Source organism: Gadus morhua, chromosome 4 (assembly GCF_902167405.1).
Source record: "Gadus morhua chromosome 4, gadMor3.0, whole genome shotgun sequence".
Classification (NCBI taxonomy): domain Eukaryota; kingdom Metazoa; phylum Chordata; class Actinopteri; order Gadiformes; family Gadidae; genus Gadus; species Gadus morhua.
In genome coordinates, this window is record NC_044051.1 from 34057959 (window position 1) to 34119063 (window position 61105).

The 61105-nt window shown below is 43.3% G+C and overlaps 3 protein-coding genes, 1 long non-coding RNA gene and 1 pseudogene across 10 annotated transcripts in view; all 5 read left to right on the forward strand.

Annotated features, from left to right (window-relative positions):
* LOC115542333 (uncharacterized) overlaps nt 1-2810 on the forward strand; it is a 6214-nt gene extending 3404 nt beyond the window's left edge. For 2 of the 5 annotated variants that reach the window (XM_030354583.1, XM_030354584.1), the window contains 5 exons: nt 249-292; nt 367-841; nt 978-1130; nt 1217-1309; nt 2016-2810. In XM_030354583.1, coding sequence (XP_030210443.1) covers nt 249-292; nt 367-841; nt 978-1130; nt 1217-1309; nt 2016-2327 — 1077 coding nt within the window. In that variant the 3' untranslated portion in view covers nt 2328-2810. Of the gene's footprint in view, nt 1-28; nt 842-977; nt 1131-1216; nt 1310-2015 lie in introns of those variants that run through there. The other 3 variants (XM_030354582.1, XM_030354585.1, XM_030354586.1) reach the window with 3 other exon arrangements.
* A 17815-nt stretch (nt 2811-20625) lies between these two features.
* On the forward strand, nt 20626-22867 carry LOC115542339 (zinc finger protein 180). Its single transcript, XM_030354593.1, has 2 exons — nt 20626-20935; nt 21191-22867. Exons 1-2 carry the CDS (start codon nt 20779-20781, stop codon nt 22366-22368), a joined length of 1335 nt encoding a protein of 444 aa, XP_030210453.1. The 5' UTR covers nt 20626-20778; the 3' UTR covers nt 22369-22867.
* Nucleotides 22868-26184: 3317 nt separating this feature from the next.
* LOC115542369 (uncharacterized) lies at nt 26185-29421 on the forward strand. The gene is made up of 5 exons (XM_030354626.1): nt 26185-26561; nt 27569-27701; nt 28262-28374; nt 28655-28718; nt 28961-29421. Exons 1-5 carry the CDS (start codon nt 26292-26294, stop codon nt 29299-29301), a joined length of 921 nt encoding a protein of 306 aa, XP_030210486.1. The 5' UTR covers nt 26185-26291; the 3' UTR covers nt 29302-29421.
* Nucleotides 29422-29958: 537 nt separating this feature from the next.
* LOC115541744 (zinc finger protein 271-like) lies at nt 29959-58773 on the forward strand (annotated as a pseudogene).
* On the forward strand, nt 36598-40608 carry LOC115542406 (uncharacterized). Of its 3 annotated transcripts, none has more exons than XR_003976510.1 (5): nt 36598-36779; nt 37620-37753; nt 38385-38829; nt 40164-40276; nt 40550-40608. It is a non-coding gene; the product is annotated as an uncharacterized LOC115542406 (long non-coding RNA). The 3 variants fall into 3 exon arrangements; XR_003976508.1 differs by having other exon boundaries at nt 36599-36779; nt 37617-37753; XR_003976509.1 differs by lacking the exon at nt 38385-38829 and having other exon boundaries at nt 36634-36779; nt 37617-37753.
* Nucleotides 58774-61105: the final 2332 nt, after the last annotated feature.

Genomic DNA, 61105 nt, shown 5'->3' on the forward strand with positions numbered 1-61105 from the left:
GACTAAAACTTCAGACCTGAAGGATCTTGCCACTTTGAAGGTTGTTCAACCCCCCCCTGTGACATTAGTCTTTGAGCCAGTTGACCTCTCTGTGAATGAGGCCAATGTTCACAGCCAAGATGATGCAAGTATCTCTTCATCTGCATGCTCAGATGATACATTACCTGTAAGCGACGCTTCCTCGGACACCTTCAGAAAGGAGCAGTGGCCCAAGGTGTTCATCATCCCTACTTTCTCACTTTCCACAGAATCTCAACTTAAGGCTGGAAATGCAGAGTATCAGAGCAACCAGGTTAGACTGACTCCCAGCTCTAAAATGATTTCCGACATACTTGAAAGACTCGCTGACAAAGTCTATTCGTACAGATCCTATCCTAGTGATGCAGACTTGAGTGAAGTGGCACAGGCGCTCACACAGACACACCCCTGTCTGAAAGAACCAGGGTCCTTCAACCACAGTTACGGATGGAAACAGAGGCTCAAGACGAAGATGTATAACTATCGCACATACCTAAAATCACACAGTTCATCATCTGACGAGCTGACTGTGAATTCTGTCAAAAGAAAATCCCCCACCGACGCCCACCCAGCAAAGAACATAAAAAAACCCAGGAGAGCCGAGTCTAACCATTACCCATCTCTACCTCATGGCGAGACCCCTGAGTCCATGGAACAAGAGAGAATAGCCCTTTTGACTGAAGTAAAGAAAAGGAACAATGGCAAAACAATAAGAGCGAAGATGGCTCAGACGTTCGCATTTCGGAGGCAAGAAATTGTCAACAAGAAAGCATCTTTGGAGGATATTATTGAGAGATGGCCAGCACTCTTCGAAGTCCAAGAGGTACACTGGCTTTATTCATAACATGGATCAAAATGTAAAATGTAATCAAATGAATGTAAAGCTAAATCACATGCTTTTGCCTGAGGCACATGTCATTTATCCATCTCTCTATACTGTATATATGTATGTTCCCTAGATAAATGCAGAGTTCCACAGAGTAACCACAATACCCCTTGAAGCAAGGTTCATGGAGAAACTTGACGAGAAGTGCATCGAACTGATTCAGGTTGTCAGAAAGAAGGGTGGAGCAACTCGGGAGAAGACAAAGCTCCTGCCAGTTGTAGAAAAGGTATGTACAGATGTTTTGTCAACTCACACTGATTGAATGGATGGACTGAACAAGTATTATTAATCATTGTCACTGTCTTCATGCAGGATACTGATATCGGTACAAGGAGGGAGATCGCTCTCAAATGTCTCATCATCAACATGAGAGAATCAATGGATGATCTGGTCCAAGAATTCCTGGTAAGGCAAGATTACTGTACAGGTGTAATGCTAGCTAAGACTGTCCACTTGATATGAGTGTTTACGAATGCACTGTATATTCAACAATCGGGGTACATTCTATTCAAACTCAAATCTGAAACATTAGTCAGGAGAAACTCTGTGATCCATCCACATCTACTGCATAATCTTCCGGGGTTCCCACGCATCATGGAATTTCTGGAATATCATGGAAGTTTAAAAAGCATATTCCATGTGGAAAGTCAAGGAATTTGTTTGTTACAATGTCATTTAGCAGATGCTTTTATCCAAAGCGTCGTACATTTAGAGTTCATACAACACAAGCAAGGATCTCATTAGTAGCATGTTTACATTGTAGTTGCCATTTAACAAAATGTAATATTTTCTGTGCAGTATTTTTCTTTATCAGGTTATTTCATGTGTTTCCCATATTGCATGAGTGGTTGTTATGGTTACTTCCTACCTTCCTTCTTTCCTCCCTTCCCCCCTTCCTCCTTCCTTGACCCGAAGACGGCACAAGGGTTAAAAAAAAAGTTTGCTTTGTCATGATGGGATATTGTTTAGATTGATGATAAAAAAGATGAGTTAATTGAATCCATTTAAAATTAAGTCTATATGGGGGGGGGGGGGGGGGGGGGTGTGAAGGTGTCTGAATACTTTACGAATGCACTGTATGTTCTTTACTGTTCGTTCTGTTCTCTTCCAGGTGTCGGAGAAGGAAGAGGCTGAACACATTCTTCAGGGGGCAACCATGGCAATCTACATCATCAGAGATGCACAAGCTGCACCCAAAGACATTGGCATTATACTTGAGGGACAAGAGGTTGTGAACGAGTTGCCGTCTGTCGCAAATGCTGTCGCCATTCTCATGGGACTCCTTTATGTTCTCAATATGGAATATCCAAAGACATTGAAACAGACATTTGAATATATCCAGAAAGTCCTCATGGAGCTGGACCCGAAAGGCATGACCACCAAGGTCAAGAAGCTCTACGACCAGCTATACAGTACAGCTTAGTTGCATCGTAACAGTAGCAAGTAAAGTAGCATTAGTCAGTAGTAGTGTTTGCTTTTGCAGCTGACTAGCTGGCATACATATGTGGTGTGACTAATTTGAGAGCTGACTGACTGACTAGAGACTTGACTGACTGACTGACTTGAGACTTGACTGACTGACTTGAGACTTGACTGACTGACTTACTTGCGCCTTGACTGACTGACTGACTTGAGACTTGACTGACTAACTTGAGACTTGACTGACTGACTAACTTGAGACTTGACTGACTGACTGACATGAGACTTGACTGACTGACTTGAGACTTGACTGACGGATTTTACATTTCAGCCAGGTTTGGCATCTCACTGTTAATGTCTTGGGATTGTACACTGTTTGGTTATATCAGGAGGATTTTACAGTTCAGCCAGGTTTGGCATCTCACCGTTAATGTCTTGGGATTGTACACTGTTTGGTTATATCAGGAGGATTTTACAGTTCAGCCAGGTTTGGCAACCCACCGTTGATGTCTTGCAATTGTACACTGTTTGGTTAAATCAGGACGACTTTACATTTCAGCCAGATTTGGCATCCCAACGTTAGTAACTTGGAACACTGTTAATTTAAATCAGGGTTTTGACTGTTTTTGAATTCCATTTCTCAAGTGTTAAATTACAACCATGCAGATACCCTGTAAAATGTCATGTTTTATCATTTTATAAGTTAGTTAATTGATATCAATGTGTCATGAGAATTATTGATATATATATTTTTTATTAAACAAATAATTTCTATTTAGTTTTATATTTTAAATGATAAATATTTGTTTGATAAAATATATATCTTTTTGATTGGATAAAGCAAATAATTTCTATTTAGTTGTGTTTCTGAAATAATAAATACTTGTTTGATAAAATTATATCTCTTTGATTGGATAAAACAAATAATTTCTATTTAGTTGTATTTCTGAAATAATAAATATTTGTTTGATAAAATATATATCTTTGATTGGATAAAACAAATAATTTCTATTTAGTTGTATTTATTAAATGATAAACAATTGTTTGATAAAATCTATATATTTTTGTTAGATAAAACATTACATTTAAATTAATTGGCTTCCTTTTAACAAGAAAATATGATTTTGGCCAAGTCTTAAAATATAGTTTCCATGGACATAGAAAATACAGTTTGAGACAAGTTTTATTTTTTCATTGGCTCAACTTATACAATATAGATGTGAACTGTTACCCTAAAAAATTTTAATTAGTTGAACTAAAAACTTTTTTCAGTGTATGCAGTGGGGCTTTTAAATCATCACCAGTGCCTGCTCTGCAGGTAGAAATGGGGGAAATTCCGCTGGAGTTGAGGAGGAAACATTTGATGGGGAACTATTGGGCTAATCTGCGAGGGCACAGTGAGTCTCACCCCACAAAAGGAGTGTTGAAAGAGTGCTGGGTTTATGGGAAGTGTGAGAGGAATCATTTTGGTCGGAATGATATAGCGAAAGAGTTTGGTGTGGGTGAATTGAAGCTTAGTCCAACAGTGGTATATCCATTAATGCCGCCATGGAGGATGGTGTGGCCAGAGGTGGACTGGTTTGTGTTGGATATAAAGAAGAGAGAGAGAGAACAGATAGACCTGGCTAGTGTTTTTAATATTCATCTTCTTATAGAGTACAGTGAGTATGTTCATGTTTTTACAGATGGTGCCAAACAACCTGAGACAGGAGTGACAGGGTTTGGAGTAGTTGTTCCATCAAAAAGAATTGAGTTTAATGGAAGAAAATCTGATAATTTGAGCGTTTATACAGTGGAGATGTTGGGGGTGCTGGTTGCATTAAAATGGGTGGAATCAAGTACAGTGGAAAAAATTGTGATCTTCACAGATTCAGCATCTGTTTTGGCAAGTATGAGGTTGTTTTATTCAAGTAGTCGCCAAGGTTTGTTATATGAAGTTCTACAGTCAATTACGAGAATCGTTCAGCAGGGGAGGCAAATACATTTTTTACGGGTTCCAGCTCATGTAGGGGTGAAGGGAAATGAGAAAGCCGATAAGATGGCGAAGAAGGCATTGGGGAAGGAAAAAGTAGAAATGAATATCAGTTTAAGTAAGGCAGAAGTTAAAAGCCTGATATGGGAAAAAGTTAACAAAATGTGGCAAGACAAATGGGACAGTGAGGAGAAAGGGAGATATTTATATAATATTCAATAAAGTGTTAATGTTAAAATAAGGTATAGTGGTCAGAGGAAGGATGAACACATTTTGATAAGGTTAAGGTTGGGGCACAGTGCACTAAATAAAACAATGAATTTGATAGGTGAACACCACACTGGATTATGTGAGGGGTGCCAGGTAGAGGAGACAGTGGAACATGTTTTAATGAACTGTAGTGGTTATGGAATGGAGAGGGAAAGTATGAAAAATCAATTGAGAGAATTGGGTATGCAGGAGTTTACTTTGGAAAATATTTTAAGATTAATGAAGAGGAATTGTATAAAAGTATTGTTTGGCTTTTTGAGAGAAACAGGGTTATATGATAGGATATAGAGTAGAAAGAAGGTGTGAATGAGTGAGTGTTTGGATATTTTTTTTTTTGTTTTGATTCATTAACTAGATCAGAAGAGGGCGGTAATGCACCAAGTTGTGAATGCCAACCGCCGTAAAACCCCAAGAAGAAGAAGAAGAAGAAGAAGAAAAAGAAAAAGAGCGAATCATCGCAGTTGCTCAGTGTTTGGATGTACAAAACCTCGAAAAAGTAAGTTAACTAACGCCATATCATTGTGTTGCTGTACTGTATATGGTTACCTTGTAGCATTATAATGTTGCTTTAGCATTAGCGCCACAGCTAACAGCCAAGCTACTGTCGCTAATGTAACGGTAGATAGCATCAGTTATGTGTGTAAATACCATGGACCTATTAAAGAAAGGACAGCGGACTAATACATTGCCGCCCATTCATAACTATAAATACACGCACTGTAACTCGAGTGTGCACCTCAGCAAGCAAGGGGCATCATACGAGAATGGGCACAATTCAACAAAGGGGGTACAGGCACTGATCTCTACTGCTTGGATACCAAGGGAATAAAATGTTTAACAAAGTCTGCTCACCATACAACAAACGAATACAACTGTATTTTACCGGCCACTGGACCGCAGTAGTTCTAGCGTTTTACTGATGAGGAGATTGACCTGTTAAACTCATCCTGAATACATATGGGGCGTTCCTGGGAACCCGTGTTTTCGCCCCCTTCTACCCTCTTGTACTCCCAGTTATAGCTGGTTATTTACGGGCAAAAAAGTGTACCTGGAACACACTATTATAGGCATGTTTTCCCCTTCACACCTGATTCAAATCAAAGGGTTATTAGCAGATTTCTGCAGAGCTTGATGTCACGGTATTGAGTTGATGAACTTTAAAATATCAAATCAATGATGTAATATCATTTCATATAACTAATTTTAGTATGAGGCTAATGTAATTCACTAAACATGCTTATCTTATATCTTCTTACAACTTGCTGCTGGACTATATACAATATAAAAAATGTAGTACTGATTTTACTTTGTTCTCTCTAAGCAGGCCAGCTCATCAAGTGCTTACATTCAGCAGCTTCTCTCAGGGATGTTGCCTGCCAGACGGAGCACCTGGAAACGCATACTGTAGGCACACAGCTATCCTTAAAGTCTTTGCAGCCCCATTTTAAAAATGAAGGTGTTTACTTTCCTCATTGAGTATTTTTGTTCTTTGATATAGTAGATTCTTGGCAGCATAGATTCTAGGCTGATGCTAGATTCTATCTGCGCTAAAAAGCCTGGTCCACTTTGGAAAAGCATCATGACCAGCGCCCTGCACGAGTCAAACTTGGGAGTTGCATTTCATAGATGGAATCAGTCAAGAGCCCAGAAGGGTTTCAAGCCCGAGGCCACATGAGCTGGTTTATCATTCTCAAACATCAATGAATTCATAATGTATGAATGTTAGCTGAACAGCTTAGAGGGAATGACACATTGTTGCTTTTTAGTGTCCAAATAGAATTATTGTGCTTCCCTAGCATGTCATGTTGTGCTCAGATCACTTTGCGCTGGTGTTCGTTGAGTGTCCTTAACCTGGCCAACCACTTGAGCTTTGAGTCTAGGGAGGAGCTGGAGGAGACGTCCCTCTCCAAAACTGTGAATCTTTGTCAGCAAGCAGTACACATTTTAAACCCTCTGTGTTAATGTTGCGTACATTTAAAGAGTTTCTTTAACTTGTACAGATACACTATGCCTCCCTTTATGCAAATAATGTATCAAAACAATTACTTTTTCCTTTTTTTCTCCCTCTGCAGAAGACTGCAATGCCTTTGTAGACCGTAGCACTCAGTGTGGCACCACCTCAAAGATTCTGGCGGTGGTCGCCCCTGGCTCCTCCCACTGGTCCCGTCACAGCGAGGAACTGGTGGTTAGCAGAATAAAGAATATTTTGGCATTTTTGCACTCGTAAATAGTTAATCGCGTTTTAACCTACACTTAGATGTGAACTCATTCTTGCATGCAAGGGTCTTGAATCCACAAAAAAAAATACGAAGGCAAGACATTGAAATTGCAGGGCGTGCCAAGCCGCGACCGAACCAGCTTGGCAGTGTAAAAACGGCTAATCTGTCAGTAGTGGGGATTGACAACTATTCTGTGAAAATGAAAGAATATGTCTTGTGTTTGTTTCCTTCTTTATGTGGAAAGCAGCAGACCCCAGACACCATTTCAATGAAGCTTGAAGAGGATATTGGTGGAGGCATGCCCGCCACAGGTTAGTAATACACATTGCATCTATGCAAGAAAACAACCATGATCAACTGAGAATGTATTTGATTCTACCTGCGCTAAAAAGCCTGGTCCTCTTTGGAAAAGCATCATGACCAGCTCCCTGCTAAAACAAAAGTTATACTTGGGAGTTGCATTTCAAAGATGGAATCAGTCAAGAGCCCAGAAGGGTTTCAAGACAGTTGCCACATGAGCTGGTTTATCATTCTCAAACATCAATGAATTCATAATGCATGAATGTTAGCTGATCAGCTTAGAGGGAAGGAGACTTGTTGCTTTTTAGTGTCGTTATAGAGTTATTGCGCTTCGCATTTCATGTTGTGATCAGATCACTTTGCGCTGGTGTTCGTTGAGTGTCCTTAACCTGGCCAACCACTTCAGCTTTGAGTCTAGGGAGGAGGGTGCTGGAGGTGACGTCCCTCTCCAAAACTGTGAATCTTTGTCAGCAGTACACATTTTAAACCCTCTGTGTCAATGTTACATACATTTAAAGAGTATCTCTCACGTGTACAAATACACAATGCCTCCCTTTATGCAAATAATGTACCAAAACAATACATTTTTCCATTTTTTCTCCGTCTGCAGAAGACTGCGATGCCTTTGGAGACCGTAGCGCTCAGTGTGGCGCCACCTCAGAGATTCTGGGTGTGGACGCCCCTGGCTCCTCCCACTGGTCCAGTCGCTGCGAGGAATTGGTGGTTAGCAAAATAAAGAATATGTTTCCATTTTTGCACTTGTAAATAGTTAATCGCGTTTTAGCCTACACTCAGATGTGAACTCATTCTTGCATGCGAGGGTCTTGAATCCAAAAAAAAAATACGCAGGCAAGACATTGAAATTGCAGGGCTTGCCAAGCCACGACCGAACCAGCTTGGCAGTGTAAAAACGCCTAATGTGTCGTTAGTGGGGATTGACAACTATTCTGTGAAAATGAAAGAATGTCTTGTGTGTGTTTCTTTCTTTATGTGGAAAGCAGCAGACCCCAGACACCATTTCAATCAAGCTTGAAGAGGATATTGGTGGAGGCATGCCCGGCACAGGTTAGTAATACACATTGCATCAATGCAAGAAAACAACCTTGATAAACTGAGAATGTACTTGATTCTACCTGCGCTAAAAAGCCTGGTCCTCTTTGGAAAAGCATCAGGACCAGAGCCCTGCTAAAACACAAGTTAAACTTGGGAGTTGCATTTCAAAGATGGAATTAGTCAAGAACCCAGAAGGGTTTGACAGATGCCACATGAGCTGGTTTATCATTCTCAAACATCAATGAATTCATAATACATGAATGTTAGCTGATCAGCTTAGAGCAGGGGTCTCAAACTCAATTTACCTGGGGGCCGCTGGAGGTAGAGTTTGGGTGAGGCTGGGCCGCATCAAGTATTCCACAATAAAGTACCAATATGCAGTAGTTCGCAATTGGTCCACTGAGCTCCGTTGGTACTTTTATGCACACCGAACTTGACCGCTGTCAAGGAAAGTGGATTTATTGCCTGATTCACGTCTTTGTTCGTAAGTAGTCCGGTAAGCGTGTCCGGTGGCTAAGCGACGGGACATGGGTGTTTATTAATTACGTGTTCGTGTATCGTAGTATCCGCGTGCGTCCGAGATAACTAGATGAGTAGGCTACTACTAGTACTTTTGCAGGCTGACGTTAAAATACTTCTTAAGGGAGATAGGGCTGGGCGATATATCGATATTTAAAATATATCGATATTTTTTCAAACGCGATATGAAACGAGACCATATCGTCAATATCGATGTAATTTAATTTGCGTTGAAATTACAGCACATTTGTTCCAAATAACACCAGTTTCGAACCGCGCCTGCCGCCTGCTATTTCGTAACTCCTGCTTATGTCTCTCCCGCTCTGCCTCCGGCTCACACACACAGTCTCTGCCTGCCCCCCCCCCCCCCCCCCCCCCCTCCACTGACTCGCGTCACCTTTTGAAACATGAGCCGTGTTCGAAATCGTTCACTATTCATTGGGTATTTTAAGTGCACTATATTGTGCATGAAATTAACCACTTAGAATTCGAACACCACTACAAAATGGCGAGCACCCTATATAGTGCACTATATCCGTGATGGGGAACGATTTCGAACACAGCTATGAAGTCCGCCTGCGCATGCAGCTCCGAGGAGCTTGTTTGCAAGCGAAAGACCAACGGCTCCATAGTATGGATGGTTTGGATATAAGTTGTCTGACGAATTACAAAATCACGTAATTTGTGGAGAGTGTTTAAAAACTGTCGCAACCAAAGGGTTGCAATTCTGTCCATAATATTCCGGAGGTGCACACAGCTTTTGGCCGTGATATTATATATTATAATGTTCTCAAATACGAGGCGGAGGTGGTCTGTCACAAAGCATCTAAGCTCCTCCCCTTACTCTGCCTGGCCCGCCCAGAGACGTTGGCCCGCCAATGAGACACGACCGTGTGTGTGTGTGTGTGTGTGTGTGTGTGTGTGTGTGTGTGTGTGTGTGTGTGTGTGTGTGTGTGTGTGTGTGTGTGTGTGTGTGTGTGTGTGTGTGTGTGTGTGTGTGTGAACACACACACTGTAACGCAAGGGTTTCTTGTCGGTTCTTTGACGTCTCTTGTATTTCCACAACAAGACTGTATTGGGGGTTATCTGAGCCATGGTTGAGAAGGAATTTGGGGGAAAGGAACTTTGGCTTTGGCTCGCTGAAGTACATGAACTGCGATATGCCTCCTGTGTGTTCTAGAATATTTACAGAACACGGAATAAAGGCTATGTGCGCCTCGCCATTGCATACATCCACTGTAAACAGAGCACATGGTACCGTGGCTGCACGGCAGAATTTCGGGAACGTCTTTGAATACTGTGTTAGTTGCCCACTAATACCTATATTAAAGAATACATACAATCATGTCATGTCCGCCCCCCCCCCACGCAGTCGTTACGGTTCATAATATTTCGGAGGCGCACAAAGCTTTTGGCCGTGATGTTATAGATTATAATGTTCTCAAATACGAGGCGGAGGCAGTGTCTAGTCCACGGTTTATTCAACCATCAAACTGTATTCAATTCCGAATGGTAGAAATAGTAATATCAAATCTGCGCTCGGAGCCCCCCCCCCCCCTTCGACAAATATCGATATTTATCTTATATCGATATTCTGCTTGAAGATATCGAGATATGACTTTTGGTCCATATCGCCCAGCCCTAAAGGGAGACCACTCTCTCGCACCAGTCTTGGCTGCGGACTCGCATTTAAATTCCTCTTGTTTGCGGTGGCGGTGGGGGTAAATATACAGATCGGACGTAGCTGTGCTGTCCTCCTTCTTAATTGAAGGAGCAGGCAGAGAAAAGCCTTTCCTGCTGTGCTTTCATTAAAATCAAATTCACAATGCCAAATTGTGATAAGACGCCCATTATGTCGCCGCTGGTCCAGAGATGTTTCAGGACACATCACGGACGGACATAACGGACACTTTTGTTACTGCCGGGTATGTTCAGCGAGGTTCGTGGTATACCCCCCAGGTCTTACTGAAGGCATTTATTTAATGGTCAAAATATTATTAATCAGTGGCGTAAATATCGACGGTGCAACCGGTGCACCTGCCCGGGGGCCCAGACGCTGTCCCCCCCCCCCCCCCCCCGTCAACAGCTCAGCGCAAGGCATGCACGGTCCAACGCCCACCCACCCCCTCTCTCATCAACTAACAACTTGGGTGCACCATAAATACGAGCTGGTGCCCCCAAATTTTAAATTTAGGCGCACCAGTTCACCCAAGGAAAAAGTTTGTCTGGAGCACATCCTAGGCGCGCAGATGATTGCGGCACACACACACACACACACACACACACACACACACACACACACACACACACACACACACACACACACACACACACACACACACACACACACACACACACACACACACACACACACACACACACACACACACACACACACACACACTTACCGACACCTACCGACGTATCCAGGCCAATGCAGTTATAAAATGCAATCAAACATGTCAAAACATAGACATTTTCTATAAATAGCCTACCAACGTTTGCAGTGAGAAAAACTGACGCACATTTAATGCTCAGGGATATGAAGCTCCACAACTTGAGGAACTCGGTTGCTAAGCGGTTCGTTTCAGATGCTTCAGTAAGCTCGAAATACATCAGAGGAGTCACACAGGAGAGAAGGGCGTATCTCCAGCGCACACTAGTGGTGGATTCAATGATTCGTTTCCGTGACCCAGTTTGCATGATTCAGTTCGCCACGAGGAGTCGTTCGCGAATCGTTCGTTCGTTCGTTCAGTCGAGTTTCCGGTAGCACTAACTCCACTGAGTCTGACTGACTCAGCTGAGAACCGTGCAATGGGGTCCATTCCATGATACGATTTACCGCTACCGGAAACCAGGCTGAACGAACATACGATTCGTGAACGACTCCTCCCAGTTCAGTCGAGTTTCCGAACGAACGAGAGAGACGAACCGGTTCAGTTCGTTCGTCCTAAAGGCTCGGTCATTCGAACCGGTTCGAGAACGAACGAGCCAACACTAGCGCACACACACTTGGGAGAAGCCATACCATTGGCTTACATACATTTCACCTCCGTCTTATGCAAGGTTTTTGTGCGCAGCAAGCTTTATAAATGAGGCCCCTGGGCAAGCGCAGCGACTCAGCAAAAAAAAGAAAAAGTGACTAAACTTTGATGTCATGTAGGGGGCCACAAAATATCGTCCGGCGGGCCGCGGGTTTGAAAGCACTGGCTTAGAGGGAAGGTTGTTGCTTTTTACTGTCGAAATAGAATTATTGCTCTTGCCTCGCATTTCATATTGTGATCAGGTCATTTTGCGCTGGTGTTTGTGTTGTCCTTGACCTGGCCAACCACTTCGTGGTTGTCCTTAACCTGGCCAACCACTTGAGCTTTGAGTCTACGGAGGAGGGGGCTGGAGGTGACGTCCCTCTCCAAAACTGTGAATCTTTGTCAGCAAGCATTACACATTTTAAACCCTCTGTGTTAATGTTGCAGACATTTAAAGAGTTTCTTTAACTTGTACAAATACACAATGCCTCCCTTTATGCAAATAATGTATCAAAACAATTACTTTTTCCTTTTTTTCTCCCTCTGCAGAAGACTTCGATGCCTTTGGACACCGTAGCACTCAGCGTGGCGCCGCCTCAAAGATTCTGGCGGTCGTCGCCCCTGGCTCCTACCACTGGTCCAGTCACAGCGAGGAACTGGTGGTTAGCAGAATAAAGAATATTTTGGCATTTTTGCACTTGTAAATAGTTAATCGCGTTTTAACCTACACTCAGATGTGAACTCATTCTCGCATGCGAGGGTCTTGAATCCACCAAAAAAAAATACACAGGCAAGACATTGAAATTGCAGGGCGTGCCAAGCCGCGACAGAACCAGCTTGGCAGTGTGAAAACGCCTAATCTGTCAGTAGTGGGGATTGACAACTATTCTGTGAAAATGAAAGAATATGTCTTGTGTTTGTTTCCTTCTTTATGTGGAAAGCAGCAGACCCCAGACACCATTTCAATCAAGGTTGAAGAGGATATTGGTGGAGGCATGCCCGCCGTAGGTTAGTAATACACATAGCATTTATGCAAGAAAACAACCATGATCAACTGAGAATGTACTTGATTCTACCTGCACTAAAAAGCCTGGTCCTCTTTGGAAAAGCATCATGACCAGCGCCCTGCTAAAACAAAAGTTAAACTTGGGAGTTGCATTTCAAAGATGGAATCAGTCAAGAGCCCAGAAGGGTTTCAAGACAGATGCCACATGAGCTGGTTTATCATTCTCAAACATCAATGAATTCATGATGTATGAATGTTAGCTGATCAGGTTAGAGGGAAGGACACATTGTTGCTTTTTAGTGTCAAAAACATGTTGTGATCAGGTCACTTTGCGCTGGTCCTCGTTGAGTGTCCTTAACCTGGCCATTGGCCAACCACTTGAGCTTTGAGTCTAGGGAGGAGGGACGTCCCTCTCCAAAATTGTGAATCTTTGTCAGCAGTACACATTTTAAACCCTCTGTGTCAATGTTGCATGCATATAAAGAGTTTCTCTCACGTGTACAAATACACAATGCCTGCCTTTATGCAAATAATGTATCAAAACATTTGATTTTTTCCTTTTTTTTCTCCCTCTGCCGAAGACTGCGATGCCTTTGGACACCGTAGCACTCAGCGCGGCGCCACCTCAGAGAGTCTGGGTGTGGACGGCCCTGGCTCCTCCCACCTGTCCATCTACAGCGAGGAACTGAAGATTCTGAGCGTCTACGGAAAAGGGGAGGGCCCACTGGCGGTGGACGGCCATGACACCCTCTTCACAGCGTCAGAAGTGGAGGCCCTGAACTCGCTGTCTGCGGACCACAGTGCGGCCAAGAGCCTCGAGCGCGGCGAGCGGCTGGTCCGCCACGAGGAGCTGAGTGTGCAGGTTGGAAATCATCTTCTCATTCACCATCCAAAATAGAGACTTCCTCTGTTACAACTCTAAAACACACCCATAGAAAGCCCACACCTTTATGATTCAGTAAACGTTTTTACACTCCCAAATATGTCCGCCTTATGCCCAACTTTTCCCCTGTGTGATCTGCGCGTTTACACTGACCGAGGTAATCGAACGGCTTTATTTCGCACCCCTATTAGGCAAGGCAAGGCAACTTTATTTATATAGCACTTTTCATACACAGGGCAGACTCAAAGTGCTTCACATATAAACATTGTCATACAATAAAATGTAATTATGGATAAGTAAAAGAAAACATATGCAAAGAAATGAGTAAAATAGAAAGTGCAATGTATTTAAGATCAGGGGCCGTATCCACAAAGGATTTTAGGGCTAAAAGTAGGTCCTAACTGGCGAATTTAGGAGTTACTCCTATAAATAATGGACGTGTCACTCTTAAATTTAGGACTCCTAACTTTTTTCACTAAGAGCAATTCACAAAGTATTTTAGGCCTAAAAGTAGCACCTAAGTCTAGACCTATTCCTTGTGAATAGGTCTTACTGAATTAGGAGTCCTCAAGAGGACTCCTAACTCAGTAAGACCTATTCACAAAGAATCGTAAATGCCTGCGAGACGAAATGTTAGGGTATTAAACTTGTTGTGGAGTTAATCGCAATGCAATAACATCCCCGACTAACAGGAATAATCTGATTAGTCCCGAAATAAAATGTTTGGCCACACTACGTTATTTAGCAACAGGGGAAATGCAACTTTGCAATGCCGACGATTTAAAAATATCGCAACCATCAGTCAGCCGTGCCATAAACTTTCCTTTGGACATTCAACAATTACACAGGAACAAAGCCAACTTCATGGCAATTGCAGGTATGCCCGGTGTGGTCGGTGCTATTGACGGGACGCACATAAAAATAATTGCGCCATCAAAAGACGAGGACTTGTTCGTCAATAGGAAGAAAGTGCATTCCATCAACACGCAGGTTGTTTTTGATTCAAATTTTAACATAGCCTACTGGCCGTTGTTGCAAAGTGGCCTGGATCTTCAGCTACCTATGATTCGCGCATTTTAATGGGGAGCAGTCTGAGGCAGCTTTTTGAGATGTAGGCTACCAGTTGGGTGTCACTTGCTGGGAGACAGTGACTATCCATGCAAGACGTGGCTCTAGACACCCTACCTCAATCCACAACCGGGAGCACAGTTAAAGTATAACATGTAAGTGATTACGCATATTACGCTTAGTCCTACGTGTAAAACACATCGTATTGGCTCTTTGACGCCTTTTATTTGTTGAATCCATATTTATTATTGTTTACTGATTTCTTCCATATATGCTAGAGCACACAAACATACACGAAATGTTGTGGAGAGAGGAATTGGGCAGATGAAACGTCGGTTCATGTCCTCCACGGCGAAATACGCCTTACCCCAGAGAGGGCAAGCACAGTCATTACTGTATGTGCCATTCGACACAACCTCTGCAAGCGGAGGAACATTCCACAGCCAGACGTTGATGATGATGATGATGATGGCGATAAACATGACAATGAATTTGGCCGTGTGGAACCGAGTGGACCGTCATTTAGGGATCACTTTGAAAACACATTTTAGGTAAACACCTTGGCACAAATCAGTCAACACTTGTGTAGTTCATAACATTTATTTTCTTTTAAATTTTACGTATTTTTATTGTTTACTTTCTCTCTTGAACGTACAGGCTACAACGTCATTATCGTGGTCTGCACAAAATTGTCATCATGCGTGTATTCTGCTAACTGCACTATAACTACTTGATAGGAATTCATTTCTAGCCTAGGCTATTTCCTTGTTTTTCGGTGATTCAGTGGGCTCGTCTGAACAACCATTCACCGAACTGACCACTTCTAAACTCGTGCACGAGAATTGACGTAATCCATAGCAACGGCGCGTCACTCTTGGTTCACTCTTTGTGATTTATCCTTAGTAAGAGTAGGTCTCAGCGGCTTTGTGAATAACTTTTAAGAAAAAACTCGTACGTAAAATGTTTTAGCGCGAGTTAGGAGCACTCCTAGCGGTAAGATAAAATGCTTTGTGAATATGGCCCCAGATCAACAGTCTCTCTGGTAACCGCGTCGGGACTCCAACCCGACCTAAAGGAACTTGGTACTTTCTCTGGGACTCCAACCCGGATTCTAGTAACCCTCATCCTTTCTCTCTGGTATCAGATCGTGTATATTTCTGGTAAAAATAGAAAATTAAATTGAAAGTTAAAAAGGCTTTTTAGTAAGTAAAATTGAAAGTGCAATGTATTTAAGATCAGGGGCCGTATTCACAAAGCATTTTATCTTACCGCTAGGAGTGCTCCTAACTCGCGCTAAAACATTTTACGTAGGAGTTTTTTCTTAAAAGTCATTCACAAAGCCGCTGAGACCTACTCTTACTAAGGATAAATCACAAAGAGTGAACTAAGAGTGACGCGCCGTTGCTATGGATTACGTCAATTCTCGTGCACGAGTTTAGAAGCAGTCAGTTCGGTGATTGGTTGTTCAGACGAGCCCACTGAATCACCGAAAAACAAGGAAATAGCCTAGGCTAGAAATTAATTCCTATTAAGTAGTTATAGTGCAGTTAACAGAATACACGCATGATGACAATTTTGTGCAGACCACGATAATGACGTTGTAGCCTGCACGTTCAAGAGAGAGAAAGCAAACAATTAAAATACGTAAAATCTAAAAGAAAATAAATGTTATGAACTACCCAAGTGTTGACTGATTTGTGCCAAGGTGTTTACCTAAAATGTGTTTTCAAAGTGATCCCTAAATGCCTGTCCACTCATCATCATCATCATTATCATCGTCTGGCTGTGGAATGTTCCTCCGCTTGCAGAGGTTGTGTAGAATGGCACATACAGTGATTACTGTGCTTGCCCTCTCTGGGGTGAGGCGTATTTCGCCGTGGAGGACATGAAACCGACGTTTCATCTGCCCAATTCCTCTCTCCACAACATTTCGTGTATGTTTGTGTGCTCTAGCATATATGGAAGAAATCAGTAAACAATAATAAATATGGATTCAACAAATAAAAGGCGTCAAAGAGCCAATACGATGTGTTTTACGCATAGGACTATCCGTAATCACTTACATGTTATACTTTAACTGTGCTCCCGGTTGTGGATTGAGGTAGGGTGTCTAGAGCCACGTCTTGCATGGATAGTCACTGTCACCCAGCAAGTGACACCCAACTGGTACATCTCAAAAAGCTGCCTCAGACCGCTCACCATTAAAATACGCGAATCATGGGTAGCTGAAGATCCAGGCCACTTTGCAACAACATCCAGTAGGCTATGTTAAAATTTGCATCAAAAACAACCTGCGTGTTGATGGAATGCACTTTCTTCCTATTGACGAACACGTCCTCGTCTTTTGATGGCGCAATTATTTTTATGTGCGTCCAGTCAATAGCACCGACCACACCGGGCATACCTGCAATTGCCATGAAGTTGACTTTGATCCTGTGTAATTGTTGAATGTCCGAAGGAAAGTTTATGGCACGGCTGACTGATGGTTGCGATAATTTTAAATCGTTGGCATTGATGCATTTCCCCTGTTGCTAAATAACGTAGTGTGGCCAAACATTTTATTTCGGAATTTATCGGATTATTCCTGTTAGTCTGGGATGTTATTGCATCACGCATTAACTCCACAACAAGTTGAATAATCTAACATTTCGTCTCGCAGGCATTTTACGATTCTTTGTGAATAGGTCTTACTGAGTTAGGAGTCCTCATGAGGACTTTTAAGCTCTCCTAGACTTAGGTGCTACTTCTAGGCCTAAAATACTTTGTGAATTGCTCTTAGCGAAAAAAGTTAGGAGTCCTAAATTTAAGAGTGACACGCCCATTATTTTTATGAGTTACTCCTAAATTCGCCAGTTAGGACCTACTTTTAGCCCTAAGATCCTTTGTGAATACGGCCCCAGATCAACAGTCTCTCTGGATGACATGCAATTCCTATTCAAGGACTCTAACCCAGATTCTAGGACTCTAACCCAGACCAAAGGCCTTATTCTGGAATTCCACCCACACACAAACTCAGGACTCTAACCCTTATACAAATACAAACTCAGGACTCTAACCCTTATACAAATACAAACTCAGGACTCTAACCCTTATACAAATGCAAACTCAGGACTCTAACCCTTATGCAAATATAAACTCAGGACTCTAACCCTTATACAAATACAAACTCAGGACTCTAACCCTTGTACAAATGCAAACTCAGGACTCTAACCCTTATACACCTCTTCTCAAATGAGTTAAAAAATAGAAAATAAAGGGAAAGTTAAAAAGGCATTTTAGTAAAATGAAGGCAAAGTATTTAAGATTTAGCAGAAAGCTAAAGCAAAAATAAAAGTCTTCAATCTTGTTTTAAAGGTGCTCAGAGTTGGGGCAAGTCTTAAATCCTCAGAGTTTATTCCAGCTATTTGTTGCATAGTAGCAAAATCCTGCTTCCCCATGTTTCGTGTTTACTCTGGGGATAATTAACAGATTGGTCTCAGAAGATCTTAGTGTTCTAGAAGGCTTATGTAGTGGAAGCATATCAGTTAAATATTTTGGGCCTAAACCATGTAGGGATTTATAGGTTAGCAACATGATTTTAAAATCAATTCTCTGACCTACAGGAAGCCAATGTAACGATTTAAGAATTGGTGTAATATGTTCAAATTCTTTGGTCTTTGTTAAAACTCTAGCAGCAGCATTCTGAACAAGCTGAAGCTTCCTTAGAGTTTGTTTTGGGAGACCTGTAAGGAGACCATTGCAGTAATCAAGCTTACTAGTGATAAAGGCATGTACAAGTTTTTGTAAGTCTTCGGTGGACATGAGCCCTCTAAGTCTTGCTACATTTTTAAGGTTAAAAGTATGCAGATTTTGTAACTGATTTGATGTGACTTTCGAAATGTAAATCAGAATCCATGATAACCCGTACATTTCTGGCTTTGATTGAGGTTTTCAGGGACAGCGAGTGAAGGTTTTGGGTTACTTTAAGCCTTTCCGTTTTAGCACCAAATACAATTATCTCTGTTTTATCCTCATTTAGCTGAAGGAAATTTCGGCACATCCAGTCTTTCATTTGCTCAATGCACTGGCACAGCAGATCTATGGGCCGATAGTCATTTGGTGATAGCGATACATAGATTTGTGTGTCATCAGCATAGCAATGATGGTCAATATTGTTATTTTGCATGATTTGCCCTACTGGGAGCATGTAGATGTTGAATAAAGAGGGTCCTAAGATCGAACCTTGTGGGACTCCACACATCACGATGGTTGATTCTGATACAAAGTCGCCAATGGAAACAAAGTAGTTCCTATTTTGTAGGTAGGTCTGAACCAATTTAAGACTGCCTGAAAGCACCACCCAGTTTTCTAACCTGTCCAAAAGTATACAGTGTCGAATGCAGCACTGAGGTCTAGTAGCATTAGTATTGAGGTTTTGCCAGAGTCTGTGTTAAGACGGTGTTTGTTTTGAACTTTAATGAGGGCGGTCTCAGTGCTGTGCAGGGGTCGAAATCCTGATTGGAAGGTGTCATAACAACCAGTTGATGCTCTGACCCTACACATATTGGCGGTTGCATTTTGATGTAAATGCGATAAGACAGCTTTGCGGTTCTAGGGGCGAGGCTTGGGTAGAGGTGCTGCTGCATTGTCTCTACAACAGAGACGATGCAGCGATATCAACATGAATAGTTGTAACTGGATAGACGGTGAAAGCCGCAAGTTGCTGACCATCATGGGAAAGAAGGTGATGCAGTCGCATTTAAAGCAGACGAAAGATGGTCGATCTAAGAGAAGGTACCAGAAAAACTTTCCTTACAATGCTTCGTCAGCAAAGTGGTTAGCAAAATAAAGAATACTTCAGCATTTTTGCACTTTTTGTAAAGAATTAATCTCGTTTTAGCCTACACCCAGATTTGAACTCATTCTTGCATGCGAGGGTCTTGAGTCAAAAAATATGTAAATATTTTTTTGCATCCATTGTAAGGAGATGTACTCTCCGTGTGTAGGCCCGCCTTCTCCGGCGTACCGAGAAAGCCAGCTCCAAGACGAAGGGGGATTTTACCCCTCAGTTTTACATAGGACATTGAAATTGCAGGACGTTCCATGCCGCGACCGAACCAGCTTGGTAGACTGAAAAGACATAATGTGGTGTTAGTGGGGACTGACAACTATTCTGTGAAAATGAAAGAATGTCTTGTCTGTGTTTCCTTCTTTATGTGGAAAGCAGCAGACCCCAGACACCATTTCAATCAAGCTTGAAGAGGATATTGGTGGAGGCATGCCCGCTGTAGGTTAGTAATACACATTGCATCTGTGCAAGAAAACGACCTTGATCAACTGAGAATGTACTTGATTCTACCTGCGCTAAAAAGCCTGGTCCTCTTTGGAAAAGCATCATGACCAGCACCCTGCTAAAACCAAAGTTAAACTTGGGAGTTGCATTTCAAAGATGGAATGAGTCAAGAACCCAGAAGGGTTTCAAGACAGATGCCACATGAGCTGGTTTATCATTCTCAAACATCAATGAATTCATAATGCATGAATGTTAGCAGATCAGCTTCGAGGGAAGGAGACGTTGTTGCTTTTTAGTGTCGAAATAGAATTATTGCGTTTCGCATGTCATGTTGTGATCAGATCACTTTGCGCTGGTGTTCGTTGAGTGTCCTTAACCTGGCCAACCACTTGAGCTTTGAGTCTAGGGAGGATGGTGCTGGAGGAGACGTCCCTCTCCAAAACTGTGAATCTTTGTCAGCAGTACACATTTTAAACCCTCTGTGTCAATGTTGCGTACATTTAAAGAGTTTCTTTAACTTGTACAGATACAAAATGCCTCGCTTTATGCAAATAATGTATCAAAACAATTAATTTTTCCTTTTTTTTCTCCCTCTGCAGAAGACTGCGATGCCTTCGGAGACCGTAGCACTCAGCGCGGCGCCACCTCAGAGATTCTGGGTGTGGTCGCCCCTGGCTCCTCCCACATTTCCAGTCACAGCGAGGAACTGCTGGTTAGCAGAATAAAGAATATGTTGGCATTTTTGCACTTGTAAATTGTTAATAGTGTTTTAGCCTACACTCAGATGTGAACTCATTCTTGCATGCGGGGGTCTTGAATCACAGGGAAGACATTGAAATTGCAGGTCGTTCCAAGTGAAGTGTAAAAATGCCTAATCTGTCGGTAGTGGGGATTGACAGCTATTCTGTGAAAATGAAAGAATATGTCTTGTGTGCGTTTCCTTCTTTATGTGGAAAGCAGCAGACCCCAGACACCATTTCAATCAAGGTTGAAGAGGATATTGGTGGAGGCTTGCCCGCCGTAGGTTAGTAATACACATTGCATCTATGCAAGAAATCAACCTTGATAAACTGAGAATGTACTTGATTTTGCCTTCTCAGCAGGAGCCTTTAACTCTTGACCATCCAAAGGGGCGACAAGGAAAATGCATAATCAACAAATAGAAGAAAATATAATTCTTACAATACACAAGTGTGTACAAAGTACATCCTGTATACCTTTGTGAAAATGATTTATTAAAAACATTACTTTCTCTCTTTCTCTGTTTTCCTCTCTGAAGAAGACAATGACATCAGAGAATGCAGCACGCAGCGCGGCGCCACCTCGGAGAGTCTGCGTGTGGACGCCCCTGGCTCCTCCCACGCGTCAAGTCACAGCGGGGAGCTGCGCATCCTGAGCGTTTATGGACAAGGGGAGAGCCCACTGGCGGTGGACGTCCATAACACCCTTTTTGCCGCGTCAGAACTGGAGGTCTTAAGCTCGCTGTCCGCTGACCACAGCGTGGCCAAGAACCTGAACTGCAGTGTGCGGCTCGTCCGCCTTGAGGAGCTGACTGGGCATCGGGGCGGCCGCAAGGGACGGCCCGGTGTCTTGTGTGGAAAGGTTATTCCCAACAATGCCAATATGATCATCCACAAGAGGACTCACTCCGGGGAGAAGCCCTACAAGTGTGACCAATGCATGAAGTGCTTCCGTCAGAAAGGCCCCCTGAAGCGCCACATGAGGAATCACTCCGGGGAGAAGCCCTACAGGTGTGACCAATGCACGAAGTGCTTCAGTCTGAAAGGCACCCTGAAGCGCCACATGATAACTCACTCTGGGGAGAAACCCTACAAGTGTGACCAATGCACGAAGCGCTTCAGTCGGACAAGCCACCTGAAGATCCACATGAGGACTCACTCCGGTGAGAAGCCCTACAAGTGTGACCAATGCACGAAGGGCTTCCTTCTGAAAGGCTCCCTGAAGAGCCACATGAGGACTCACTCCGGTGAGAAGCCCTACAAGTGTGACCAATGCACGAAGCGCTTCAGTCAGAAAAGCCACCTGAATGGCCACATGCTGACTCACTCTGGCGAGAAGCCCTACAAGTGTGACCAATGCACGAAGCGCTTCATTCGGTCATACCGCCTGAGGATCCACATGAGGACTCACTCTGGGGAGAAGCCCTGCGTGTGTCTGCAGTGCAACGCCAGCTACTGCGGCCCAAGCAGTTTGCGTGTGCACATGCTCAAGCACACATTGAGCCACATGAGGACTCACTCCGGTGAGAAGCCCTACAAGTGTGACCAATGCACGAGGCACTTCAGTCGGAAAGGCCACCTGAAGATCCACATGAGGACTCACTCTGGGGAGAAGCCCTGCGTGTGTCTGCAGTGCAACGCCAGCTACAGCGACCCAAGCAGTTTGCGTGTGCACATGCTCAAGCACACTTTGACACGGGGTAACGGGACGCTTTGATTGAGACCTCTGTTCTGTATTGGTTGAAATTACTGCTTTTTGTTTTTCTCTTCATCACGATTAAACGCTTCGTACTTTCGATTCACTTTCTGTTTTTATTGTTTGATGTCCGTGGGGTCGGTTACAAGCAGTTGACTTGTAACCGAAAGGTTGCTAGTTCAATCCCTAGCTCCTCCTAGCTGAGTGTTGATGTGTCCCCGAGCAAGACACTTAACCCTAATTGCTCCTGACGAGCTGGCTGTCGCCTTGCATGGTTGACTCTGCCGTCGGTGTGTCAATGTGTGTATTAACCGATGTAAGTCGCTTTGGTCTTCTAAATGTAAATGTAAATGTGTTGAATAATTTATTTCTAGGACACTTCTGAAAGCAAAATATTTGATTTAATGTAGAGCTTGATCAGGGGAAGATACAGGCAGCAAAGTTACCAAGCATACAGTCAAAGACGATGGGTGTACATGATTCTTGTAGGAAACTTTGACATCGTGGGTAAATACAAAGGTCAGGGGGAGGGGCCTTCGTGGAGTTTAGGATTGGCCAGAGGAGAGACCAAGTTAAATTGCAATTCACAATATGGGTGAAGTGGACATGTCTGCAAGACAGTTAAAGGAATCTACACGACAAAGAAGTCTGTGGATTGGCCTGAGTATCAAACTTGGTGCCCACAGTTGCAAATGCAAACTATCTTAACACCTTTCAATTAGAGAGGGCCGAAGGTATCTCTAGGTCCATGGAGAATGGATAGAAATTCATTTAAATTGACAATTTATTCAAACAGGGTTCATATCATTTGTATATTAAAGTTACGCTTGATATTGCCACAACGTTGTCATTACCGTTATCTTTGTTATTACAAAAAGCCTGCAAAGTTCACTTGTGTAATAGACTGCGATTGAACCCCACATTATGCATGATTGTGTTCTTTCCACTGACCTTTCCATTCTGTGCGCTTAATGCTAACTACCTTGGATGGATTTTATCATAATAGGCGATAATGGTTGAAGTTGATCCATTTTAAAAGGTCCTTGGTTAAATGTCTAGATCTCAGTGATGCTCAGTTTAGGCCGGTCCTCCCACTAGAAGGCAGCATTATTCTAACGGGACAAAGTCAGAAGATTCCTAGCATTGGTCACCCTTCACTCTCTGTTTGCAGCGGCGGCTGGTGATCCAATTCGTGGGTAGGGTGCAGTAATGGACGGGGGTCCTCCCCAAGAAAATATAGAATTGGTTTCTGGGATGCCCACTAGCTAAAAATGTATTCTTATTCATAGCCTACATCCTGACTTGCAGGGCCTGGACAAGCCTGCACTGCTTTCATTTTCATTCCACTAGCCATTGCTATTTGACCCATGGTTGTTATTCTGATATTGAGGCATATCATGATCAATGCCCTATATTGTTTTACCGGAGTCTCAAGGTCTATTTTAAATGCAGTTTAGGACCGTTGTATATATATTTTTTATATGCTCCATGCCAAAAGACTTAATTAATATGTAACTTACTTGTTCCTTTTAAGAATAACATTGCGTGATTGAGGAGTCCAATTCCTCAACTGAAATGGGTAGAAAGTGCTTTTACGGCTCTCTACTAATTAACAAACTATCACTTCTCTCTGCATGTAGTTATGTTGCGCAATGCACGAATGCTGCTGAGGGAGGTAGCCTTTTAGATTCATTGGCTGAATTGTCCAATCGGCTCCAAATTACTACAATGTGTTGAAACACAAGACAGTGTAGTGACAAGTGTTTCTTCAATACTCAGTTACTGTTGAGAAAGGAGAACAAGCCTATCTTGATGAATCCTCATCATGTTGTGTGTTCAGTAACAGGAGTAGGGTTTGTGTTCGGTCTTTCTTCTTCTTTCTTCGTTTTACGTGTGTGTGTGTGTGTGTGTGTGTGTGTGTGTGTGTGTGTGTGTGTGTGTGTGTGTGTGTGTGTGTGTGTGTGTGTGTGTGTGTGTGTGTGTGTGTGTGTGTGTGTGTGTGTCTGCAGTTCAGAAGGTGAACTGCACCGAGGAGGATTCACCGCCCCCAAATGGTTCCACATGCATTAACTTTGATTTTTGAACTTTGAAGTATTTGATGTGTCGTTCAGAAAAAACTAAGTGTATGGTGTTTGGAAATAAGAAAAAGATGCCATCAGAGACAATTAAATTGTACAACAACAATCTTGAGAAAGTCAGGTATTTTAAGTTTCTAGGAATGTGGTTGGACGAAAGAATGACAGGGAAAAAGCATATTGAGATGGTAGCTTTGAAGTGTGGGAAAATAAATATTGTCCTTAGGTGTGTGGCTGGTTCAGACTGGGGGGCTGATAGAGAATCAATGATGAGGATTTACAGAGCAATGATAAGATCAGCAATTGATTATGGATGCATGGTTTATGGATCAGCAGCTCTTTCAGTGTTAAACAAATTAGACATAGTCCAAGCAAAAGCCTTAAGAGTGTGCTGTGGAGCATTATGTACAACTCCAATATCAGCATTACTAATAGAAATGGGTGAGATGCCGCTAGTATTTAGAAGATATAAACTTGGCTTGAAATACCTAATGAAGCTCAAAGGACAAAGGGAAGTCCTTTGATCACTCACCTACTGAGTGATCATTGGGAGTTTATGGGAATAAGAAAAACTAAAACTAACTTTGCAGAAAATCTTAAATCTGTGGCGCAGGAAATTGGTATTAGGGATGTGAGCGAGACACTGTTCTCCAGTGTGTCGCTCAGTTGCTCCGTCATGGCTGATCCCAGGTTAACACTTTAGTGTTAACCTAAAGTGTATGAGTTTAAGCAAATCAAGGATGTCAGAGGGCGTAGTAAAAGAGATAGAAGTCTGGCAGCAACAAGTATGGGGAGACCATCTATTTACACTGATGGGTCAAAGGAGCATGAGAGTGGTAAAGTAGCAGTGGGTATTAGCATTCCTGAAATCGGGTACAGAATAGGGTATAGAATCTCAGATCATATGTCAGTATTCACAGCAGAGATGGTGGCAGTCTTATGGGCCTTACGATGGGTGTAGGATAATAAACAGGGGTATTCAATAATATGTAGCGATTCAGCTGCAGCTTTAATTTCAATAAAAGAAGGAAAATCCAAGTCCAGACCGGATTTAATTGTGGAAATACTACAGTCTCTGTTCAGAATTTACAAGGCGGGGAGGAGGTGGGGTTTCTCTGGGTGCCGGCTCATGTGGGTGTGAAAGGGAACGAGGAGGCGGATGAGGAGGCAAAGAAGGCGGTGAAGGAGGAAACAGTGCAAATTCATTAGCAATATGGGGCACCCGAGTACATGGAAAAAATGAACAGGGCTCGAAAAGAAAGGTGGCAAAATTCTTGGGAGAAGGAAAGGAAGGGAAGGGCGTACTTTACAATACAGGAAAATGTAAATAAAGATAGGTGCACTTTTAGGTGCATAAGAAAAGATGATGTAGCAATCACAAGACTGAGGCTTGGACACTGTGGGCTGAGGAGTGGGCTGGCTCTGATTGGCAAACACCCAGATGGCAGGTGTGAGTGTGGAGAAAGAGAGACTGTAAAACATGTACTTCTCCAGTGTGGGCGCTATTCCAGGCAACGGAGGACTCTGTACCGGAGGCTTGGATCAGCTGGAGAATCAGTTTTCAGTATGCGCACCCATTTAAATCTGGATTCAGTGGATAAAACAAAGGAATTGATGGACTACCTTCACATCATTGGAGTATATAAAAGGATTTAAAGTTTAGGGGGAAATAACAAACAGTGGGGGGCAGTAATACGCCATAGCTGCGTCAAGGCTGCCTAAATAAAAGAAGAAGAAGAAGAAGAAGAAGAAGAAGTTACGCCTCCTACTACAAGTTACGCCCACAACAAGTTACGCCTCCGTCTTGCAGGACGCAGACAGACCCTACTCTACGATCGTGTACGCGTAGTTCTTTCCTTGAGAGACACCATGGCTCGCAAACGAGCGAAGCATGGCAGTTGCTTAGTGTTTGGATGTACAAATGAACACAAAAGTCTATATTTTGTTCCTTCCTCCGAGCCTCTGAAGAACCAGTGGGTTAATTTCATTGTCTCTGGAAATGCGCCAGTCTGCGCCAAACATTTCACTGACGACTGCTTCCTCAACTTGGGCCAATACAGAGCTGGACTTGCTCAACGTCTGAGAATCAAGTCTGGATCAGTACCAACTCTCCATGGCTCAGCTACAAACCTCGGACAAGTAAGTTCACTAACGCCATATCATTGTGTTGCTTTACTGTATATTGTTCCGTTGTTACCATTCTAATGTTACTTTAGCATTAGCGCTACAGCTACCAGGCAAGTTACTGTCGCTAATGCTACGGTAGATAGCATCAGTTATGTGTGTAAATACCATGGACCTATAAGAAAGGACTGCGGACTAAGTCATGGACGCTGTAGCACCCGATTTGGTTCCCCCCCAGTTCCTGTTCCCCCTTACGCTGATTTACTGATGAGCCGTGCATAGTTGCTATGTTACCGTACGTACTTGAGGAAGAAACGCAAATCGATAAATGGGACAAACTCACACCAGGCTGTGCGGCAGTAGTCGTCTGCTACTCTACTACGTTGATTTTAGCGTCACAACACAACTATAACACACACACGTTATTCATGAAGGTATTTGTTAGACCATTCATTGTCAATCTTTGCAAAGGAATACGATTAAAAGACAAAAATAGGGGAAACCATCTCCATCAATAATGTATTTATTACGGCTGGACAAAGATTATAAGTTTTAATCGCATCGTTTGGTGAGACAACTCGCGATTAATCACACTTTTATCCACTCCAATTTAAGTTGAATGAGATATCAAATCGAATGACACATTATCAAATACCAAATGTACTTATCAATAACTTCGCCAAGTTTTCTTGAGGGAGTTTTATTGAGTCACTCAGTGTGGTTTGAATATGACAATTACGGACCACTATTATAGGCATGTTTTCTCCTTCACACCTGATACAAATCAAAGGGCTATTAGCAGATTTCTGCAGAGCTTGATGTCATGGTATTGAGTTGATGAGATGAACTATAAAATATGTAAACAAATCAAGGATGTAATATCATTTCATAGAACTAATTTTAAGTATTAGGCTAATGTAATTCACTAAACATGCTTATCTTTTATCTTCTTACAACTTGCACCTGGAATATATTCAATGTAATAAATTGAGTACTGATTTTATTTTGTTGTCTCTACGCAGGCCAGCTCATCAAATGCTTACATTCAGCAGCTTCTCTCAAGGGATGTTGCCTGCCAGACAGACCACCTGGAAACACGTACTGTAGGCACACAGCTATCCTTAAAGACTTCGCAGCCCCATTTTAAAAGTGATGGTGTGTACTTCCTACATTGAGTATTTTTTCCCTTGCTGTAGTAGATTCTAGGCAGCATAGATTCTAGGCTGATGCTAGATTCTACCTGCGCTAAAAAGCCTGGTCCTCTTTGAAAAAGCATCATGCCCAGCGCCCTGCTAAAAGATAAACTTGGAGTAGCAATTCAAAGATGGAATCAGTCAAGAGCCCAGAAGGGTTCAAAATGTATAAATGTTAGCTGAGCAGCTTACAGGGAAGGACACATTGTTGCTTTATAGTGTCAAAATAGAATTATTGCGCTTGCCTCGCATGTCATGTGGTGCTCGGATCACTTTGCGCTGGTGTTCGTTGAGTGTCCTTAACCTGGCCAACCACTTGAGCTTTGAGTCTAGGGAGGAGGGTGCTGGAGGAGACGGCCCTCTCAAACTGTGAATCTTTGTCAGCCGTACACATTTTAAACCCTCTGTCAATGTTACATACATTTAAAGAGTTTCTTTCACGTGTACAAATACACAATGCCTCCCTTTATGCAAATAATGTATCAAAACAATTGATTTTTCCTTTTTTTTTTCCCTCTGCAGAAGACTGCGATGCCTTTGGAGACCGTAGCACTCAGCGCGGCGCCACCTCAGAGATTCTGGGTGTGGACGCCCCCGGCTCCTCCCACATGTCCAGTCGTAGCGAGGAACTGCTGGTGAGCAAAATAAAGAATTTGTTGGCATTTTTGCACTTGTAAATAGTTAATAGCGTTTTTGTCTATATTCAGATGTGAACTCATTCTTGCATGCAAGGGTCATGAAACAAAAAAAAAAATAGGCAGGCAAGACATTGAAATTGTAGGGCGCGCCAAGCCGCAACCTAACCAGCTTGGCAGTGTGAAAACGCCTAATCTTTCGGTAGTGGGGATTGACAACTATTCTGTGAAAATGAAAGAATATGTTTTGTGTGTGTTTCCTTCTTTATGTGGAAAGCAGCAGACCCCAGACACCATTTCAATCAAGGTTGAAGAGGATATTGGTGGAGGCATGCCCGCCGTAGGTTAGTAATACACATTGCATCTATGCAAGAAAACAACCTTGATCAACTGAGAATGTACTCGAATCTGCCTTCTCAGCAGGAGCCTTAAACCCTTGACCATCCAAAGGGGTGACAAGGAAAAGGCATAATCAATAATTAAATAATAATCATTGCATTCACGTGTACAAATACACAATGCCTCCCTTTATGAAAATAATGTATCAAAACAATAGATTTTTCCGTTTTTTCTCCCTCTGCAAAAGACTGCGATGCTTTTGGAGACAGTAGCACTCAGCGCAACGCCACCTCAGAGAGTCTGGATGTGGACGCCCCTGGCTCCTCCCACATGTCCAGTCACTGCAAGGAGCTGAAGATTCTGAGCATCTACGGAAAAGGGGAGGGCCCACTGGCGGTGGGCGACCATGACACCCTCTTCACCACTTCAGAAGTGGAGGCCCTGAACTCGCTGTCTGCGGACCACAGCGCGGCCAAGAGCCTGGAGCGCGGCGAGCGGCTGGTCTGCCGTGAGGAGCTGAGTGTGCAGGTTGGAAATCATCTTCTCATTCACCATACAAAAGAGAGGCTTCCTCTGTTACAACTCTAAAACACACCCATAGAAAGCCCACACCTTTATGATCCAGTAAACGTTTTTGCACTGCCAATTATGCCCGTCTTATGCCCAACTAATCTGTCAGTAGTGGGGATTGACATCTATTCTGTGAAAATGAAAGAATATGTCTTGTGTGTGTTTCCTTCTTATGTGGAAAGCAGCAGACCCCAGACACCATTTCAATCAAGGTTGAAGAGGATATTGGTGGAGGCATGCCCGCCGTAGGTTAGTAATACACATTGCATCTATGCAATAAAACAATCTTGATGAACTGAGAATGTACTCTAATCTGCCTTCTCAGCAGGAGCCTTTAACCCTTGAACATCCAAAGGGCGACAAGGAAAATGTATAATCAACAAATAGAAGTTAGAAAGAATGTCAAAATATAATTCTTCCAACACACAAGTGTGTACAAAGTAAATACTAAATACCTTTATGAAAATGATTAATTAAAACCATTACTTTCTCTCTTTCTCTGTTTTCCTCTCTGAAGAAGACAATGACATCACAGACTGCAGCACGCAGCGCGGCGCCACCTCAGAGAGTCTACGTGTGGACGCCCCTGGCTCCTCCCACATGTCAAGTCACAGCGGGGAGCTGCGCATCCTGAGCGTCTACGGACAAGGGGAGGGCCCACTGGCGGTGGACGGCCATGACACCCTCTTTGCCGCGTCAGACCTGGAGGCCTTGAGCTCGATGTCTGCTGACCACAGCGTGGCCAAGAGCCTGAACTGCAGTGTGCGGCTCGTCCGCCTTGAGGAGCTGACTGGGCATCAGGGCGGGCGCAAGCGCCGGCCCGGTGTCTTGTGTGGAAAGGTTATTCCCAACAATGCCAATATGATCGTCCACATGATGACTCACTCTGGGGAGAAGCCCTACCAGTGTGACCAATGCAGTAAGCGCTTCAGTCGGAGAGATGCCCTAAAGATCCACATGTCGACTCATACCGGCGAGAAGCCCTACAGGTGTGACCAATGCACAAAGCGCTTCAGTTATAGCTATGCCCTGAAGATCCACATGAGGACTCACTCCGGCGAGATGCCCTACAAGTGTGACCAATGCACAAAGCGCTTCAGTCAGAAAGGCCACCTGAAGATCCACATGAGGACTCACTCCGGGGAGAAGCCCTACAAGTGTGACCAATGCATGAAGTCTTTCTGTCAGAAAGACTACCTGAATAGACACATGAGAACTCACTCCGGCGAGAAGCCCTACAAGTGTGACCAATGCATGAAGTGCTTCAGTCTTGGCCGCAGCCTGAAGTTCCACATTTCGACTCACTCGGGGGAGAAGCCCTACACGTGTGACCAATGCCCGAAGTGCTTCAGTCATGCTTCCGGCCTGAAGTTCCACATGTTGACTCACACCGGCGTGAAGCCCTACAGGTGTGACCAATGCACGAAGTGTTTCATTCAAAGCTCCGCCCTGAAGCGCCACATGAGAACTCACTCCGGCGAGAAGCCCTACAGGTGTGACCAATGCACGTTGCGCTTCAGTCGTGTTTGCAACCTGAAGATCCATATGATGACTCACTCCGGCGAGAAGCCATACAAGTGTGACCAATGCATGAAGGGCTTCAGTCGTGGCGGCGACCTGAAAATCCACATGAGGACTCACACCGGGGAGAAGCCCTGCGTGTGTCTGCAGTGCAACGCCAGCTACAGCGACCCAAGCAATTTGCGTGTGCACATGCTCAAGCACACTTCGGCACGGGGTAACGGGACGCTTTGATTGAGACCTCTGTCCTGTATTGGTTGAAATTAGGGCTGCAACAACGAATCGATAAAATCGATAAAAAATCGATTACTAAATGCATTGGCAACGAATTTGGTCGTCGATTCGTTGAGTCGCGCGATTAATAAGTTACTCGTAGGCGCGGCACCGTGAACCAACCTGTCGGCCAGCCGCCGACAGGTTGGTTCACGGTTCATGCACGCCCACAGCGAGCTTTAGTGTGAGCGACCACAGCTTGTATTTTGGTCATATCTTAACACTGGACTGTAGGCCTACATAGAAGTGTTGTACCTACACTGTCTTTGGGTTAAAAAAACTCCTTCAACTCAGTATCCGTCTAGTCCTACCGAAAACTGTCAGCTGCTGCTGCTGCAGACGTTGTGCAGACGGGCTCGGAGTCGGCACCGAGTGCATCAACAGTCATTCAAAGCAGCGTTAGTAATCACACAACCGGACGGTGTAGAAAGTCCCGTCAGTTAAAAATAGTAATGCAGTTTTTAAATCCATTTTAAAATCGGCAGGATATAGAGCTAGTTAGCTTAAAAAAAAAAAAAAAGACCAATGGTCACAAACAGTGTAAAATGTGATGTGTTCAGGTCGGCTCAGTAATATGATTGATGCGTTCAAATGCAACAGAAAAAAATGAGATTTTGGTGAAAACTTGTTTTCCCAAATTCCCAGTAATATAAAATAGATAGTAAAGATAGAATTATGACCTGTTTAATGTCCTATCTTGAACTATCATCATCTTATCAGCAATTAAAGCAATATTACAAGTTCTATTTCAAGGAGTCTCGAAATTGCTATCAATAGATTTGACCGGTTAACCATGGACATCCCTTGTATGCATATAAAAGTATATCATACATTGTATGTTTTATTTGTGTTATCCCAGTTATGTTTTTTTAATTGTTTTATTATTTAATATTACTTTTAATAGTTCTGGGACGTTGGAGCAATAACCTGGTGTTTTTACACTTCAGTCTGCACTGTGAATTTGAAGTGATGTTCGGTTTTTGAATAAAGATGCAGCAATTAAAAATCCGATTTTTATCCGATTTTATCCGATTCATCGATTAATCGAAAAGATAATCGACAGATTAATCGATTATTCAAATAATCGTTAGTTGCAGCCCTAGTTGAAATTAGTGCTTTTTGTTTTTCTTTTCATTACGATTAAACGCTTTCCAATTTTGATTCGCTTTCTGTTTTTATTAATAATTGATGTCTGTGTTGAATAACTTATTACTAGGACAAAGATGATTGAAGATGATCCATTTTAAAAGGTCTCTGGTTAAATGTCTAGATCTCAGTGATGCTCAGTTTAGGCCGGTCGTCCCTCTAGAATGCAGCATTATTCTAACGGGACAAAGTCAGAAGATTCCTAGCATTGGTCCCCCTTCACTCCCTGTTTGCAGCGGCGGCTGGTAATCCAATTCGTGGGTGGGGTGCAGTAATGGACGGGGGTCCTCCCCAAGAAAATATAGAACTGGTTTCTGGGATGCCAACTAGCCAAAAATGTATTCTGATTCATACTGACTTGTAGGGCCTGGACAAGCTTACTATGCTTTCACTTTCATTCCACTAGCCATTGCTATTTGACTCATGGTTGTAATTCTGATATTGAGGCATATCATGATCAATGTCCTATAGGGTTTTACCCGAGTCTCAAGGTCTATTTCAAATACGACGCTGAAGTTGGCATCCGATTCGCAGCATCCGATTCGGCAGCTGGTCCACTTTAAATCGGTCCTGATTGAAAACCACTACACCTAGACTCTTCAAATCTGGACTAAATTTTCACAGTGAGGCTATACATTATATAAAACATAGTTACAGATTTGTGAAACCTTTACCCTATTTGTGAAAATGCAATAAAGGCACATTTTAATGCTTTTTAGGGGTCCAGACCGCATTAGAACGGGTCCTGATTGAAAACCACTACAGCTAGACTCTTCAAATCTGGACTAAATTATCACAGTGAGACTATACATCATGTAAAACATATTTTCAGATTTGTGAAACCTTTACCCTATTTGTGAAAATGCAATAAAGGTACATGTTAATGCTTTTTAGGGGTCCAGACCGCATTAGAACGGGTCCTGATTGAAAACCACTACAGCTAGACTCATCAAATCTGGACTAAATTATCACAGTGAGGCAGTGGCGGACTCAGACTGTTTGAAGGGCAGGGGCGAAAAAATAAAAAGGGCACATTCTGGACAACATGGGGCCCCACCAGCGGACACAGTGGCTTTTCTAACTTGATGGTGTTTTGTTCCCCCAACGGCGCCTTAAAGGCAGCGCTACCTGGAAGGTCCTATCCCCTAACCTTAGCAAGCGCTGCCTTGAAGGTCCCATTCGGGGCACTTGTTACATCTCCATGTAGCACTTAAAAGAATTGTTGGGCTCATAATTGAAACGGGGGGTCTGGGGTTCCTCCCCCAGAAAAAAAATTGCTTCAAAAACACATGTTTCCCCTTATTCTAGCGACTTAATAAACGCCAAAATGAGTTGTTCAAATCATTGTGCACTTTCACATTTTAGCCAAAGAAAGGAGGATGCATAACTGCTTTCATCTTTACTAACATTTAAGTAAAAATTAGACTGGAGAAACTTCAATTTGCCTCTACCATACAGTCTTTGACCGCTGACAGCCAGCTACGGAGACATTTAAGGAAGTTTTTTCTTCATGTTGAGGTGATAGCTGACCATTATCGTCTCTCTTGCATGAAATGACCTACACTTGAATGATCTTGAACGCTCAAAAAATGTATATACATTTTAAACGGATTATGCAAACTGAAAATATTAAGTTTTTCTAATTTGGCATCTAATTGCGCTTTTCCACTATGGGTACTAACATACTCTTTATCCGCTTTTTGCTTCGTTATCCAGTGGAGATTTAAGTACCACTCGATGTAGCTGTTTGTCATGGCGACGCCACATGAAAGCAACACCTCGCATTCTCCGTTCTTCAGCTACCAAAGAGAGGAACGTCTGCACCTCAATAGCTAACCACAACATGTTTTTTTCGGTTTGCCATATTCTTGCTCCAGAGGGCACATCATCATCATCAGGGGCAGCCTAGGGCACTCATTAATTTTTGTTCACGTGTAAATGGCACCCAATAAGGCACTTTCTCACCACCATAGAGGGCACTTTAGCACACTTTTTCAACCATGGGGGCACCAGACAGACAGAAGGGCACTAGAAGGGCACCAGACGGGCAGAAGAGCACTAGAAGGGCACTATAAGGACCAGACGAGCAGAAGGGCACTATCAGGGCACTAGAAGGGCACTGGAAGGGCACTGGAAGGGCACTGGAAGGGCACTAGAAGGACCAGACGGGCACTATCAGGGCTCTAGAAGGACCAGACGGGCAGAAGGGGACTATCAGGGCACTAGAAGGGCACCAGACGGGCAGAAGGACACTATCAGGGTACTAAAGGGGGCACTAAAAGGGCACCAGACGGGCAGAAGGGGACTATAAGGCAGTGATGTTGCTAGGTACGCGTCCTGCGTCCCTGACGCATTAAAATCTGAAAAGACGCACTAAACTCACTATCCATGCGTCCCGGGGACGCATCTCATTTTCCCCATGAAAAACGATACATAGTGAACATTAAACAACTCGTGTTTAATCACAGTAACTGGCCAAAGAAACCTTCTTGTGAGCAGATCGGACAAGCGCTGTTTCAACCCTCTGCGCATCTACTCGGCGCAGACGTGATCCCCTGTACAAAGTATCGCGACATGCTAATTTAGCCGCTACCAAAACAACTAGCTCGTCACCGCTGATTTCATTTCAACAATTAAAAATACGAACTTCATAGTAAATAAACCCACGTTTCCACTGCTCGATGCTGTGCTCATTCGTGTCGAATGAGCAAATCAAACAGGATTTTTTTGCAATCCTTCTGATTGAATATATGTACATTTATGACAAAATCGTGAGGACTAGGCTTGTGACACACACCCACACACACACAAATGTGGCGCTCGCGCGGTAATAGCTCATTGGCGCCACCTAGTGATCATTATGTGCAAATGCACAGCCTCTCATTAAAATTACTTAGGGGTCATTTGACCCCTCTTGCGGCGCTAGGAGTAAGTAAAAATGGCCCGGCGTTTCCAGTGTTAAACATGAACGGTTGAGTACTCCAGCTCTAACCATATCATACCACCATCAAGGAGTTTAACACTATTAATTGAATTTAAGAAATAGAATAATAATAAAAAAGAAACACATTTTTTAAACTGGGGAGTCGGGACCCATTGAATTTCTCAGGGACCCACCCAACTCGCCACCTGTTGGTCCCGGGGACTCACTACATTGAAAACCTATCAACATCACTGATAAGGGCACCCATTAAGGCACGCCATTGAATTTTCTTGTTCTAGAGGGCACATCATCATCATTTATTGTATGAAGGAGCACCCTAGAGGGCACCTAATCATGTTTTGCACGTGAAAAGGGCAGCCAATAAGGAATTTCCTCTCGTTTTTGACACTCTTGAAGGGCACTTTAGCACGATTTTTCAACCATTGAGCCACGTGGGGGTGCGGTTGCCCCCCCTGCCCCCCCCCTGAGTCCGCCACTGCAGTGAGGCTATGCATTATGTAAAACATATTTTCAGATTTGTGAAACCTTTACCCTATTTGTGAAAATGCAATACAGGCTCATTTAGGGGTCCAGACCGTTATCATCTCACTGATAATGTAGTCCAGATTTGAAGAGTATACTGTAGGTGTAGTGGTTTTCAATCAGGACCGATTTGAAGATTCTAAGTGGTTTTCAATCCGAATCGGATGCTGCGAATCGGATGCCAACTTCAGCGTCGTATTTCAAATGCAGTTTGGGACCGTTCCTTATGTCGTATGGTCATGTACAGGGGTTGGGTTTGTGTCGGGTGGGTCTCTTCTTTTTCTGTTTACTAATTATTTTGGTGTGTGTGTGTGTCCGGTGTGTGTGTGTGTGTGTGTGTGTGTGTGTGTGTGTGTGTGTGTGTGTGTGTGTGTGTGTGTGTGTGTGTGTGTGTCCGCGCGTGTGTCCGCGCGCGCGCGCGTGTGTGTGTGTGTGTGTGTGTGTGTGTGTGTGTGTGTGTGTGTGTGTGTGTGTGTGTGTGTGTGTCCGCGTGTGTGTGTCCACGTGTGTGTGTCCACGTGTGTGTGTCCGGTGTGTGTGTCCGGTGTGTTTGTGTGTGTGTAGAAAGTTCCTAAACCAGAGAGAAACTTTGAACCAATGCAATAGGCTTAAAATGTACCACTATATCAAACCTAAAAAGAATCTTCAGAAAAAAATAATGAATTGTTATGAGCTGGAGCAGTGAATTTCTGTTTTTCTTTTCTTGTTTGATGGTTTTGGTTAATCTGATCAAATATTGTGTTATTGTTTGGTCCAAAAGCTTTGATTTCTTTTAACAAACGAGCTGAACATCATCATAATAATAAAAAACTGTATAATTTGAACTTAATTATTTATTGCTTAGGATTTTTTCTTGAATTTTTCTGTTTGTATTATTTTTAACCATGTTTAATAAAAAAAAAGGAAATTACGGCGAAAGGTTACCTCCCCTTTCTCGTATTTTGCCCGCCCACATTATTTGTCCCGACCGCCCATGAGAAAATGAGTTACGAACGTGTACACACAGTTCTTTGCTTGAGAGACACCGTGGCTTGCAAACGAGCGAATCATCGCAGTTGCTCAGTGTTTGGATGTACAAAACCTCGAAAAAGTAAGTTAACTAACGCCGTATCATTGTGTTGCTGTACTGTATATGGTTACCTTGTTAGCATTATAATGTTGCTTTAGCATTAGCGCTGCAGCTAACAGCCAAGCTACTGTCGCTAATGTTAAGGTAGATAGCATCAGTTATGTGTGTAAATACCATGGACCTATTAAAGAAAGGACAGCGGACTAATACATTCCGCCCATTCATAACTATAAATACACGAACTGTAACTCGAGTGTGCACCTCAGCAAGCAAGGGGCATCATACGAGAATGGGCACAATTCAACAAAGGGGGGGTACAGGCACTGATCTCTACTGCTTGGATACCAAGGGAATGCAATGTTTAACAATGTCTGCTCACCATACAACAAACGAATACAACTGTATTTCACCGGCCACTGGACCGCAGTAGTTTTAGCGTTTTACTGATGAGGAGATTGACCTGTTAAACTCATCCTAAATACATATGGTGCGTTCCTAAGAACCCGTGTTTTCGCACCCTTCTACCCTCTTGTACTCCCAGTTATAGCTGGTTATTTACGGGCAAAAAATGTGTACCTGGAACGCACTATTATAGGCATGTTTTCCCCTTCACACCTGATTTAAATCAAAGGGTTATTAGCAGATTTCTCTAGAGCTTGATGTCATGGTATTGGGTTGTTGAAATGAACTATAAAATATGAAAAAAAATCAATGATGTAATATCATTTCATGTAACTAATTTTAAGTATTAGGCTAATGTAATTCACTAAACATGCTTATCTTATATCTTCTTACAACTTGCTGCTGGACTATATACAATATAAAAAACTGAGTACTGATTTTACTTTGTTCTCTAAGCAGGCCAGCCCACCAAGTGCTTGCATTCAGCAGCTTCTCTCAAGGGATGTTGCCTGCCAGACAGAGCACCTGGAAACGCGTATTTGTAGGCACACAGCTATCCTTAAAGACTTTGCAGCCCCATTTTAAAAGTGAAGGTGTGTACTTTCCTCATGGAGTATTTTTGTTCTTTGATATAGTAGATTCTTGGCAGCATAGATTCTAGGCTGATGCTAGATTCTATCTGCGCTAAAAAGCCTGGTCCTCTTTGGAAAAGCATCATGACCAGCGCCCTGCTAAAACATGAGTCAAACTTGGGAGTTGCATTTCATAGATGGAATCAGTCAAGAGCCCAGAAGGGTTTCAAGCCCGATGCCACATGAGTTGGTTTATCATTCTCAAACATCAATGGATTCATAATGTATGAATGTTAGCTGATCAGGTTAGAGGGAAGGACACGTTGTTGCCTTTTAGTGTCCAAATAGAATTATTGCGCTTGCCTCGCTTGTCATGTTGTGATCAGATCACTTTGCGCTGGTGTTCGTCGAGTGTCCTTAACCTGGCCAACCACTTGAGCTTTGAGTCTAGGGAGGAGGGTGCTGGAGGAGACGTCCCTCTCCAAAACTGTGAATCTTTGTCAGCAGTACACATTTTAAACCCTCTGTGTCAATGTTGCATTGACACAGAGGGTTGCGTGCAGTTTCTTTCACGTGTACAAATACACAATGCCTCCCTTTATGCAAATAATGTATCAAAACAATTACTTTTCCTTTTTTTCTCCCTCTGCAGAAGACTACGATGCCTTTGGAGACCGTAGCACTCAGCGTGGCGCCACCTCAGAGATTCTGGGTGTGGACGCCCCTGGCTCCTCCCACTGGTCCAGTCACAGCGAGGAACTGGTGGTTAGCGAAATAAAGAATATTTTGGCATTTTTGCACTTGTAAATAGTTAATCACACTCAGATGTGAACTCATTCTTGCATTCGAGGTTCTTCAATCCACAAAATAAATACACAGGCAAGACATTGAAATTGCAGGACGTGCCAATCAGCGACCGAACCAGCTTGGCAGTGTAAAAACGTCTAATCTGTCAGTAGTGGGGATTGACAACTATTCTGTGAAAATGAAAGAATATGTCTTGTGTTTGTTTCCTTCTTAATGTGTAAAGCAGCAGACGCCAGACATCATTTCAATCAAGGTTGAAGAGGATATTGGTGGAGGCTTGCCCGCCGTAGGTTAGTAATACACATTGCTAGTGATGGGCAAATGAAGCTTTTATGAAGCATCCAACCAGTTGAGCCAAATGTTTCGAAAATGGGTTCATTACTCGAAGCTTCAGTGACAGTGACCTCTGCTGGCGAAGTTCGAGGCTGCAGTGGATTGAACGTATCCCTGCTTTGAAAACGATTTGACGGACAAACACACAAACCCAAATACTTAATAGCATGATCTTTTCACGAATAAAGATTGATCTAAATACAGATGTCTAAATTGTTCTTAAAGGGATATGCCTAGCCTTCTGTCCAGATAGGCTAACTGATGTAGGCTAGGATATAATTGAAACAGCATATAAAAACTTTCCACCCAGGAATGGGATGCGAACCCGGGTCCTCCACTCCACAGTCAGTGTGTTATCCCCTAGTCTACTCTAATCGATACCTTACGTTGATCTATTACATACATATCGTACTATGCACAACTCCCGTAAACGATTGTAGCATCGATTGTGTTTTCTTTTTTCATTAAATAATTAGGCGGTGACCAGCTGGCTTCGGACAAGGTTGGTTGGGTGTGCTTGAGTAACTCTAGGGGGTGATTATGTGGGATGGGGTTAGACACTCAAAGATTTGTATTGAGGTAGGCTGCCTTATGGATTGAGTCGGTTTCTTTTTTTTTGCTCAAAGCTTCTCCACCGAGCCGCGGACCAGTCAAGTGATTCATTCAGGCAACGAACCAGTTGCTGCTTCGGACGCCACATGTCACGTGTTTTTTTTTGCTCTGAAGCAAGCTTCGAAGCAGTGCTTCTTGGGAGTTGGTTTGAAGCACGTATCGAAGCTTCAGTGTCACACTGCCATCACTACACATTGCATCTATGCAAAAAAACAACCATGATCAACTGAGAATGTACTTGATTCTACCTGCGCTAAAAAGCCTGGTCCTCTTCGGAAAAGCATCATGACCAGCGCCCTGCTAAAACACGAGTCAAACTTGGGAGTTGCATTTCAAAGATGGAATCAGTCAAGAGCCCAGAAGGGTTTCAAGACAGAGGAGCTGGTTTATCATTCTCAAACATCGCATGTCATGTGGTGCTCAGATCACTTTGCGCTGGTGTTCGTTGAGTGTCCTTAACCTGGCCGACCACTTGAGCTTTGAGTCTAGGGAGGAGGGTGCTGGAGGAGACGTCCCTCTCCAAAACTGTGAATCTTTGTCAGCAGTACACATTTTAAACCCTCTGTCAATGTTGCATACATTTAAAGAGTTTCTTTCACGTGTACAAATACACAATGCTTCCCTTTATGCAAATAATGTATCAAAACAATTAATTTTTCCTTTTTTTCTCTGTCTGCAGAAGACTGCGATGCCTTTGTAGACCGTGGCACTCAGTGTGGCGCCACCTCAGAGATTCTGGGTGTGGTCGCCCCTGGCTCCTCCCACTGGTCCAGTCGCTGCGAGGAATTGGTGGTTAGCAAAATAAAGATTATGTTGCCATTTTTGCACTTGTAAATAGTTAATCGCGTTTTAGCCTACACTCAGATGTGAACTCATTCTTGCATTCTTGAATCAAAAAAATGTATACGCAGGCAAGACATTGAAATTGCAGGGCTTGCCAAGCCACGACCGAACCAGCCTGGCAGTGTGAAAACGCCTATTCTGTCGGTAGTGGGGATTGACAACTATTCTGTGAAAATGAAAGAATATGTCTTGTGTTTGTTTCCTTCTTTATGTGGAAAGCAGCAGACCCCAGACACCATTTCAATCAAGGTTGAAGAGGATATTGGTGGAGGCTTGCCCGCCGTAGGTTAGTAATACACATTGCATCTATGCAAGAAAACAACCTTGATCAACTGAGAATGTACTCTATTATGCCTGCGCTAAAAAGCCTGGTCCTCTTTTGAAAAGCATCATGACAGGCGCCCTGCTAAAACACGAGTCAAACTTCGGAGTTGCATTTCAAAGATGGAATCAGTCAAGAGCCCAGATGGGTTTCAAGACAGATGCCACATGAGCTGGTTTATCATTCTCAAACATCACTAAATTCATGATGCATGAATGTTAGCTGATAAGCTTAGAGGGAAGGACACGTTGTTGCTTTTTAGTGTCAAAATATAATTATTGTGCTTGTCATGTTGTGCTCAGATCACTTTGCGCTGGTGTTCGTTGAGTGTCCTTAACCTGGCCAACCACTTGCGCTTTGAGTCTAGGGAGGAGGGTGCTGGAGGAGACGTCCCTCTCCAAAACTTTCAATCTTTGTCAGCAGTACACATTTTAAACCCCCTGTGTCAATGTTGCATGCATTTAAAAAGTTTCTTTCACGTGTAAAAATACACAATGCCTCCCTTTATGCAAATAATGTATCAAAACAATTACTTTTTTTTCTCCCTCTGCAGAAGATTGCGATGCCTTTGGAGACCGTAGCAATCAGCGCAACGCCACCTCAGAGATTCTGGGTGTGGACGCCCCTGGCTCCTCCCACATGTCCAGTCACAGCGAGGAGCTGAAGATTCTGAGCGTCTACGGAAAAGGGGAGGGCCCACTGGCGGTGGACGGCCATGACACCCTCTTCACCGCGTCAGAAGTGGAGGCCCTGAACTCGCTGTCTGTGGACCACAGCGTGGCCAAGAGCCTGGAGCGCGGCGCGCGGCTGGTCTGCCTCGAGGAGCTGAGTGTGCAGGTTGGAAATCATCTTATCATTCACCATCCAAAAGAGAGGCTTCCTCTGTTACAATTCTAAAACAAACCCATTGAAAGCCCACACCTTTATGATTCAGTAAATGTTTTTACACCGCCAATTATGCCCGTCTTATGCACAATTTTTCCCCTGTGTGATCCGCACGTTTACACTGACCGAGGTAACTAACCCTCTCTGACCCTACCCATATTGGCGGTTTCATGTTGATGTAAATGCGATAAGACAGCTTTGCGGTTCTAGGGGCGAGGCTTGGGTAGAGGTGTTGCTGCATTGTCTCTACAACAGAGACGATGCAGCGATATCAACATGAATAGTTGTAACTGGAGAGAAGGGGAAATCCGCAAGCTGCTGACAATCATGGGAGAGAAGGTGAGGCAGTCGCATTTAAAGAAGACGAAAAATGGTTGATCTAAGAGAAAGTACCAGAAAAACTTTCCTTACAATGCTTCGTCAGCAAAGTGGTTGGCAAAATAAAGAATATGTTGGGATTATTGCACTTGTAAATAGTTAATTGCGTTTTAGCCTACACTCAGATGTGAACTCATTCTTGCATGCAAGGGTCTTGAATCAAAAAAATTATGTATATATTTTTTTGCAATTCATTGTAAAAAGACCTCCAGTGTGTAGCCCCGCCTTCTCCTGTTAACCAAGAAAGCCAGCTCCGAGACGAAGGGGGATTTTATCAGCTGACAGGGTAAAAACGCCTATTCTGTTGTTAGTGGGGATTGACAACTATTCTGTGAAAATGAAAGAATATGTCTTGTGTTTGTTTCCTTTATTTGGAAAGCAGCAGACACCAGACACCATTTCAATCAAGGTTGAAGAGGATATTGGTGGAGGCTTGCCCGCCGTAGGTTAGTAATACACATTGCATCTATGCAAGAAAACAACCTTGATCAACTGAGAATGTACTCTATTATGCCTGCGCTAAAAAAAAGCCTGGTCCTCTTTTGAAAAGCATCATGACAGGCGCCCTGCTAAAACACGAGTCAAACTTGGGGGTTGCATTTCAAAGATGGAATCAGTCAAGAGTCCAGAAGGGTTTCAAGACAGATGCCACATGAGCTGGTTTATCATTCTCAAACATCACTAAATTCATGATGTATGAATGTTAGCTGATAAGCTTAGAGGGAAGGACACGTTGTTGCTTTTTAGTGTCAAAATATAATTATTGTGCTTGTCATGTTGTGCTCAGATCACTTTGCGCTGGTGTTCGTTGAGTGTCCTTAACCTGGCCAACCACTTGCGCTTTGAGTCTAGGGAGGAGGGTGCTGGAGGAGACGTCCCTCTCCAAAACTTTCAATCTTTGTCAGCAGTACACATTTTAAACCCCCTGTGTCAATGTTGCATGCATTTAAAAAGTTTCTTTCACGTGTAAAAATACACAATGCCTCCCTTTATGCAAATAATGTATCAAAACAATTGCTTTTTTTTCTCCCTCTGCAGAAGATTGCGATGCCTTTGGAGACCGTAGCAATCAGCGCAACGCCACCTCAGAGATTCTGGGTGTGGACGCCCCTGGCTCCTCCCACATGTCCAGTCACAGCGAGGAGCTGAAGATTCTGAGCGTCTACGGAAAAGGGGAGGGCCCACTGGCGGTGGACGGCCATGACACCCTCTTCACCGCGTCAGAAGTGGAGGCCCTGAACTCGCTGTCTGTGGACCACAGCGCGGCCAAGAGCCTGGAGCGCGGCGCGCGGCTGGTCTGCCTCGAGGAGCTGAGTGTGCAGGTTGGAAATCATCTTATCATTCACCATCCAAAAGAGAGGCTTCCTCTGTTACAACTCTAAAACAAACCCATTGAAAGCCCACACCTTTATGATTCAGTAAATGTTTTTACACCGCCAATTATGCCCGTCTTATGCACAATTTTTCCCCTGTGTGATCCGCACGTTTACACTGACCGAGGTAACTAACCCTCTCTGACCCTACCCATATTGGCGGTTTCATGTTGATGTAAATGCGATAAGACAGCTTTGCGGTTCTAGGGGCGAGGCTTGGGTAGAGGTGTTGCTGCATTGTCTCTACAACAGAGACGATGCAGCGATATCAACATGAATAGTTGTAACTGGAGAGACGGCGAAATCCGCAAGCTGCTGACAATCATGGGAGAGAAGGTGAGGCAGTCGCATTTAAAGAAGACGAAAGATGGTCGATCTAAGAGAAAGTACCAGAAAAACTTTCCTTACAATGCTTCGTCAGCAAAGTGGTTGGCAAAATAAAGAATATGTTGGGATTATTGCACTTGTAAATAGTTAATCGCGTTTTAGCCTACACTCAGATGTGAACTCATTCTTGCATGCGAGGGTCTTGAATCAAAAAAATTATGTATATATTTTTTTGCAATTCATTGTAAAAAGACCTCCAGTGTGTAGCCCCGCCTTCTCCTGTTAACCAAGAAAGCCAGCTCCAAGACGAAGGGGGATTTTATCAGCTGGCAGGGTAAAAACGCCTAATCTGTTGTTAGTGGGGATTAACAACTATTCTGTGAAAATGAAAGAATGTCTTGTGTGTGTTTCCTTCTTTATGTGGAAAGCAGCAGACACCAGAAACCATTTCAATCAAGGTTGAAGAGGATATTGGTGGAGGCATGCCCGCCTTAGGTTAGTAATACACATTGCATCTATGCAAGAAAACAACCGTGATAAACTGAAAATGTACTCGATTCTGCCTTCTCAGTATGAGCCTTTAACCCTTGACCATCCAAAGGGGCGACAAGGAAAATGCATAATCAACAAATGGAAGTTGGATAGAATGTCAAAATATAATTCTTCCAACACACAAGTGTGTACAAAGTACATACTGTATACCTTTATGAAAATGATTTATTCAAAACATCACTTTCTCTCTTTCTCTGTTTTCCTCTCTGAAGAAGACAATGACATCAGAGACTGCAGCACGCAGCGTGGCGCCACCTCGGAGAGTCTGCGTGTGGACACCGCTGGCTCCTCCCACATGTCAAGTCACAGCGGGGAGCTGCGCAACCTGAGCGTCTACGGACATGGGGAGGGCCCACTGGCGGTGGACGGCCATGACACCCTCTTTGCCGCGTCAGAACTGGAGGTCTTGAGCTCGCTGTCCGCTGACCACAGCGTGGCCAAGAGCCTGAACTGCAGCGTGCGGCTCGTCCGCCTTGAGGAGCTGACTGGGCATCAGGGCGGCCGCAAGGGCCGGCCCGGTGTCTTGTGTGGAAAGGTTATTCCCAACAATGCCAATATGATCGTCCACATGAGGACTCACTCCGGGGAGAAGCCCTACCAGTGTGACCAATGCACGAAGCGCTTCACTGAGAAAGGCAAGCTGAAGAACCACATGAGGACTCACACCGGCGAGAAGCCCTACAGGTGTGACCAATGCACAAAGCGCTTCTGTAACAGCTCCACCCTGAAGATCCACTTGAGGACTCACACCGGCGAGAAGCCCTACGGGTGCGACCAATGCATCAAGCGCTACAGTCACAAAGGCAACCTGGACATCCACATGAGGATTCACTCTGGGGAGAAGCCCTACAGGTGTGACCAATGCGCAAAGCGCTACAGTCACAGCACCAACCTCAAGATCCACATGAGGACCCACACCGGCGAGAAGCCCTACCGGTGTGACCAATGCAAGAAGCGCTTCAGCGTAAGTGGACACCTGAAGAGCCACATGAGGACCCACACCGGCGAGAAGCCCTACAGGTGTGACCAATGCACGAAGCGCTTCGGCCAGAGCTCGTCCCTGAGGGGCCACATGAAGACTCACACGGGGGAAAAGCCCTACAGTTGCGACCATTGCACAAAGCGCTTCGCTCGGCATGGCAACCTGAACGTCCACATGAAGACTCACACCGGCGAGAAGCTTAATTTCTAACGTTTGTTTTATTTCTAACATTATGAGAATCAGGCCCTTTGTCCAAAATTCCGAACTACCCCTTTAAAGGGATGCTTTGACACCTGTATCCAGGTGCGGCTTTTTTTTTTCATCACGATTAAACGCATTCCAATTTTTGATTCGCCATGTTTTTATTTTTGAGATATGTCTGTGATGAAGAATAACTTAGTTCTAGGACACTTCTGACTGCAAAACATTTGATTTATTTTTAGAGCTTAATCATGGGAAGAAACAGGCAACAAAGTTACCAAGCATTTGTTCAATAAGTTAAATTGCAAATGCAAACTATCTTAACACCTTTCAATCAGAGGGGACGGGAGGTATCTCTAGGGCCAAGGAGAATGTATATAAATTACTTTAAATTGACTAATTATGTAAACAGGGTTCATATCATTTGTATACAATTGTATATTGAAGCTACGCTTGATATTTCCACAACTATGTCATTACCTCTAACTTTGTTATTAGAAAAAGCCTACAAAGTTCACTTGTGAAATAGACTCAGATTGAACCCCACATTATACATGATTGTGTTCATTCCACTTACCTTTCCATTCTGTGCGCTTAATGCTAACTAACTTGGATGGATTGTATCATAATAGGCGATAATGGTTGAAGATGATCCATTTTAAAAGGTCCCTGGTTAAATGTCTAGATCTCAGCGATGCTCAGTTTAGGCCGATCCTCCCTCTTGAAGGCAGCATTATTCTAACGGGACAAAGTCAGAAGATTCCTAGCATTGGTCCCCCTTCACTCCCTGTTTGCAGCGGCGGCTGGTGATCCAATTCGTGGGTGGGGTGCAGTAATGGACGGGGGTCCTCCCCAAGAAAATATAGAATAGGTTTCTGGGATGCCAACTAGCTAAAAATGCATTCTGATTCATAGCCTACATCCTGACTTGCAGGGACTGGACAAGCTTACACTGCTTTCACTTTCATTCCACTAGACATTGCTATTTGACTCATGGTTGTTATTCTGATATTGAGGCATATCCTGATCAATGTCCTATAGTGTTTTACCCGAGCCTCAAGGTCTATTTCAAATGCAGTTTGGGACCGTTGTATCATTTTTTTTTTTAATCCATGCCGAAAGACTTAATTAATATGTAATTTACTTGTTCCTTTTAAGTATAACATTGCATGAGGAGTCCAATTCCTCCACTGAAATGGGTAGAAAGTGCTTTTACGACTCTCTGCTAACTGTCTATCACTTCTCTCAGCATGTGGTCATGTTGGGCAATGCACGAATGCTGCTGAGGGAGGTAGCCTATTAGATTCATTGGCTGAATTGTCCAATCAGCTCCAAATTACCAAGATGAGTTGAAACACAAGACACAGTGTAGTGTCAAGTGTTTCTTTAATACACTTGGTAGGATAACAAACCTACCATGATTAATCGTTCCTTATGTCGTATGGTCATGCACAGGGGTTGGGTTTGTGTCGGGTGGGTCTCTTCTTTTTCTGTTTACTAATATGTGTGTGTCCGGTTTGTGTCTGTGTGTCCGGTGTGTGTGTGTCTGGTGTGTGTCCGGTGTGTCTGTGTGTCCGGTGTGTGTGTGTGTGTGTGTCCGGTGTGTGTAGAAAGTTCCTAAAACAGAGGGAAACTTTGAACCAATGCAATAGGCTTAAAATGTACCACTATATCAAAACTAAAAAGAATCTTCAGAAAAAAATAATGAATTGTTATGAGCTGGAGCAGTGAATTTCTGTTTTTCTTTTCTTGTTTGATGGTTTCGGTTAATCTGTTCAAATAGTGTTATTGTTTGGTCCAAAAGCTTTGATTTCTTTTAACAAACGAGCTGAACATCATCATCATAATTATAAAAAACGGTATCATTTGAACTTCATTATTTATTCCTTAGGATTTTTTCTTGCATTTATTCTGTTAGTATTATTTTTAACCATGTTTAATATAAAAAAAAAGGACATTACGGGGAATGGTTACCTCCCCTTTCTATTATTTTGCCCGCCCAGATTATTTGTTCCGACCGCCCATGAGAAAATGAGTTAAGAACGTGTACTGTACACAGTTCTCTCCTTGAGAGTCACCGTGGCTTGCAAACGAGCGAAGCATCGCAGTTGCTCAGTGTTTGGATGTACAAAACCTCGAAAAAGTAAGTTGACTAACGCCATATCATTGTGTTGCTGTACTGTATATGGCTACCTTGTTAGCATTATAATGTTGCTTTAGCATTAGCGCTACAGCTAACAGCCAAGTTACTGTCGCTAATGTAACGGTAGATAGCATCAGTTATGTGTGTAAATACCATAGACCTATTAAAGAAAGGACAGCGGACTATTACATGGCCGCCCATTCATAACTATAAATACACGCACTGTAACTCGAGTGTGCACCTCATCAGGCAAGGGGCATCATACGAGAATTGGCACAATTAAACAAAGGGGCTACAGGCAATGATCTCTACTGCTTGGATACCGAGAGAATGCAATGTTTAACAATGTCTGCTCACCATACAACAAACGAATACAACTGTATTCTACCGGCCACTGGACCGCAGTAGTTGTAGCGTTTTACTGATGAGGAGATTGACCTGTTAAACTCATCCTAAATACATATGGTGCGTTCCAAAGTCACCATCAAAATTCAATGTACGAAATTCAGTGTTAACATCCGGGGATCCAAGAAAGAGCAATCGATCCTAGATGCTAGATCGCGGTCAAACGAGTGGTCGCGTCATTCTCGTTAGATGCCTGACTCTCACGCGGGAAGGCAAAACAGATTTAGCCATGTCCAGAGTGGTAGATATAATATCTCTCTCTCGCTCTGGCCATGTCCAACGGCAACAGCAGCAGTAATGGTACGGAGCCCCGTACCATTACTGCGAGACATCGCAAACCAACTTCCGGGTCAGAGGAAAAAACTAACAACGATGGAGTTTGGGGGATTTATCAATGTTTATTTTGAGCTTGGCCTCAAATATTCGGACATCAAATCAATACTTGCCAGTAGGCACGCCTTCCACTTAAGTGAGAGACATCTGAAGACGATACTGCGGGATAGGGGACACTCTCGCCGCAAGGTGTACTCTGACCTGTCGGTCCTGGTGGATTTTATTAGCGACCAACTGCAGTACTCTGGGCCCCGTTTCCCGATATCGATGGATCTTCGCTCGTAAGATGGTGCGAAAGGTGGACCCTTCGAACCATCGATAATTTCTTTGGAGCGTTTCCCGAAACTCATCTTAACGTGAACGTGCATTCGCTGCACTCAAGAGGAACGTAGGATTGTACCTGTCCACTGACATGGTGCTGAAACGGGCTATGACGCAGGAATGTCGCAAGAAAATGGGGTTAAAAAGGGTTAAAATATCTCCCCATCAAGGCCAACCGCAGAGTAGCCTACGAAAAGAATAGATTGCAATAATATGAATGCTAAAGATATTAAAACACAATTTGTTAAGCCTAGGCCTGACATATATATCAGTCCTAATCCTGAGCGCACGATCGGGAGGTGGAAGTTGCGCTTTAGATGCCTTAACAAGTCCAGCGGAGGGCTCCAGTTTTCGCCGGCCAAGTCATGCGCTGTGATATGTGTGACAGCTATGTTGCACAAAATTGCAGCTAAGGCTGGGGTAGCTTGGGTTGAACCGTAGGACATTGAGGACGATGACGACGAGGAAGATCGGTGTGAGGACGGCCTCCCTCATAACTACGCGGCTGGTTTTCATGCACGTCGAAGAGTGATTGAGACTTTTTTTTAACCCCCTCCACCCTCCCACAAGTCACTAAACATTCCCGTCAACGTGGCCAATCCCCACCATATCCCAGCCGTTTGCCTGCTCCTTTGCATTTTTTTTAAAATATTTTTATAATTAACATTTTTATTTTTATATATTTTTTATTTTTCATTTTTTTTTACATTATTTTATGCTACGTTTTATGAGTAGCCTATGTCAGTCTGCACAAATCCCCCCAACTTTCTCTCACACATTTTAAGTGCCCTGCCTGCTCAAACATTTCCTGGACTGTCTCTCTCAAACTAAGAACATGGTGGCCCACATTAGGCTCAGACGCACGTGATACACCATTACCAATGTGTTATAATAAAACGCATTCAATACTAGGAATGTCCGCTGGCTACGCCACTGAGGCTATAGTAGGCTAACGAGGCTCTTAGCGTCCTACGAGTACCCTGGAGCACTCGTTAGCTACTCGTGAGCGTTTTTAAGAGGTTCGTTACCAAAGATGCTTTCGGGAAACGGTGTGAAAACTGTACGATGCTCGTACGACCCACTCTGCGATCCCCTTAGGCTAAAGATGCTTTCGGTAAACGGGGCCCTGGACAGCTTCACGGGTACCGATGGACAGTGTTGGGAAAGTTCACTTTCTACATGAACTAGTTCAAAGTTCAGTTCACAAATTTTAAAATGAACTAGTTCAGTTCAACGTTCATAATTCAACATTTTGAACTAAGTTCACAGTTCCAAAAAATGAACTAGTTCATAGTTCTTTTTTTCAATATGTTGCTGTGAGCTATTCGTTTTTTCCGGTATTTTGAACATTGAGCCCGCTTTTTGGTTTGTCTAGGATGAAAGAGTGGTTGAATCAAGTATCGTAGCGAAATACAGTTTCTATCGTGTTTTATTGCACATTGCAATACTTTCAACATAAAGTGTACATATTTATAATTGGAAATTCGTCCCAGCCTTTATACGACAGATACTATAGGGTCTATAGCATATAACCGCATTTTCTGATTACAGTTTAATGTAACAGTAAACTGAACTCACCGCAACTTCAAATTAACCACACGGAGATGGCATGGCAACCGGTCAAACAACACGGCGTTCTGCGCGCGCATCCGCCGCGTTGATAAACAAATAACCCCCATATTGAACGAAGTTAAACTAAGCTAGCGTCCCGTTCACAGGCACCAGAATGAACGAGTTCACAGTAACGTTCATCAGGCAGCAATACAGTACGTTCAGTTCACGTTCGCCCAAAATATGAACGAGTTCATGAACTACCGTTCAATGAACGCGTTCGGGCACAACACTGCCGATGGATGTACGCTAAATGCAGGGAGCATGGACTGCGTGTGAGGAAAGAGGATGTGCGGTTGTTGTTGAAAGAGCTCGATCCCAGAGGAGTGTCACGAAGGGCGAGACGTCTCAGACGACGAAACAAACTACTAGTGTAGATAATAATAGATAGTGCATAATATACAACTAGTATTACTTTTCATACCCTGACATGTTTTGATTGTTAATGTTCCTGCAGTCTTCTTCTAAATGTCACATGATGTTGCTGTGGTGTCAAGACAGCTGATTTTATACAGGTTTCAGGTCATCCTACTTGAACCGGCAGGACGACCGCACCCCCTGCTGTATACAATCAGCTGTCTTGACACCACAGCAACATCATGTGACATTAAGAAGACTGCAGGCACTTTTCATGGTATGAAAAGTAATACTAGTCTGATTACAAGAATAATTAAGTAAATTGTTCTTGAACAAGTACAATTATTAATTCATTAAGTTTTTCATCTAGCTAATGTGGCCAGTGAAAAATATGGAATAAAAATATCAGGAAACAGCACCAAACTTGTTTGTCAATTTTTTGTTTATTCAGAGTTCCACATACGGGATAGCAATATAGTTACAGTAATAAAAAATCGTCCATTCTCAACAAAAACATGAATAGCGTGTGTTGTCGTTTTTTAACCCCTCTCTCAGTAATTGAAACCACAGGTTGTAAATGCACAGATAATTTCAAAATGCTTTTCTGTCGGTAACATGTCAATATTTGTACTGATTGGCCATCAGAAATTCAGAGTTCGATAGATACATACATTTTTTTGGTCCCATCATTTGAAACCCAATTATATTCTATCATGAAAGACTCAGTATAAGTATTCACATTTAGTTACTGAAGCCAGTTACCTTTTTTGTTAAATACAATTCAAACTGAAAAAAGTGATACATTTGTTAAAGTAAAGTTCTGAAATTGATACACATTTCATTTACTTTTTACAGGCTTTGTCTATAAAGCCCCCCCCTCATTTCTGTGTTTCTAAACTATCGTTTAAAGGAATATAACATTTGCCAAAAGCTAGAGATGTTGAGCTATGACTTTAAAGGAAACTTATAAAGGAAAAGGACAGCAAGGTGAATTACTTATGTGACCAAAGATTCCTGCCACTTCGAAGCTCAACACAAGACACAACTAAATACGTCTGACCTACACACATGCCCTGATGGCCTCTGAGGTGCATGTACAAATTCACTGCATGATATGGATCTGTTGCTAGAGTGAGATTGGACTCAGCCATAGAGATGTTGCATAGTTCATATAGATCTGGATAACACGGTTTGGTCTGGCGAAAGATAAATTAATTTTTGCACAGTTGAAAATCATAAGCTTCAATTGGGGAAAGGAAGTCTCTTGTCCCATAGAGTTCAGGTAATGCAAACATCACGTTCGGCCGACCGCTGGGGACGTTAAGGTTTTTCGATGGCCTGATGGTGTGTGTGTTACAGGCCTGTGCAGTGTCATCCAACTCATCCTGTTAAAAGCAAGAACATAAAAACAGTAAATACATTAAGGAAGAACTATAAATGCATATCCAGGGCTGTTCGCTTATTTTTTTTAAGTGGTAGCACTGCACAAAAATTCAGTAGCATAAAAATAAATTTTGTAGCAGTGTGACTTGCATCACCATAACCCTTGCATTTCACTCTAATTACCTTTGAGCATGTCATCTTGGTCCATTGGCCCATAGAACAATAATATTAATATCTATATCTCTATATTGTTTATCTATACACATAATTATCATAATAATGATAAACATTTTTAGAACATTTCCTTTTAATTAAAACCAAACTTTATACATTGAACACAGCCTATTCAATTAATTAGTATACATATTTCTACAATCTAGGATCAATTAAATAGGTTGTTGTGAATGTTTTTGGAGTAGTTCTTCCATGGCTTATTTCAAAATGTGTCTATATAGGCTACTGTTGACTGCTCTCAGCTCTCTGCAGCTGAAGGACAAGATGTGTCCAGCCAAAGTGGCGGGTGGACTCAATAACTTAAGACTACTTTACCCAGTTTGGCGAGTGTTAATTTTGAGCCCTCTAAGCAGTCACTGCTTAGAGGGCTCAAAATTTACACTTATGGTAGTAAATCTGTGCCATCAGATTTTGAAAATAAAAACCCATTGAATTCTAAGCACTGAATATTTATGCATTGAAATAACGTAACTCAAAATAAAATGTTTGTATTATCGGATATTTTGAATAATTATTAGCTATTGCATATATAAACCCACACATGAATAATCCCATTCACAAATATATACAACTTTTAACAATACTTGCTACACTTTTGTAGTTGATGTTATTTATTTAGTTTAATTGATTATTTATGTTTTTTCTTGAAGTGCTATTTTTTTTACATTACATACATTGCACATACTGCACCCCTGAAATCTTCAATATATACGTTATAAAACAATGTACATGGGGTGAGTAGAGGTGTAAAATAACGTGATTCTGCAGTGGGAGCATTATTTGATAGAGCCAATCGGTCTATCCAGTGGCGTTTCTACATTCGGGGCAGGTGGGGTGTGCCCCACCAGACCCACGAGACGGCGCTGTTGGGCAGAAGGCTCAATCCATTCCTACTTCGTGGCAAACTATATATATATTTTTATATGCAAAGTAGCGTACATATTTGTGTGAATAAACTTGACTCACAAGCATTATAGCCTTGTTTTTGAGTAATTTGATTCGTGTGTTCTACTGCCTGTGTGCTTGCTTGAATTAACGTTATGTCTATATTTCCGTTTCCTGTTTCCGGAGGGGCAAAGACCCACGCTGCCCCACCGTTACCATAGAAACACCAATGAGCGCGAACCACACCGGCCAAAGTTAACATTGAGGCTAGGGGCAATTTCAAATTTGCCCCTAGACGTTAACTGCGTAATCTACGTATTCTACGTAATGTAGACTGGGATAATGCGAAACCCGCGAGAAGTCTACCCCGAGACTAAGCAAAAAAAACATACAGTGAGAGTGAGATCAGGAGTTACAGGAGAATTACAGAAGAGTTCGCTATTGGTAGATTTTACACAATTTTGAACGAGTTTTTTAATCAATGAATAACAATTTAATTAATGAATAACAATAGAAATAAAACGTTTGGGACCACACAGACCAGAGGACTTCATTCTGAACCAGCCTGGTGAGAAAACGAACCGAAATTTCAAGATGGAGTGGTTTGAAAGACATGGCTAACTGCGAGCACAACAAAAAGAGCACTGTTTTGCTTTCCATGCCTTCTTTTTGGAAATACCACTAACGCAGACTCAGTTTGGACCACTGTTGGCTTTAAAGACCTGAAGCATCTGGCGGAAAGAACGGTAAAGCATGAAAGTAGCAGGTAGGGATGGGCGTGAGGAATCGATTACTCGAGTACTCCTCGTTACAAATGAACTCGGTTGGTGGACAGGCAAACTCGAGTTTGCATATACACACACAAACAAAGTTTTCTGAAGCGAATGTATCAATTTTCTGTGCGGCGCCACTAACGCATGCCGTGGCGTGGGCACAAAGCAAATGAAATGTATCAAATTTCTGTGTGGCGCGTTCCGTGCCGTGTGCAGGCACGCCAAAAAAGCAGTTGAAGCAAAGCGCAGCGAAGAATTGAAATACTTTAAAGAAATAGCAGATCATAAGGTGAAATGTAAAATATGCCAAGCGAAATCGAGCTACCAGAGTATTACAAGTACTATGCGGCAACATATGCTCCTGAAACACAACGGTGAGTTCGGGAAAGCAGACCCGCAGCAACCAAGTGTGTCGGCTATTTTCACCGCCGCAAGATGCAGCTGTAATTCCGGCCGTGTAGAGAAGATCACAACGCTGAGTATTTCCATAGTCCATTTGCTGCCGTTTAATTTGCAGCTTTAAATAATTTGCAATGGTTAGGCTACTTGTTTCGTTTTTTGTTTTTTTTTAACTGTTACAGGCTTGGTTCGACGTGATTTAAATTGTGAGACGCATATTTATTTTTGTAAGGAAAATGTGTTTTGAATGTTTGCAAAAATAAATAACGAATACTCTGATAACTCTGACTGTTTTGATGGAGAATAAGCATTACATGTTGGTTGGTAATATTGCCGTTCATCATCAGGCCTATTCCTGCTGCAGATGCGTTGCATTCTAAAAATAGATTCGATTAAACGAGTACTCGATTGATCCGCGAGGAATTCCTTCGATCACTCGAGTTTGGAATTTACTACTCGTGCCCATCCCTAGTAGCAGGAGATGGAGCTGAAGGAGATCTTCTCACATACTGTGTAACGTGCGATGGTACAGTAGGTCAGGGTTAGCATGAAGGAGGCAACATGCGAGATTCTCCTCACGGTACTTTTAGTATACTATAAGCTTTTGACCATACAACGCCAGGTCTCCACGGCACTATATATTTAACACACAGGTGGAAAGTCCGGGATTCCTGCCTACAACAAATCAGTAACTAAATAACTCATGTTAAAAAGGGAGACTTCGATCGCATACTGCTGTTTATTCTAGCCGAGCGAAAGAGCACGCACTTCTTCACTCCACGTTATCTCGTATAACCAAACAAAAGAGGGAGGCGCTGTCACGTTAAAATTGTACCGGGGGCGAAAATTGTACCGGCCTACGTCATCGTTTGTTTACATCCTGACAACCTGACAACCTGCCCGGCAACAGACGACGCGATGCAGAAAACATGTTTCCAAACGACGAAATAACATAATACAGATAGCGGATCGCTATCTGTATTATGATAGATGGCGATAACACTTGTTTTTACTTTATATTTGTATTGTATTTAATTGTTTAATCGAAACAATAAAAAAATTTGCCCGCAAAACGGGCGATCGCGTCAAATCACGCGTCAAATCACGTAGGAAGGTTCTTGAACATTCTAGACTATGAAACCTGCTTAAAACACTCAGTTTACTAGCTAAATTCGATTAAACAATTCAATACAATACAAATATAAAGTAAAAACAAGTGTTATCTAGCGATCCGTTATCTGTATTATGTTTCAAGAACCCTCCTACGTCATTTGACGCGATCGCCCGTTTCGCGGGCAAAACATTTGTCATTTGACGCGATCGCCCGTTTCGTGGGCAAATTTTTTTTATTGTTTCGATTAAACAATTAAATACAATACAAATATAAAGTAAAAACAAGTGTTATCGCTATCTATCATAATACAGATAGCGATCCGCTATCTGTATTATGTTATTTCATCGTTTGGAAACATGTTTTCTGCATCGCGTCGTCTGTGGCCGGGCAGGTTGTCAGGATGTAAACAAACGATGACGTAGGCCGGTACAATTTTCGCCCCCGGTACAATTTTAACGTGACAGCGCCACCTAGTGGCGCTACATATTATACACCTGACTGTTAGAACTGTACCCCTGAAATCTTCAATAAAGACGTTATAAACCAGCATCAAAATATGCCCGTTGACTTGCACTAGCCTAGTCTCCAATGATAAAGAACACCAAGGCTAACTTGGGAATCAGGCCCTATGTCCAAAATTCCGAACTACCCCTATTTTTCAATTCGACGTCCTTCTTATGTACAAGTGTCCGTTAGTATTGTCCATTGCTGAATCTTACAGAAACACCCCATACGAATGGCATATATATATATAGAAAAATGTACTCGCCGAAGCACTATTACTGCTTCTGTTGCCGTTCGACACGGCTAAATCTGTTTTGCCTTCCCGCGTGAGAGAGTCAGGTATCCAACGACGCGCACACTCGTTTGACCGCGATCTAGCATCTAGGATCGATTGCTCTTTCTTGGGTCCCTGGATGTTAACACTGAATTTCGTACACTGAATTTTGATGGTGACTTTGGCGGACTGAATTTTTGGACGTTGAAAATATTAGAGTTGAATATTTTAACGTTGAATTTTTTTAACATTGAAAAATAAAGGTGAATATGATATATTGAAAATGTAAAGAGTTAAATTCAGAGGCAAAAAATTCAGTTATTTCAACGCATCAATATTCCGTGCTTATAATTCAATGTGTTTTTATATTCAAAACCCGATGGCACAGATTTACTTCCATATGTGTGTGAATGGCAGTGTGCCTATGTGTGTGTGAATGGCAGTGTGCCTATGTGTTTGTGTGAATGGCAGTGTGCCTGTGTTTGTGTGAATGGCAGTGTGCCTATGTGTGTGTGTGAATGGCAGTGTGCCTATGTGTGTGTGAGTGACGTCAGCGAGTGAGTGGACGAGCGAGGAGAGCGAGCGGTAGCGTGTGTGTCTAGTGAAGAAACAAACGAGTCCGGTAGAAAAAAGTACCCATCCTGTCAATAATCGGTGGCCGCTTCATTCCGACCTATAAGCAGACCAACTGCCGTTCTAAGCACACAAAACAATAGAGACAGGATCACACAGGCTATTTTTTCGCATTTGTCTCACTCTGGATAAATGTCGTTCCTAACGCATATGAGGACTTTGCAGGCTGTGGAGAAATGCAATCCTCCGTAGCCACGGAGAGCTGTCATCACAGAGAGGCCATCTCGTCGCAGACTTACGGCATTGATAAGAGGGGGCGGTGTCAGCAGACTATTATTTAGACAGGTTATTAGCAAATTTCCATCTGACAATTTGACCGGAGAGTTAGAAAGGGCGTATCGCGTTTCTGCCTTCTCACACCGCGAGACAGGTTTCTGGCTTTGAGTGTCGTGATTCCGGTTTCGATATGCATATCGTTACAGCCCTAATAAACATACATTTAAATAGTTTATTTCATGTGTACAAATACACACTCCCTCCTTTTATGCAAACAGTGTATCAAAACAATTGCTTGGTCTTTTTTTCCTCCCTCTGCAGAAGACTGCGATGCCTTTGGAATCCGTAGCACGCAGCGCGGCGCCACCTCGGAGAGTCTGGGTGTGGACGCCCCTGGCTCCTCCCACATGTCCAGTCAGTGCGGGGAGCTGAAGATCCTGAGCGTCTACGGTAAAGGGGAGGGCCCACTGGCGGTGGACGGCCATGACACCCTCTTCACCGCGTCAGAAATGGAGGCCCTGAACTCGCTGTCTGCGGACCACAGTGTGGCCAAGAGCCTGAACTGCAGCGTACGCCTCGTCCGCCTTAAGGAGCTGACTGGGCATCAGGGCGGGCGCAAGGGCCGGCCCGGTGTTTTGTGTGGCATGGTTATTCCCAACAATGCCAATATGATCGTCCACATGAGGACTCACTCCGGGGAGAAGCCCTACAAGTGTGACCAATGCACAAAGTGCTTCAGTCGGACAAGCAACCTGAAGATCCACATGATGGCTCACTACGGTGAGAAGCCCTACAAGTGTGACCTATGCAAGAAGTGCTTCAGTCTGAAAGACCACCTGAAGCGCCACATGAGGACTCACTCCAGTGAGAAGCCCTACAAGTGTGACCAATGCAAGAAGTGCTTCAGTCTGAAATGCCACCTGAAGCGCCACATGATGACTCACTCTGGGTAGAAGCCCTGCAAGTGTGACCAATGCACGAAGCGCTACAGTCGGACAAGCAACCTGAAGATCCACCTGAGGACTCACTCCGGTGAGAAGCCCTACAAGTGTGACCAATGCACTAAGTGCTTCAGTCTGAAAGGGCCCCTGAAGATCCACATGAGGAGTCACTCCGGGGAGAAGCCCTACAAGTGTGACCAATGCACGATGCGCTTCAGTCTGAAAGGCACCCTGAAGATCCACATGAGGACTCACTCCGGTTAGAAGCCCTGCCTGTTGGTGCATTGTAACGGCAGCTAGAGCGACCCAAGCAATTTGTGTGCACATGCTCAAGCACACGGGCAATGGGGTGCTTTCACATAGGGTAACGGGGCGCTTTGATTGAGACCTCTGTCCGGAATTTGTCGAAATTACTGCTTGTAGTTTTTCTTTTCATCAGGGTTAAACACTTTCCAGCTTTTTGATTCGCTTTGTTTTGCTTTGTTTTCATTTTAGTAATTTATGTCTGTGTGATAAAGAACTTATTTCTCTGACTCTTCTAACGGCAAAATATTGGTAAATGCTCACATTGTTGGTAAATACAAAGGAAACATGTGAGGGGAGTATACCACGAACCTCGCTGAACATACCTAGGCTTCCTTGGGAAAACTTGGTTCGACAGAGACGCAACTCGCAGTCAGAGTTAAATGGTTCCACGACACTCACTTTAGATTCAATTAGTCAAACCAGGTTTTCCGCTTTTAGGTTCAATGCGCGTTCACATAAAAGGTGTGTTTATCACGTCATTTGACTCCCTCTTATGCAAAGTGAATCGAGTGTGCATGGTGTATTATTATGAATTCCTACGAGGAATTCAAAGTCCAAATCACAGCCAAGGGGAACACGGTTGCCCATAATATGGCTAGGGTAGCGTGCTGGCAAAAAATAGCCGTCCGTGTTAATTCGTAAGTGAAAAGCTTCTGCATATTGTCTAAAAATATCATTTATCATCATGCCTTTTACCCCATAGATGTGGTGCCAGCACGCTCCTACGAACATGGGGCCAAGTCAAAAATAAATATTAAAATAATATTTAATGTGGTAAGTTGTAAGCATCCATTTGAATAATTTCAGGTGAATCTAGCCTATGATTTGCAATGGCCTAGGCTCCAACCTTTAGTCACATGTTGATTACCTGCAGCAAATAAAAATAAAACCAATAATACGACTGGGAGGAGGACCGCTCCACCGCCCTTCACCACTTCGGAGGAGCTGGCTCTCGCCAATAACGAAGTTCGGCCGATGATGGTAGGAGTGGAAGGGGGGGCGTCCTCTGACCCCACTGCCTCGACTTCCAAGGCGTTTGTAATGAGTATGTATTCATGTATTGGCAATGGACTTCAATAATTGTCTTGCTAATCAAATGTGAAATGATTAAGTGTAAATTAATTGTCATTTTTAGTTGAAGGTACAAACATTAGTTTGGAGGAGCTGCCGACAATCACCAATCAGAGGTATATAACTACCAAAGCAAAGTGTCACCTATTCTTCTAAATGTTTAAATCCTGGACAGAATGTCCTATAATAGGTTTCCCTGATTCTTGCAGGAGACTGTCGCCCTGTGGCTCCAGGGCGACTATGGAGGTGATTTTTCTTAACAATTCTCACAGCTATAGTATGAATTTGTAGAATAAAAAAATGCCTAGGCCTAATTGTGTCACAGACATAGCGGTTATGTGTATGAGGCTGATGGTGGATGCTGCTGAAGGTGGATGCTGATGGTGGCTGCTGCTGCTGGTGGCTTGAGCTGGCTGGTGCCGGATAACACTGCTGCTGCAGGTCGCTGCTGCTTGAGGCGATGGCTGCTTGAGCTGGCTGGTGGTGGCGAAGGATAGTGGTGTCGCCTTCTGCTGCTAGTGGTGGCGGCTTGTGCTGGCGACGGCTGTTGGTGGTGGTGGTGGCGGCGGCTGCGATTGTTGTCCTTCCTTTCGACCTGCTGCACTTTACTATCCTTAACCTCAGCCTGATGTTTATGGAGTATTTTCTTTGTTTATTAATAACTTATAATATTCCTCCTGTTCCTTCACTTTGTTCTTGTTTTACAAGTTAGATGTACACGCACACCTGTTTACACATTTGTTGTACTTGTTGCACACATGACTAACATTGTTTTATTTATTGATACCCCCTGGCTCTACTTTGCTGTTCTTGTTCACTTACTGTATGTTTGCTTTGTTGTTCTTAGTCCTTGTTCCCACTTGTTTTTGGTTCCACAAACCTCAGCCTGATATATCTGGCATCTCAAACACTGGGGCCAGGGCCCCGTTTCCCGATAACGATGTAATCGCGAAACGATCTTACGATCGCTCGTAAGGTCATTCTCCCGATCGATAATTTCTTTGGAGCGTTTCCCGAAACTCCTCTTAACGTGAACGCGCATTCGCTGCACTCACGACGATCGTAGGATTGTACCTGTCCGCTGACATGGTTCTGAAACGGGCTATGACGAAGGGGGAGACGCAGGAATGTCACAGGAAAATGGGGTTAAAAACGGTTAAAATATCTCCCCATCAAGGCCCACCGCAGAGTAGCCTACGAAAAGAATAGATTGCAATAATATGAATGTTAAAGATATTAAAACACAATTGATTAAGCCTAGGTCGACATATCAGTCCGAATCCTGAACGCGCTGTGCATACATTTATTCACGGCATTTCCCCCCTGAACTAATTCCATATTACAAAAATCCAAAATAGCTTGTGTGACAACTACATTTATCTTAGGCCCCGTTCACACAAAGCTGATTTCATGGCGAAACCGCAAAGGTCTTGTACGGTTCGACCTTCCGTACGCACGAAGCCGGCGAATCCGCTGACCGAAACCGCAAACTTCTGAAACCACCCTCGGGGGTGGTTTCAAATCTACCCGGTTTCGTTTTGGATTCATGTGTACGCCTGAAACCGCAAACCATGACGTCATCGCCCCACCCCTCGACCTCCTAGCCAATGGCTCTTAAGCCCGCGGAGTCTCATAAATCACATGCGAGCATGCGCATAAGGGCAGCCTTTATGCGCATGGTCGCCTCTTCTTCATATTTCATTTCTTCTGGATTTCTGTACCAGAAGCAGCGCCCCTTATGGGCCTGGAATGTGTACTACAGCGTTTCTACAGATCTACCCGGTTTCGCTTGGCTTCGTCTTTACGGAGATACTCCGAAACCGGATAGATCGAAACCGTAGCGGTTTCGCCCGTT

Bases quoted from the DNA above. Each gene is read 5' to 3' on its own strand.
- LOC115542339 (XM_030354593.1), top strand. From the start codon at position 20,779: ATGCCTAATCTGTCGGTAGTGGGGATTGACAGCTATTCTGTGAAAATG. The intron at 20,936-21,190 runs GTTAGTAATACA...TCCTCTCTGAAG, and splicing joins TGGAGGCTTGCCCGCCGTAG to AAGACAATGACATCAGAGAA.
- LOC115542369 (XM_030354626.1), top strand. From the start codon at position 26,292: ATGGCTCGCAAACGAGCGAAGCATGGCAGTTGCTTAGTGTTTGGATGT. The intron at 26,562-27,568 runs GTAAGTTCACTA...GTCTCTACGCAG, and splicing joins CAGCTACAAACCTCGGACAA to GCCAGCTCATCAAATGCTTA. The intron at 27,702-28,261 runs GTGTGTACTTCC...TTCCCTCTGCAG, and splicing joins GCCCCATTTTAAAAGTGATG to AAGACTGCGATGCCTTTGGA.